Below are 70,206 nucleotides of genomic sequence, written 5' to 3'. Positions count from 1 at the left end.
TATTTCATATTAATCGGATTTAAAACGTTACACCTAGAATTCAGGCCGGTATAAGAAGACCTTAGATTTTACATTACTAGTGTAACTTCCACTTTTCACGGGTTTTTTTGGAATAATGACGTTTATAAATATTCAGTACCGATTGCAGATAAGTGTGATACTATTGTTTTTATGCCATTTTATTTCAATTCGGTCTACTCCTTGCATGTTTTTGTTAAATGTTTGAGATGTCGTAAACTTTAACAATGGTATAAAATTGAGAATGGAAACGGGGAATGTTCCAAAAAGACAACAACCCGACCAAAGAGCAGAAGACAGCCCAAAGCCACCAAGGTATCCCCACTTACTGAAATAGTGGATTTTACTGATCTGTCAAATAGATATAGAAGTTTTTTAAAGTCTTTATTTTCATACTGTAGGTTTATGCAGGAATGATCAAGGCACAAAACATCAGTAAAGTCGAAGTCCTCTTATTCCAGCGTTTTATGCATCTTCATCGAAAGGATACGTCTTAACTTAAATGTATCGAAGATCACAACAAGATAAGTAAAACTAAGATTTGAACAAATTTACAATAAATTTCAAACCAAATAAACTTTTATTTCATCCCCATTCAAAAAAGTAAAACAAAAATACCACACTCCAAGTTAAATCTAAAAAGGGAAATCGTTTAACTTTATCAACCAACGGAACGAATTGAAAACACCAGTCATATTCCTGATTTGGTACAGATATTTCCGAAGAAAATAACAGTTGTTTATAGTTCCTTTATATTGACAAAATTTGGCGAGCAACCCAAACAGACATAATACAAGTACCCGGCCACGTCCACTTGTATTTGTAGTATTTGTATTTTTATCCATCTGATGAGTTAAGCCTCTTTCAACTGATTTTGATAGTTCTTATGTTGTACTGTTACACCACTGTCCCAGGTTAGGGGGAGGGTTGTTATCCCGCTAACATGTTTAACCCCGCCACATTCTGTATGTATGTGCCTGTCTCAAGTCAGGAGCCTGTAATTCAGTGGTTGTCGTTTGTTTATGTGTTACATATTTCTTTTTCGTTCATTTTTTGTACATAAATTAGGCCGTTAGTTTTCTCGTTTGAATTGTTTTACATTGTCATTTCGGGGCCTTTTATAGCTGACTATGTGGTATGTGCTTTGCTCATTGTTGAAGGCCGTACGGTGACCTATAGTTGTTAATTTCTGTGTCATTTGGTCTCTTGTGGAGAGTTGTCTCATTGGCAATCATACCACATCTTCTTTTTTATATATAATAGGTTAATGTGACAATAATTGGGATCAAGCAGACAAAACTGTGACAACATACATCACAGACATACAACACAACTGACTAAAAAATTAAACAAACATACAAATAAATCTAACAAAGACGTCAACAAAAGGATTGTTGTAGTTAATAGTAAATTTGACAAAGACACCAACAAAAAAGTTTTTGTAGTTGATAGTACATACAGTACAACTACATAGCAAGGACTTATATAGTAAGTCCTTGTAAATAGTATACACTTTCTCGGTAAAGTACAAATTAATTGAAGTACAAGTACAAGAGTAAACAAAAGGAAAACAACTATATAATAATAAACTGCTTCGCTGAGCGCAGCTGGATACGCCCGCAAAGGTCCAACCCTGAACAGTTGGGACAAAAATGGACACAATATTCAAGCTTGATACAGGTCTGAATTTGGATTGTATTAAATATTTAACATATTATAGGTTTCTGAATAAATGTAGTCAAAGAACTTGAAATTGGTTATATGAATTGAATTTATATTCAATTAAAGATTTCTTGCTGTTGTGCAATACACTGTGCTGTTGCGCAATACTTAGTAAATCTGTTGTCAGACTATAAACAATTAAAGTTCAATTAATTCTCAATGTCATATTAAAAATTTATGAAAATGTAAAGGGAGCTTACATCAATAGATATAAATAATTCACCAAAGTTTCATGAGAATTTCTGACAGCATTTTTGAGTTATTGTCCAAAAACTGGAAAATCCCCCCTTTTTTAATGAATAAAACCCCATAACTCAGAAATGTAAAATGTAAACTTTATAAAATTCTAAACGGAGCTGACATCAATAGATATAAACAATTCACCAAAGTTTCATAAGAACTGCTGAAAGCATTTTTAATTTTTTGTCTGAAAACTGGAAAATCCCCCTTTTTTTATGAATAAAACCCTGTAACTCGGAAATGTAAAATCTAAAATATATAAAAATCAAAAGGGGGCTCATGTCAATAGATATAAACAATACACCACAATTTCTTGCAAGTTGGTGAAAGCATTCTCGAGTTATTGTCCGAAAACTGGAAAATCCCCCCTTTTTAATGAATAAAACCCCATAACTCGGAAACGTAAAATCTAAAATTTATAAAAAACGAAAGGGAGCTCACGTCAATAGATATAAACAATTCACCAAAGTTTTGTGCAAATTGGTTACAGCGTTTTTGAGTTAATGTCCGACATGTTGACGACGGACGGACAGACGGACAACGGTATACCATAATACGTCCCGCAGACGGGCGTATAAAAACCTCTTGCGTCCGAATCGCGTCTCTGGACCCACCATGAACGCCCGAACCCAACAAAAATTTGATAGCCCAAAGAAACATAATATCACTAAGACAAATAAAGGTCAAATTGTAAAGTAAATAAAAAGATGCACAATATCAGCACCTAGAATCCATAACCCATGCAAGACCATTTTGTACTATTTGTGAAGTAGACACTGAATATTTATCCTTTAGCCTAGGTCTTGGTAATTTCCGATGAACTTTTGAGAAAAAGGACGAAACCGTTTTATGACTAAACCCTGGCTTATCAATTCTTTGCTCAGACAAGCGGATGACGTTTTACACTGTCTGACCTTGAATATCGTACGAGTTGAGAAATGCATACTCCATACGCGTTTAAAGGTGGTGTATTATATTGCTGCTTAGTTCACCATTTTAAAATTGAAATCGTCTCGTTTGTCATAGATTCTGATACGAGATTCGAGATATAGTTTTAGAAATGAGGTGGAGGAAGTCGTGTCTGTTGTTTCTTTGATTGCTAGTTCTGAAGGATATATTAATGGAACCCAATCAGAAATGTTTGGTTTTGGCTGCCTATTTGTACATCCCGCACAGCCAAACGGTAAGCCCCACTTTAGCAAGGCTTTTACCGCCGACGGGAACGGGACAACTCCAGGTGACCATATTTCTATGCCATAGTCAGTCCCTGGAGTTCTTGAATAAACAGCAAACTTGTGTATACAAATATATTCTTGGTCATCTGTGAGACAGATATTCCAGAAAGGTCGACCGTAAAACTTTTGAAATGACTTTACCATCAGGAACTCTTGGCCTTGGTTCAATAGATTCATTGTAAGAAGCAATGAGAAACGCAAGCTATGGAAATTGGAATAATATATCAACTGGAAGATGTATACTTGATATGCAGCCGCTGCTGGATGCATATTTAGATATACCGATCATATTTGTAACAGAAGCTAAAATTATATATATCTATCAAAGTCTTTTCTCCGTAAGATGAACTCTGCTTCAATACAAATGCAGAGACGATTGAAACCTGAAACCAGTAGTGCACAGTTCATTTCCAATGAATTTCAATTGTCTCTTGACATACTTGTACTTAGAATTCATTAAACGCGTTATCGACTGAATGTTAACAATTTCTGTCCCCGACCCCTTTCTTATTTGAGACTGTTAAATATAGGAATGACCATTGAAATTTCAAAATGGTCCTTTGATGTATCATCTAGGATTGTTCCGATCTTAGACGACTATTAGTCTTAACTTCCTATGAAAAAGACCCGATCCAATGCCACCACGAAGACGTAAAAATAAAATGAAGCCCTTGAGAAAACCATGAGAGGTTCTTCTTTCTTATTACATACAATTACTGAAAAGCCACACTGAGTGTAAGAAACGGATCTTATCTCAAAGAAATGTCAGACCTGCTTTTACAGACACAATCATACCACATCTCCTTATTTTATATTGAAATTGATGGTCAACTCAAAGTCAAGAACTCCAACTGAAAAATATAAATCAGTCCAGGGCTAGGTAACACCGTCAGAAATGTAAATGCACCTTGCAACAACATAAACAAACACATTAAAATTGAAAAACCTTGGCTCTTTGTGTAAATACAACGCAAATCACTCAGTCAATATTCAATATTGTTTACTTAATGTTCAGTGGCAAATATATCATGCATAGATCGAACGAGAACAAATTAACAGTAAATCCAAAAGATCTGTAAAGTGACACCCACTCATGAAAATGAGGAAAAAGTTCAGACGAACTAGATATAGACAATGCCCCCACCCCCTTTTCTGCTCTGCCATATGCATGAGTATAGTTACACATATTTTAGATTTGACAAACAGTGATGTTGGCATACAACTTTAAATTGTTACGCTGTCTGTAAGACACAAATGATGCCCCCGCCTGACCAAAAAAATGACCAAGTCCAACTACCTGTCATAACACTACGTATGATGATGTAACTGTAGGAGGAGATAGCCGGACAAACCATGATCTCTTTATGCAGCTAGTACCAAAAAAATGATTAAAGTCCAACTACCTGTCATTTTAAGAATATTTGAAAGAAAAAAAAATCCTGTGGCCATGCACACCTTCATTATGTGTTTGAACATCCTACAAAATATTAAAGCTGTATCTCCAAAACTGTAGGAGGAGATAACCTGACAAACCATGATCTCTTTATGCAGCTTGTACCAAAAAAATGAATAAGTCTAACTACCTGTCATTTTCAGAACGTTTAAAAGAAATCAAAATAATGTGGCCATGCACATGGTACCTCCATTATGTGTATGAACATCCTACAAAATATTAAAGCTGTACCTTCAAAACTGTAGGGGGAGATAGCTGGACAAACCCTAATCTCTTTATGCAGCTAGTACCAAAAAAAAAAAAAAGACTACGTCCAACTACCTGTCATTTTCAGAATATTTGAAAACAAGAGGCTGTCGAGTGACAGCAAACCGGATTTTCCTGCAGAGGTCGAACCCTGAACAGTTGAGCAAGTATGGAAACAACATTTAAGCTCTGAATTTGGATTGTGATTGAATATTTAAAATAGATTATCATCTAATCAATAATGAAAATGATATTTGAAAATCTGAACTCCAAACAGTATCATGTAAAAATTAAACATTAACACACACAACAAAAAAAAAAATACCACATAACAACTGTGACATCTACCTTCATAACACACATGACTTAAAAAAAATAGTTATAAAGAAATTTTGATGTTATCATGTGTTCATGGAATAAGTTTGAGTTATTTCCCTTTGAACAGAAATATGGTTTAACATAGTACTCTAACATTAGATATGATTAATAGTTCTCTAAAATTAGATATGATGTAAGACAATGTATATCTATTTTCAAATTATATTCAAATATAATTAATAGTTCCAAATATTTTTTCTTTCATTTGTCACAAACTAATACAGATCTGCAACTTATCTATGATCAATGTCAACAACTTTAAATGTAATGAAATATATCCTATAATAAAAATAGACTATTATCTAATTAAAGGAGTTAACTTCTTAAAAAAAAAAAATATATATATAGCATTCAGAAAATTAGTTTATACAGAATAACAAACAAACCTACCACAAAATTCTTCAAACAATTTACCAAAGGAAAGAAAAAAGACCCCAAAATGTCATTTATCATTAATACATTGTCTATTAAAATATGAGTTATTTCCCTTTGTACAGAAATGGATTAATTCATCAAAAATTAAATTCTTGGGAAAGGGCTATAAATGAACAACGAGAAAAGCTAAAATCGTGAAAATTGAACTTGACCTTCATTTAGTCACAGGAAACAACATATCTAAATTTGAAATGAAAGGACACTGTTTGGCAGCCGCCCGCCTTCCGCCCACCGTACATCCCCAAATCAATAACCGATTTTTTTCTTCGAAAATCCAGTTAAAAATCAAAATCCTGTGGCCATGCACACCTTCATTATGTTTATGAACATCCTACAAAATATTAAAGTTGTACATGTGTACCTCCAAAACTAGGAGGAGATAGCCGGACAAACAATGTATCCTGACGAACTGACAGATGAACGGACAGTCTGACAGACAGGGGTAAATTAATATGCCCCTCGACATTTTGTCGCGGGAGCATAAAAATAGTTGGACATCACTTTTTATTTAACAAAGATACAAGTCTTCAAAATTAGACAAGAAAAACTGTTATTAGAAAAATACAGGAACTGATTTTAATTTTAATGAGGTTTTCTTAATCAAGTCTACATTTCTGTTTCACAAAGGAAAAGGAGAGAGTATGATCAGATCACTTTGTTGGCACCTTGGATATATTAAAAAGCAAAAAGCATTATAAATCTATTTAATAACACCCTTCAGCTGTTCACTAGACATGTGATGATTTGCCATTTCACAATGTCGTGTTTTCTCAGCTTGTGATGTCTTGACACTAAATTCTTTGGAGATGAAATCATTGATGTTTTAAGCTGGGAAAAACATTGTCTATTCTATTCATTAGTTGTATTTTCGGCATTAAAGTTTTGAACTTGTTTTTAGGTTTTAGATTGGTACATTGTGTCTTTTTCAATTTTTGTTAGTTGGTTATTATGCTTAACATTGACCTGCTTAGTGAAGCCTTTTCAGCTTTTTTTCTAACCTGGCCCAAAGGGCCAAGTGAGCTTTTCTCATCACTTGGCATCCGGCATTGTACGGCATCATAGTCCTTTAGCTTTTATTAAAATCTTTTTCAGAAAGTGATGAGAAAAGCTCACTTGGCCCTTGGATTCCAAATTGTAAGAGAGCTTTCATTTACCTATCCCAACAACAGAAATGTGTTTATATTAACATTAATCTAAGCATACAAGAGGTGAACAAATGCCTTAAATTTAACTGTTCAAGTCCCATAACTCTGAAATGAAAATCATTAAGAAGTCTACTTTCATTAATTTTAATTGAGTACAGTTTCAAGTAAATCCATCCAAGCATACTCTGGTAAGCATACAATATGTTAAACCAAAGCATTGTCGGTGCTGTGATCCAGTCAACTGTTTAGCATGTCTGACATTTTTCTGACCTCATTTTTGCATGGCTGGATAAAAAATTAACTTAAATCTGACAATAAAAGTCCCTTTACTCTGGAACAACAACCAACAACAAGGAATTAGCTGTCAAATTGACAGCAAACTAGGTTTTCTGTATTTTGAAAGTCTCTTTTAGGCTTTTTTGACCTGCAACATTCTATACATATTTCCAATCCATCATAGACCATAACTCCAGAACGGCAAAAATTAAAATCATCAATATAAAACTTGACTGCCATTTTGTCATCAGTAACAGCATATTAAAATTTTATAAGCATTGGCTGAACAGTTAAAAAAAAAAATATATAACAAATTTATCCTTTTTCAATTACTTTATTCCAAATTTTTTCTTCTATTCTTTATAACCTTACTACTTGAAGGCAATATATCCATGAAAACAAAAACATTCAACAAAAAAATCAACAAGTAACTTCAACAAAACAAAAAAGAAAAGAATCTATAATAAATATTAACTAATGAGACCAAAGTAATGAATATATACCGGTAGTCACTTTAAAGACACCTAACTACATGATTATATTCACTTATAATAAAAGTGAAAAAAAGAAACATTTTATTGACTAGATTACCTAATATAACATGTCTAACACCTGTCTAACACCTGTTTAAACTAAGTATCCAGTACCATACGGTATATACAGTTTTTAGCCAACCAAACTAAGTATCCAGTACCATACGGTATATAAAGTTTTTAGCCAACCAAACTACATGATCATATTCACTTGTAACTAGGTGAAACTGTCATAGTGGACTAAAACTTATGTCTCCCCTTCATCTATATAAATCACCCTAAGAAAGATGACCCAACAAACACATTCTAGCACTGAAAAGGTATAGTCATGGCAAATAAGAATACCCATAGGTATCTGGGTGGGAATATTTACTATTTTGCATTTAAAAAGTTTTTGTTATGGCAATTCTGAATAAATATGGTCTAGAGGTGGAGATCTGAACAATTTGTGATATATTTAACAATTTAGGTTACAGGGAGTAGGGGCCTACTCTACACAACAAAACAAGGTGGGGATCTACACTATCTAAAAGATATATAACAATTTATTATATGAAGGGGTTGGGGGATTACGAACCTCCCTAGACAAACTAACACATGGTTTTGAGAAGTGATGAAAATGTTCCAGTTTTGAGAAGTGATGAAAATGTTCCAAAATCAATAATTTGATCTTGAAAGATAAGGGTCATGGTTCATCTTGTATGGAATGCAACCAATTGTCTTGAGGTGGTGCACCCATGTACGAAATACTATAGCTCTATAAAAAAGGATAAAAAAGATATGTTCTGGACAAGAAAATGTCCCAAAAATGGATTGTTTTGACCCTGAGGTCAAAGGTGAAGGTCAAATGAATTTTATTGATAATATGCAACATAACATGCCAAATTATGATAATATAGCTTCATATCACATATATCAATGATAGGTCAATGTAAGAAGATAAAAAAGTTATTACGAGAACAAGAGCTAGAACTAGAAGAAATACATAATGTCAATGGGGCGACATAAATCAAGAACCAGAAGAAGGAGAAGAAACACTGCTAAAACATTAGGTAGCAATATACAGTTAGGAAACAAGAGTGCACATGCTGAAATGTCTCGCCTACTATACTGACAATTGATTTTATGTTGATGGTCCTTTCATATAAAGTTTTACTACAAGTATCACATTAACATTTATGATTCAAGAAAATGAGGTCAAGGTCAGATAAACCAAGCCAGAAATACATATTCACCTTTAATACAATCATTCCATACACAGAATATAGATGACCTATTGCTTAAAGTATAAAAGAAACAGACCAAACCATGGTCTAATTCTATATTGACCAATGAACCATGAAAATGAAGTCAAGGTCAGATGAACCCTGCCAGACAGACTTGTACACCCTAAAATCATTCCATGCATCAAATATAGTTGACCTATTTCTTATAGTATCTAAGAAACAAAGTTAACCAGAGAAAACTGAACATTGACCAATGAACCATGAAAATGAGGTCAAGGTCAGATGATACCTGCCTGTCACATATATACGCCTTACAATCATTCCCTACACCAAATATAGTTGACCTATTGCTTTAAGTTTAAGAAAAACAGACCAAAACACAAAAACTTAACGTAAGCAATGAACCATGAAAATGAGGTCAAGGTAAAAAAAAACCTGCCAGACTGACATGTACATCGTTAAATATTTCCATACACCAAATACAGTTGACCTATTGCATACAGTATTAGAAAAAAAGACCAAAACACAAAAACTTAACATTGAGCAATGAACTGTGAAAACGAGGTCAAGGTCAAATAAAACCTGCCAGACTGACATGTACATCGTAAAATATTTCAATACACAAAATATAGTTGACCTACTGCATACAGTATTAGAAAAACAGACCAAAACATAAAAAATTAACATTGAGCAATGAACCGTGAACATAAGGTCAAGGTCTAATAAAACCTGCCAGACTGACATGTACATTGTAAAATATTTCCATACACCAAATATAGTTGACCTACAGTATTAGAAAAACAGACCAAAACACAAAAACTAAACAATTACAACTGAACCATGAAAATGAGGTCAAGGTCAGATGAAAACTGTCTGACAGGCATGAGGACCTTGCAAGGTACGCACATACCAAATATAGTTATCCTATTACTCATAATAAGAGAGAAATTAACATTACAAAAAATCTTAACTTTTTTTTCAAGTAGTCACTGAACCATGAAAATGAGGTCAAGGACAATGGACATATGACAGACGGAAACTTCGTATCATAAGGCATCTATATACAAAGTATGAAGCATCTAGGTCTTCTACCTTCTGAAATATTAAGCTTTTAAGAAGTTAGTTAACGCCACCGCCGCCAGATCACTATCCCTATGTCGAGCTTTCTGCGACAAAAGTCGCAGGCTCGACAAAAATTATTAAATTTACCCTCATAAATTTAACCATCCCCTTTTTCTTGCTTTCTTAGAACATGTACAAATTAAGCTTACTGTTTGTGTCATATATGTGCATATGTGTGTAATCAGTATCTTCCATAGATTTATTATCCATTAGTTGAAATGGTTAAAGATAATTTCTTTTTGGTGTATCCATGGCAACAACCTGCATGTATTAGCTATACAATATTACAAAAAGGGGGGTAAAGATGTCACATATTTCCCCAAAGTTTGGCCAAAAGTAGAATTTCAATCCGTTGGAGTGATACCTTTTCTGAAACTGTTTACATACATCTATCAAGAGATAAAAAAAAAATCATATGTCTTTCGTCTAATTTTTTTGTAAAATTGAATTTCTGGACTTATGGCCGGTCTGGCTATGAAAATACGGACAGTCAAACAGAAAATAGCCCATGAAACATGTAAACAATAATCTTGATGGTCCTATAAACCCACTTTGAAGGCTAAATTAGTCATCAGCTGTCTAAAAATGAATTTTATTTCACAATAACTTTTATATTTGTAAAATCCACCAGGGCCAAAATGCGAAAATACACTCCTAACTATTTTTTGCTACCTTAGGTCTCCCTTCAGGAGACATTAATACAGAATTTCACTTTGAACAGAAAATAAAAATGAAGTTATTACAGCTTATCCAACCCAATTAAGTACTACATATTAAGTTTAAAGCTTACCAACTTATATGATCTTATTTACTTTTAAATACAAAATATAACTGAATTGAAAACAGAATGACATTATAACAATTTATCTGGACCTTGTTCATAACAATATTAATATTTTTTAACATTGTGACATAATTAAACACTAATATAAAATTCATTCATATGTCAATTTGGAACTTTCTGATACTCAAGGGGCATAACTTCTGACCAAACTGAATTTGGCAAATGGTAAATGGACCTTTTTCAAATTAAAATATATTTGGTTTGAATTAATTTAAGTCATTGATAGGTAACCTTATTGAGAGGAAACAAATTAAAAATTGAAGGGTAACACATAATGACTCATTGGCTTACAGCAGAAGCATGAAAATCTATCAGAAAATGATTGAAGTAACAAAAAAGGATCTAATACATTTGTAAAACAATTTTTTGAACTGATCTTTTTTTGCCTTAATGTATACTGAAGCACTAATTTGTGTCTTTTAAATATTGCAATTTTACAGCCACCACTGATCACAATGTTATGTAAATGATGACTTCACACCCATACCATACATCAAGTACTATAGCAAAATGTTTCCAATGCTATGTGAGCTTTTAATCAGAAAAATAAATTATTCAAAACAGAAATCTAATAAATAACATCCATCAGGATCCATTCTTGAAGCATCTTTGGTAATGCTAATCCAGGGACGACATGATCCATATTATTATTTAACAACCGTCTAATATAAATACGACAATGCTCCTTTAGAGAGCATGGATTACTGCACCTGTTATATACATAGTCCAACAATTCTGGATGTCGTTCCTCCATTTTGATGTATATATGCTGTCTAAATGATTTATCCTCACTGGCATTGTATCCCTCCGATAGAAGATATTTAACCATTGTAGGATTATAATTTGTGCATGCCAAGCTAAGTGGTGACATATAGGAGGAAGAATATATTTTGCAACCAGCTAAAATCAACGTTTTCACATGGTCAATTTTCCCTTCCTGAACAGCTAGAAGATAAGGTGTTTCTCCGATATAGTTCTTTTTATGAATGCTCGCTCCAGCTGCTATTAAATTTTTAACAATTCTGAAGTCGTTAATTTGAACGGCATAGTGTAAAGCTGTTTCACCTTCAAAGGTTGGACTGCAATGACACAGAAAACATGGATACACAAGTTTTAATGAAAGCATACTCAAAATTGTTTTTTTTTGGTTTTGCCCAAAAATGTCAAAACCTTGAAGAAATTCTACAGGTTTTCACTCAACACAATAAAACCTATTGCCAAAGACTGTGTATAGACATCTATGTATTTTTTAATTTTTTTATGATGTTGGGTTGCTTTCTCATGGACTTATCTTTTTGCTTAAATTTCATTAATGAAGAGAAAAGTTTTGTTATTGAAATTTGAAAGCACTCTATCTCACTTACATGTCTATGGCTACATTTTTTTGAATCAACAGATCAACAACTTCTTTTTGTTCTGATAGCACAGCTAACTGTAACGCAGTCTGTCTTGTGATACTATTTTTAGAATTAATATCCACTCCTGCCTTCAGTAGTTCCTCTACAGCCTCTAGTCTACCATACACCACAGCTTCATGTATTGGCCTATCACCAAAGGCTGTTGGCTAAAATTAGAATTTCAAATTACAAACTAGATTACAATCTTCATATAACTATTTAGCCCATGTTTTATTTCATGTTGACATTCTTCAATATAGATAAATAGCTTGACTTTTGCAAAATCAGAATAGATATTTTTTTTTAGGAAACTTTAAATAGCTTTCCTTTTGATGTCTTACAAAACCTGTCTTGGTCTTTGGTTTAGTCCTTCATTCTATGTGAGGTTGGAATTAAAAACTATATTTAATATATAAACAACAACATATTTACCCTATTCAAGTTACAGCCAGCTTTGACGAGTTCTCTGATTATCTCTGTATTGCCTGATATACAAGCATGAGTGAGAGCAGATCTACCATTCTTATCTTGCCAGTTTGTATCAGCTCCAAGAGACAACAACTGCTGTACTACTTTTACTAACCCTACAAATATAACCAATGAGATACAAAACATGAATAAAGGCGGTATGGTATCAAATAAAAACAAATAGAACAAAACAGGAAAAATAATTACCAGTTTATCATCATAACCAAAGGACAAAGATGTGACAAACTACGGGTTTCTGTATGGCTTTCAATAATGAGCAAAACCAATATCTAGCAAAGAATTTCACTTAAACAGGGGCTAGAGGCTGTCTTGAATTTGCGAACAGGTACAGTAACAATTTTTGCGCAGACCATGATGAAGGCCATACAGTGACTTTGAGATGAAGAACAGCAATTGAAGCACTGTTTCTTACATTTTGCTTTTTTCATATGCCTGTATCTATTTTGTGTCATGATCCTTTCTTTTCTATTATGGTGATGTTTGTATCATAATCATCTTTGTTTTTATTTATGCTCTTTATACATATCATATGGTCTTCTTTGCAATAATTTTAAGATTCTAATTCTCCCAATTGGTCTATATATATATATGATTCATTTTACATCATAATCATACTGATGAAGGATATCTGTTTCCCGAAATATTTATAGATACTTACATTTAATGTTTCTTTTTTTTTAATATTGGTGTTGTTTTGTACACTTTGATACATGTATAACAAAAACAATAACAATCTTTCATATAAATTCATTCAATCAATTTGGAAGTAAACTTTAACCAAGATCAATAAACATGAAAAGAAGGTCAACGGCAAAGTTCTTTATATGATCATGTACCTTGATGTTCCTATATATAAAATTGAATATAGTTATAAATTAAACTTTACAGTCAGGGGTACTACTTATACAAGTGATTTCTAAAGCTTTTAAAAGTACCCTTGGGAATTTTTCTGTAATCAAATATTCATTAACTACTCTAACAATCAGACAAAGGTCAACAATTTTAAGTAACCTGATTGGTTTTCTTTAGAGTTAGAATGATCTACTTCAAGGTTATGTCCTGATCTACAACTTATTCCAGTTTATGCATATTTTAAATGAACTGACAGGCTCATCAAGCAAAAGATCATTTCTGCATGAATATAGTTGTTTTTTCAATGGATTGTGTTTTTACCAATAAAAAATTTAAGCTTGTGGGAAAAATATCAAGAAAATGTTTCAAACACTTATTGAAGTGATTACATTTTTACTTCTCAAATTACTTGTTTCAGTGATTTTAAAAAGTCTGTGTCTAATTTTGTGAAAATTTTCAATTTTTCAAAGCCAAAGATGTGATTCTGAAATCACTTGTATAAGTAGTACCCCTGACTGTAAGTAAGATTTATAAGTACAGTGAAGAGACAAATCAGGTACACTGTACAACATTGTATAACTGCACAAACCTTTAATAAAACTTACCAAACTAAGTAGACAATATTAGTGGTGTACAGTCATTGTATGCTGTTGATTTGACATTGTATCCTTAATTACTTACCTAGCTTAGTAGACAATATAAGTAGTGTACAGTCTTTGTATTCTGTTGATTTGACATTGTATCCTGGATTACTTACCTAGCTTAGTAGACAATATAAGTGGTGTAGTCTTTGTATGCTGTTGATTTGACATTGTACCCTGGATTACTTACCTAGCTTAGTAGACAATATAAGTGGTGTACAGTCTTTGTATGCTGTTGATTTGACATTGTACCCTGGATTACTTACCTAGCTTAGTAGACAATATAAGTGGTGTACAGTCTTTGTATTCTGTTGATTTGACATTGTATCCTTAATTACTTACCTAGCTTAGTAGACAATATAAGTGGTGTACAGTCTTTGTATGCTGTTGAGTTGACATTGTACCCTGGATTACTTACCTAGCTTAGTAGACAATATAAGTGGTGTACAGTCTTTGTATGCTGTTGAGTTCACATTGTATCCAGGAGTACTTCAGGCTTAGTAGACAATATAAGGGGTGTACAGTCTTTGTATTCTGTTGATTTGACATTGTACCCTGGATTACTTACCTAGCTTAGTAGACAATATAAGGGGTGTACAGTCTTTGTATGCTGTTGATTTGACATTGTATCCTTAATTACTTACCTAGCTTAGTAGACAATATAAGTGGTGTACAGTCTTTGTATGCTGTTGAGTTCACATTGTATCCAGGAGTACTTCAGGCTTAGTAGACAATATAAGTGGTGTACAGTCTTTGTATTCTGTTGATTTGACATTGTACCCTGGATTACTTACCTAGCTTAGTAGACAATATAAGTGGTGTACAGTCTTTGTATTCTGTTGATTTGACATTGTATCCTTAATTACTTACCTAGCTTAGTAGACAATATAAGTGGTGTACAGTCTTTGTATTCTGTTGAGTTCACATTGTATCCAGGAGTTATCATTAGTGAAATAGCTCTGTCTATGTCATTCCTTTTCAGAGCTGATATAAACATCTTGTTCACTGCCATCTTACAACAGAAATTTTATCAAATAATTATCTTATGTAATAATAAATTAACAAATAGTGATCCATTAAAATTCAATTTTAAAATCAAACTAAAATAAGCATGACAGGCACTGTGAGCAAAACTTACAAAATGTAGCCTTCACAATTATAACTAGTCAGCATAGGGGAAATAACTATTTTTACTATTTTAGTTATTTGTTACAATTGATGGGAAAATTCCAAATTGCTATTCTTTAAATTTCCAGCACTATTTGGTTAATCACTGTGAGTCTATGACTTTTGACATAGAGTTGAGACAAAACTAACAAGAATGAAAAGATAAAATATTTAAAGTCAAATGACAATGTTCATGATGTTGAAGTATACATCATCTGTTGTGCTTTGGTGTTTGCACTTAAAATTAGTCTTTTAAAGTTATTAAACAAATCTCCAGTTTGTACATACACATTAATTTGCTTGAACATAGCAGAAATTGTCAGGGAAAATGTTGTAAAAACAGATTTTTTTTAAAAATTTCCCTTTGTGCATTTAACTGTGACAGTTTTATTTCCTAAGAAACATGTTTTTTTCATATGAAATGAAATCAGAAAATCGCTTCAGACACAAAATCGCAAAAAGGGATTACATATAGCTTAAACGAGGTTACTGTCACTGGCAAAAAAAAAAGATCTGTAGGAAGACATAACGTTTTTATTATATCTAATCAGAAAACCTGGAAATTGCCTTTGTTTTTTTGGACCTTATAGCTCTTCAAGCCTCTTGTGATACACCTTATCACTATTTGTCCACCATTACTAGATATCACATAGGTTCCAGTAACATTTTGACGTCACAATAAAAATGTCAGAAGCTTAAAAGAAAACTTGTTTGTAATATGACGTCATTAGTTCAAGTGTCGCAGATTCCCAAATAGCGACAAGGGTTATTCAATATTTATTGTCATAGACTTAAACTAACTTATAGAACTCCTGCACAGTATTAGAATATGCCACAAATGGAACTTTATTAGACTGCATAAGACTTTGGGAATAATATGAATTTAATATTGGTAGTGTCAATCGTTAAACCGAAATATGTACATTAATATATTAAGAATCCGGATACATTTCATTTCCATTCCGTCTATTTTCAAGAAATATGGAAATTAAAAAACAAATTGGTGATGGCATTAATTTTTGTGTGTTGCATTAGTTATCACAAAGCTTCATTATCCAAAAACCTTTAAAAGGTCAGCTCATTCTTCTTCCTCCACTTTTAAAGCAGTTAACGTTATTGATCTAACTTATACAAAACAATTTCTGCAATCAAATCCGCTGCCCCAATTTACACTGACTTCCGGATAAGTTGAAGGTCATTTATTCACTTCCGGCTGATTTTTTTCTGAAGTATAGTAATGCAGCGGACACTTGCAAAAAGCCTGCCAAGGCTGTTAAATTTGTCAAAAATAGATACCACTAAATGTTCGGTAAATATCAATGAATTTGTCATTCTAAGGTCACATAGATACAACAAGCTTCACGGAGTAGGCAAATTTTAAACTCCCACGTCGTCTGCTGTAAAACTGATAATTTGTTTTAAACGTTTCTTATTGTCAACAAGGAATGTTATATTCTAAAGAAAAGAGATATTCGTCCCAAAGATGTAGATTTTATTGATATTTCATCAGAAATATTTAAAAAATCTATTGTACTTCAACTTCAACTTCAATTATAGGTTACTTAGTAACATCCGCAAGCAGACATCTCACTCAGGACTATTTACACACACGCATAGCCTGATAGCAGAGCCTCAAAATTTTTAAAAGAATAAACGTATATATGTAAATGCTCTTTTGTTCCGATGTTGGAAAGTTCCGGGCGGAAGAAATAACTAGCCGAAAAGTTCCTGAGGAACTTATTAACTAGTTACTTTGTTCTTCCTCTGGTTTAAAAGTTCCACCGCAACAAAGTGACTAGTTGAAAAGTTCCAACGGAACATATCAACTAGTTAGAAAGTTCCTTTTTGCCAAATTAGTCAAAACCGGAACTAACAAACTAGCCCAAAAGTTCCAACGGAATTTATCAACCAGTCACAAAGTTCCATTTGGAGAATTAATGCAAAGAACCACATGAGGAGGGGGTATTCTTCCCTCTCTTGATGGTACTATGAATACTAAATTTGCATGATAATGCAACTTATTCCGTTTTATGTGAGCTATGAAATACAACTTAAATTTTTGCATATTTGTCCCCAAAGAAACCCCTTTCAGTGCGTTGGGTATTCTTGTAAATTAATGATTTGCTCTTATATATATACTGATACTCATTCTTCCCCCTCTTTCTACAAAAAGGACGAAATATGGTATATTCGGAACGATGTAACTAGTTGTTCTGTTCCACCAGAACTATTCAACTAGCTACATTGTCCCGGGACTTTTCAACTAGCTACTTTTTTCTGGAACTTTTCGACTGCACTCGGAATAAAACAACTAGTTGGAAAGTTCCATCGGAACGAAATAACTAGTTGAAAAGTTCCGCCGGAACAAAGTAACTGACAGAACATAGTGGCTGTTACATATACACTGTACAATAATGTGGAAGTTTAGTATACTCCCCTGACTGCAACCTTAAATGTGTCCAATTCTGGGACGGTTATCACAGGTGGTGGTAGTTGGTTCCATAGTATGATTGTTTGTGGAAAGAATGAGTATTTGTACACATTGTTATTTGTCCAAATTGTCTGAAGTTTCCATGCATGACTGTGGCGAGTTGATTTTATTTCTGCCATAGTAGGGTGATGTTGTATAGGCACGACAATAAGGTGGGGGACTACCTTATACAAGAGGATTACGTCAGATGTTTTTCACCTCTGGTCTAATGTTTCCAAATTTAGATTTTTAACCATTTATGTTGTGCTGTCTGGTTTTTTGTAATCGTTTGGTTTATTGAGGACAAATCTTGCTGTGTTCTTTTGTACGGATTCTAATTTATTTATGTTGTTGTTTGTGTGAGGATTCCAAATTGTTGAGCAATATACTAATTTTGGTCTCACAATGCTGGTATATGCTCTTTCCTTTACACTAGGTGGACAGTGTTTGAGGTTGGGCTTAAGGAAGCCTAGGACTCTTGATGCTTTCTTGCAAGTGTGGTCAATGTGCAGATTATACTTCAGGTTGTTGCATAGTTCCACTCCAAGATATGGCTGATGGCTAACCTTTTCAAGAGTTTCATCTTTCATTTTATAGGTGAAATCTGTCTTCGATCTTTTGTTAGTGGCCTGCATTATTGCGAATTTAGAAACGTTAAATTCCATTTGCCATGTGCTAGACCAGTTAAGAAGTGTGTCAAGATCTTCTTGCAATAGTTGATGATCATTTTCTGTGTGAATTGGTCTGTAGATTACACAGTCATCTGCAAACAATCTTGCAGTGGAATGGAGATTGTCTGCGATGTCATTGATGAAAACAAGGAATAATGTTGGTCCAAGTACTGTACCCTGGGGAACCCCTAATGTTACAAAGGAACACCTGGAAGATTCCCCATCTACAACTACCTTTTGGATCCTGTTGCTGAGGAATGTACCAATCCATGTTCTGGTTGTTCCACCAATGCCATAATATTGCAACTTCTCTGATAGCCTTTTGTGACCAACTTTGTCGAAAGCTTCTGCAAAGTCAAGGATTGCTATGTCGACTTGGATATTGTTGTTCATCCATTTGGTGATGTCGTCGGTGGTCATCAGAAGTTGGCTTTCGCATGACCATTTTGCTCTAAACCCATGTTGATTTTCATTGAGGATATTTTGATTGTCTAGATGGTCCATAATTTGAGATACTATAATGTGTTCTAGTACTTTTGATGCCACTGATGTTAATGACACTGGCCTGTAGTTTGATGGTTTTGAACGATCTCCTTTTTATATGACCGCCGGTCGTATATTGGTATGACGTTGGCGTCGTTGTCGTCGTCCGAAGACACATTGGTTTTCGCACAATAACTTTAGTTTAAGTAAATGCATCTCTTTGAAATTTTACCATAGGGTTCAATACCACAAAAGGAAGGTTGGGATTGATTTTGGGGTTTATGGTACCAACAGTTAAGGAATTAGGGGCCAAATAGGGTCCAAAAATAAGCATTTTTCTAGTTTCCAGACAATAACTTGTGGAACGGTGTATGGATCTCTCTGAAATTATACCACAAAGGGATGGTTAGGATTTGCTTTTTGGGGTTATGGCTCAAACCGTTTAGGAATTAGGGGCAAAAAAAGGGGAAAAACAAGGGTGTCCTGGCTAATGGACAAATACTTTAGTACCAAACATAATTTAAAGCAGTGTAAGGGAGGTAATTCAAATACATCATTTGAATTACCTCCCTTTTACTGCTTTCAAATTATGTATAAAGTAATGGTTAATGAACAATTAAGACAATTTAATAGCAGTGTGAGGGAGGTAATCATAATACAAAGTTTTGATTGCCTCTTGGGGAAAAAGGGGGGGGGGGGGGTAAAAAGAAATTGTGGGGGGTCAATTGCTAATTTTAATTTCACCAGGATCATGTACATCTGTATATATTGAAATAAACTTAAATGGTATCAGTTGGTGATACAGTGATGACATATACGTTTACTGTTAGTTGATCTTTCCTGCCAATTTAAAGCCTGTGCAGTCTGCAAATTTGTGTTGGTTCAATGGCAAATAAATGGGATTTTTTATTATTTTATGTTAGTATCACTTTGAAAAATATTTCATACTTTCTGATGTATACTTATACTGGGAGAAAGATAACTGACATTATTTCTTCAATAAATTTCCTTTGAAGTAAAACTGTGTTTCTTTTTAGAAATTTTATTTTCATAGTACATGTATAATATTGCTGAGTGTCAAATAGAAAAAATCATTGCAAAGAAATAGTCAATGTGTTTGACAAATCTTCTGTTCCAATATTCTTGATAAACATGATAAAAAAAACCCCAAAAAACAATGTTTAATTTTTAAGTACTGCAACATTCTTTTTATGGTGATGTTAATCATTTCTACATGAGGTAATTTAGAGCATGTCTCTTCTTAAGGCTATAGTAAGAGTCACTTGTAAAAAAGATGTCAGCATGGGTTTTAAGTGAATACAAATGGTCACATGTTACATGTATGAATATGCATAAATGTTCAACGAAATAAAATTATTAATCATTACACCTAAAAAGTAATAACCAAAAACATTTTTTTTTAATTTTTATGGAAACTTTTTGACACCTCCCTGAAAATGTAAGAAAAGCTTAAAACTACCATAAAATCCATTTTGTACATACACATTCTTTTTAGTGTTCAGTACTCTGCATAAAGGAGAGAGATTTTTTAATTTGTTGGTTTATTGATCTACCAACCCAATTTTTCCTATTTTTAGAAAAAAAATAAAATTGACGTTTCATGCTTTTTGTCGAGCCTTCGACTTTAGTCGAAAAAGCGAGACATAGCAATCCTACATATCGTTGTCGTTGTCAACGGCGGCGTCCACAAATATTCACTCTGTGGTTAAAGTTTTTGAAATTTTAATAACTTTCTTAAACTATCCTGGATTTCTACCAAACTTGGACAGAAGCTTTTTTATGATCATAAGATAGTATCCAGAAGTTAATTTTGTAAAAATAAAATTCCAATTTTTCCGTATTTTACTTATAAACGGACTTAGTTTTTCTGCCGGGAAATATTACATTCACTCTGTGGTTAAAGTTTTTAAAATTTTAATAACTTTCTTAAACTATCCTGGGTTTCTACCAAACTTTGACAGAAGCTTGTTTATGATCATAAGATAGTATCCAGAAGTAAATTTTGTAAAAAAAAAATCCATTTTTTCCTTATTTTACTTTTAAATGGACTTAGATTTTCTGCCAGGAAACAACACATTCACTCTGTGGTTAAAGTTTTTAAAATTTTAATAACTTTCTTATACTATTTTGGATTTGTACCAAACTTGGACAGAAGCTTGTTAATGATCAAAAGCTAGTATCTAGAAGGAAATTTTGTAAAAAAATAAATCCATTTTTTCCGTATTTTACTTTTAAATGGACTTAGATTTTCTGCCAGGAAACAACACATTCACTCTGTGGTTAAAGTTTTTAAAATTTTAATAACTTTCTTATACTATTTTGGATTTGTACCAAACTTGGACAGAAGCTTGTTTATGATCAAATGCTAGTATCCAGAGGGAAATTTTGTTTTCTTCCAGTTAACATTACATTCAGTCTGCAGATAAAGTTTTTAAACATTTATTAGATTCATTAACTAATCTGGATTTTTACCAAACTTGGACAGAAGCTTCTTACAATCAAAAGATAGTATCAAGAGGAATATTTTTATTGATTTACTTCCTCATTTTTGTTGAGCCTGCGATTAACAAAAAAAGTAGGCGAGACACTGGGTTCCGCGGAACCCTTACGAATTTTTTTACTCCTGCCGACCCTAAGAAATACATTTTCCTTGAAATATAAATAAAAATATCTGTATAGCTGGATTTTTCTGAAATCGAATGCATTATTTAAGCAGGTTAAAACATTATCAGAAATGATTTGCTTTGTGTTCTAAAAAAAAAAATCTAAAAGTAATCTAAAGTATTTGTGTTTCTAAAAATAGACTATCAAAACTGATCTTGACATGTTGTTTACGCAAATAATTTTGCGGAACAAAACCTAAGTTAAAATATGTTTTCAATATGTTCATTTTCCCTTTTTGTCATAATTCCATAAGATTTTTCATCTCATAGATGAAATGGACCCGTCCAAATGTGAAGGACGTCAAGTTAAAAGAAAGACATATCCACAAACAATTGTTAATTTACTTATTTCATAGATTGAAAAAAATGTTCTTCCATTTTGATATCAATAAACGATTGCCTGCCAAAGAATGAAACTGATATCCTCCTCTGTTTGGTGGACTGGTGGGTCTACTTCTTTATGACATGGATGGTAAAGTGTAATTTTCTTGCAATTTTTATTTCACGTGTTTTTGTGCTTGAAGCGTATTATTCACCATGTCTCTTGAAAAGCTGATAAAAAGCAGAGTCTAGCTGTTTTTTTTTCGTTTGTAAATTGAACATTTTATTTTCCTGTTTTTTTGGACATATCCCCTTTTTTATAAACTTATATGACTATGGCATGCACTGTATGTTTAAAACAGCTGAGCAATAATATTTGGAACTAAGAAATCATATGATCACAAAAAAACATACCACAAATATTGTTAGTAAGCTGAAAGATATATTTTTATTCATAAATATTTATGTCTTGTAAAGATTAATTTTTCTTTTTTTTCCCGACCAACCGACAACTTTTTCACATAAAAAATCCATAAACCATCAAACTAAAAAATCCTGGCCTAATGCATCTTATATATATGGCTTATTCCACTTCAATGCTTTATAGGACATGCACAAGTTTCACATGGTATTGCATACGTGACATAAGGAAAGTTGTACTTAATTTCTACATTATGCAATGATTAATGGATTAAAAACCAATTATTATCAAAATATAATTATTCAGATTAACCAATTATCAACACTAAGAGCAATTTAATTTTACTTCAAGGGAAAATTATTGAAGAATAATGGCAGCTTTTGAATATTTACTGGCAATAAAAACAAAGCCTTTAACAAATGTTAAGTATAATTTACTCTAACTTCAGATTTTTGGAACACAAGTTGTCAACTACTCACAGAAGCAAACAGAACCAAAGGTATGTGTAATAATGTTAATATAGAATATTCAGTTATATTTAGCCAGAAGTTGTTCCAAAGTAGATTTCCACTTCACTTGTATTAAACTGATGATAGTAATGTGTGTTACTTTTGTCTTAAGATGGGGATCCAAGAAAGGTTAATAATAAAACTAGGAAAATGTGGTATGATTGCCAATGAGACAACTATCCACCAGAGTCTCATTGATGTGGATGTAATCAACTACAGGTCACCATACAGCCTTCAACAATATATATATATATAGTCAGCTATAAATGGCCCCAATATGACAAAATGTGAATCAATTCAAACAAGAAAGCTAAATCCTGATTTATGACTATACAATATTAAAAGAAAAAGAAATATGGCAGACAGCAACCAATGACATCCATTGAATTACAGACTCCTGGCTTAGGACCATGTGGACAGACACTTAAAGAATGTGGTGGGGTTAAACATGTTTGTGAGTGCTCAAATTTTCTTCTTACTTGGGACAGTGGTGTAACAGCACGACAGACACTTAAAGAATGTGGTGGGGTTAAACATGTTTGTGAGTGCTCAAATTTTCTTCTTACTTGGGACAGTGGTGTAACAGCACGACAGACACTTAAAGAATGTGGTGGGGTTAAACATGTTTGTGAATGCTGAACTTTCCTTCTTACTTGGGACAGTGGTGTAACAGCATGACAGACACTTAAAGAATGTGGTGGGGTTAAACATGTTTGTGAGTGCTCAAATTTTCTTCTTACTTGGGACAGTGGTGTAACAGCACGACAGACTCTTAAAGAATGTGGTGGGGTTAAACATGTTTGTGAGTGCTGAACTTTCCTTCCTACTTGGGACAGTGGCGTAACAGCACGACAGACACTTAAAGAATGTGGTTGGGTTAAACATGTTTGTGAGTGCTCAAATTTTCTTCTTACTTGGGACAGTGGTGTAACAGCACGACAGACACTTAAAGAATGTGGTGGGGTTTAACATGTTTGTGAGTGCTCAACTTTCCTTCTTACTTGGGACAGTGGTGTAACAGCACGACAGACACTTAAAGAATGTGGTGGGGTTAAACATGTTTGTGAGTGCTGAACTTTCCTTCCTACTTGGGACAGTGGCGTAACAGCACGACAGACACTTAAAGAATGTGGTTGGGTTAAACATGTTTGTGAGTGCTCAAATTTTCTTCTTACTTGGGACAGTGGTGTAACAGCACGACAGACACTTAAAGAATGTGGTGGGGTTTAACATGTTTGTGAGTGCTCAACTTTCCTTCTTACTTGGGACAGTGGTGTAACAGCACGACAGACACTTAAAGAATGTGGTTGGGTTAAACATGTTTGTGAGTGCTCCACTTTCCTTCTTACTTGGGACAGTGGTGTAACAGCACGACAGACACTTAAAGAATGTGGTGGGGTTAAACATGTTTGTGAGTGCTCAACTTTTCTTCTTACTTGGGACAGTGGTGTAACAGCACAACAGACACATAAAGAATGTGGTGGGGTTAAACATGTTTGTGAGTGCTCAACTTTCCTTCTTACTTGGGGCAGTGGTGTAACAGCACGACAGACACTTAAAGAATGTGGTGGGGTTAAACATGTTTGTGAGTGCTCCACTTTCCTTCTTACTTGGGACAGTGGTGTAACAGCACGACAGACACTTAAAGAATGTGGTGGGGTTAAACATGTTTGTGAGTGCTCAACTTTCCTTCTTACTTGGGACAATGGTGTAACAGCACACTATTATGAATATAAGAACAAACTGTAAAATTTAGGTGGAAATGGTTGACTCATCAGATAGGAATGAAGCACAAAAAAAACTTACCGGTACATAAAGATAAAAGACAGGAATGAAGCACAAAAAAACTTACCAGTACATAAAGACTAAAGACATAAAGTACCATGCAATCTAAGAGTACTCAATAACTGAAATCTAGTTACTGTAGTTTCTGAAGTGAAGTATATATACTTTTCTTTTCAGTACTTATCACGATATGGTGGAAGGAATACAGTAACACTTTTAACAGGGGATGGAGTAGGCCCAGAACTAATGTCTTACGTACAGGAAGTCTTTAGGTAAAATATAATTGGAGTAGGCCAATAACTAATGTCTCACATATAGGAAATCTTCAGGTAACTTATAATTGGAGTAGACCCAGAACTGATGTCTCATGTACAGGAAGTCCTCAGGTAACTTTAATATTAGGAGATTTGAATATCTTTTAAATCTCATTACAGGCAATTACAGTATAATCAGATTTCACACTTTATTCTTTTGTTATTAAAGTTATGATATATATCATGGTTATATCCAAATATCAGAAACAAATTTGTAACAGGTCTGGTTTTCATCTCATTTAATCGTCTGCACTAAATAATTACATTAATATATCTACTCAATAAAAAATTATAACACTATGAACATGAGGAACTTTGATTTTAATAACATTTCCAAAATAAGGTTATTATTAAAATTGTCACCTTCAATTTGTCTGCACTTAAATGTAATTTAAATCAATTTAAATAAAAAAGTGATAAATTTGAAGAAATTTGTTCAGAATCATTCCACAAATTATGTTTTCAAGTAATCCTAAGGCATTTTATATGAATCCAAATTGAATGTATGGTTATCAACAGTGATGGTGTAAAAGGAACTTCAACTTTAATTACTGTTTTTCTTATTTTATGATTTTCACTAGGCATGCTGGTGCTCCAATTGATTTTGAAGAAGTAGAGATTAATGCAACAACAAAAGATCCTGAAACAATGAGAGGGGCCCTGTTATCTGTTCAGAGAAATGGTGTCGCTATTAAAGGTTGGAATAGATTTTAAAAAGATATAAATGACAAATACTTTACATTGAAAAAGAAATGATAAACTTTGAGGATAGCATGAGCAAGGTACAAAATAAACACAGGATTAAAATCATAAATTTGAACATGTGAAATAATAAATAACATTGGCGAATCAATGAATGAACAAGCATTCTGTGAGTATTGCATGGCAATACATAGTCCCCTACCGGTAAAACATTCATTGTATTGGTACAAAATTCTAACTTGATCTATAACTTGTCATGGTGTAAACTATATAACAAATATCAAGTCAATATCTTCAAGCATGACGAAAAAAAAGTGTTGAAAAATGATTATTTAAGTGAATTTTGTAAGTCCAAGGACCATAACTCTGCACAAAATTATCAGACCGGAACAAAATTCAAACTTGAACTGTAACTTGTCATGATAAAACTATATACCAATTATCAAATCAATATCTTCAAGAATGACAAAAAAAGTGTGGAAAACTGATTATTTTAGTGAATTTTCTAAGTCCAAGGACCATAACTCTGCACAAAATCATCAGACAAGAACAAAATTCAAACTTGATCTGTAACTTGTCATGATAAAACTATATACCAATTATCAAAAAATATCTTCAAGAATGATAAAAAAAGTGCGGAAAAATGATTATTTTAGTGAATTTTCTAAGTCAAAAGACCATTACTATGCCTAAAATCATCAGACCGGAACTCGAACTTAATCTGTAACTTGTCATGATAAAAGAATACACCAAATATCAAGTCAATATCTTCAAGCACGAAGAAAAAAAGAGTGGAAAACTGATTTGCGGGACTGACGGATGGACAGACAGACAGACGGACAGAGTGCAATCCTAAAGTCCCCTACGACTTCGTCGGTAGGGGACTTAAAAATTGAATTAATAAAAATACAAAGCACAAGGAACATTCATTAATTAACAATCAGGTGGTGGTGTTAAATCACAAGGACTTCATGACTAGTATTATAAAATAAAATCTGACTTACTATTTATATTAAAAGGCATTATTTCTTTCGTTAATTGTGTACACAGAAAGCACACTGGAATATATTATTTATTTAGCTTGACAAAAATGTGAGAAGAATTTTTTGTAAATTAGTAAATTTTGTTTTGAAAAATGTTATGTTTACATTGAAGGGTCATCCTGGTTTCGGGAAAATTTGTTTTATCTCTTCTCAAATGAAAAAAATATTTTGCAAATATTTTTGCACCTAACATGCAGACTTATATATAGCGTATTAAAACTTATTAATACATTGGGTAATGTTTGTTTTCACCTCATTCAGAGCATTTTCAGAAAGTAAATCTAAAATCTTATATAGATTGAACTTTTATTTTCAATTTCCTTATACTTTAATTACATATTTATTATTTTCAGGAAATATAGAAACAAAGTTTGATGATCCCAGTTTCAAATCAATGAATGTTGAATTAAGGTAAATATAGAGACTGTAAAAAGTAACCAGATACTAAGTGAATTGTTTAAAACATACACATGAAATACAGCTGTAAGTTGTGTCGACTTTAGAGATAAAATTAAAAACCTTCTGATAAGTGCTGAGATGAAGAATAGCAATGAAAACACAGTACTTTTTAATATATGGTTAAAATCAACACATCTTTGGAATTTTGTCTTAGAATAGAAAACAACAAATGTACTTATCAGTGTCCAAAATGTGAGAATAAACTGTATTGATTTTTGTGTTACTTTTGGTGTGAATCACCAATATAACATACTATGATGATAAAATATAGAATTTTTTGTGTTGATATTATAGTTTTTGTATAAGGTCTTATTGGCCTTAACTTTCACTGAAAGTTTAAAATTTCTATTTCAGCGTAAATTCAAGTTATATTACATCATAATAAATATAGTTATAGGTCACTATAAATGTTTTTATAGAAATAAAGTTGGTTTATAAAACTCACAAATATAGACCACATGATAGAACAAATAGGTAAATCACAAGAGTGTTTCTTTATATGATTAAGACCTCTCTTACTGGTTTTTGCATACACTTCATGTTTCCCACTGAAAAATTAAAAAGTAATATCATCTTTCAACCTTAAATCTTTCTGAATATTCATAATATTTGAAAGAACTTACAGTTAAAGATTTGATAGAAACCTGTCAATCAAAAAAGTAGGATTTACATGACTTTGTGAAATTTCATGTTTATGCAAAAAAATAATCTTAATGAACCTCCTCCTATCTTATTTTGAGTGTAATGATTCAAGTAACTTCCTCACATGATACAACTTACTTATTTTTATTCCACCTTAGATGATGACCTTTAAGGGGTTAAATTGTTTGTTTTTGTATTTTTATAACCTTCATAATTATTGTTCATTCCAGAACACAGTTGAATTTATTTGCAAGTGTTGTATGGTGTAGATCTATACCTGCTGTGAAAACTAGACATAATAACATAGATCTGATTCTGATTAGAGAGAACACAGAAGGAGAATACACAAACTTAGAACATGAGGTAAGGCAATGAGGATGCCGACCCTATTTTTCCGATTTTCAGAATTATTTTTTTTAAATTTGATATTTAATTTTTTTTTATTCTCACCGACCAAATACATTATCTGTGAAATAAAAATAAAATTATCTGCGTAGTAGCATTTCCTGAAATTATATGCATTATTTTGGTATGTTCAATGATTAAAAAATTAAAAATCTAAAAAATAATCTTTAGTGTTTGTGTTCCAAAGAACAGACAATCAAAACTGACCTTGAAATGTTGTTTGTGCAAATAATTTTGCGGAATGAAAACTATGTAAAAAGCTCATGACATTAAGTTTGTTTTCCTTTTTTATAATAAATCCTTAAAAGTTTTGATCTCATAGACAAAATGAACCCGTTCAAAAGCGAAAGGCGAAAGTTTAAGGTAACAGATATCCACACACAATTTGGAATTTTCTTGTTTCATAGATTGAAAAAACAATGTTCGTTCATTTGGATATATCTAAAATCCAGATTGCCTGCCAAAGGATGAAAAGGATATCCAGCACTGGCATTAAAGCAACAATCAATCAATCAATATACATATTTATCATGTTTATGTCTTGTAAGATATTTTTCTTTTTTTTCCCAACTGATCGCCCCAACTTTTTCACATAAAAATGTGTAAACTAACAGATTAAAAAACACTAGCCTAAGGCTTTTTACAAACTTAGAGTGGTACCATGATATTGAAATATACAAACTTGCTTCTGTTTTTTTTAAAATAAGAAAATGTGGTATGATTGCCAATGAGGCAACTATCCACTAGAGACTAAATGACATGGAAGTAAGTAGCTAAAGGTGAGGGTGCCACTTTCAACAATGAACAAAACCAATACCGCATAGCAAGTTATAAAAGGCCCCTGCATGTAAAATGTAAAACAATTCAAAGGAGAAAACTAACATCCAGATTTAAGTACAAAACAATAAATGAAAAACAAGTATGATATACAGAAACAAACGACAACCACTGAATGAATTACAAGCTCCTGACTTGGAAGGCACATGCAGAATGTGGCGAAGTTAAACATGTTTGTTGGCGCTTAACCCTGTTTATTTATACGACTGCAAAAAATTGAGGGCGTATAATGGTATGACTAGGTCGTCGTTGTTGTCGTCTGAAGACAATTGGTTTCCAAACAATAGCTTTAGTATAAGTGTATGGATCTCTGAAATTTTACCACAAGGTTTTCATACCACAAAAGGAAGGTTGGGATTGATTTTGATGGTTATGGCCCTAACTGTTTAAGAATTTTGGGCCAAAAAGGGGCTTAAAGCAAACATATTTCTGGTTTTCAGACAATAACTTGAGTATAAGTGTATGGATTTGTATGAAATTGTACCACAAGGTTCCATACCACAAAAGGAAGGTTGGATTTAATTTAGGGGTTATGGCCGTATTCGCTGAGGAATTAGGGACCAAAAAGGGATTAAAAACAAGCAATTTTTTAAACTTAGTTTGAAATGCTTATTTCTGACCAATTTCAATGGGGTTTAAATAATTATGAAAAATTTGGGTTCTTTGATATGGTAAATCTCAAACAAAATGCAATTCTTGTAATTTTCTGTCTGTAACTTTTAAACCTCCATGAACATAAACATTTCATTTCTAAAACACACCTTCAATTTTAGTCAATGCATCTACATTTATTGCATCCTAACAAATATTTTCATCACAACATCTATATAAACAACAAATACTTATTTATTGATTTAATGTCACTTAGACATTCAGTGATACAGATATGCATTGCAGTAACTCACCTAAAATTAATCACATAAATTATAGTCCATACAAATTTATTATATGAATAATTCAAAATAACATTTTAACTATCAAAGTCATACATAAAACCAATAAACAATGAAAATTTACCTCCTCCATAGCATCACATCAATTATCTACTGCACGTTTACTCATTCAAATATATCAATCCACTTCAATAATGATTTGACCTCTCGCACATATACTTAAAAACTATTTCCTCCATATTGACATTTCTGTTCAAAGGGAAATAACTAAAACCACAATTTAATGATAATCCACTCTAAAACACACAACAATAATGTAATGTAATAATATTAATTCATGCCCAATTGCATGCCACAATTTTATCCCATATTATTATCCTATTTTGCAAAAAAAATAAAAAAATCTTAAGTTCATTATAATATAATTCTATTGTCCTTTTAACTTAGATATAAACTTATTCTACTTTTCATATCGACTACATCATTCACTCCTAAAATTGCTAAATTATCAATATTAATTTCTAATTGCTAACAGTTTAACAATGTCAAGAAAAATGAATTCCCTCCCCTTTCCCCTCACCCAAAGTCACAATATGTTTAAAAACTTCAATCATTACCTGATGACAAATAAACCTCAACTACCATACACATCTATCTGCACTTATAGCAATATTCAAACATCAAAAAAATATTGATTAATTTGATAAAAGGTTTCCTACCAATTACAGCTTAAACTAAATTCCTTCATGGAGCATTTGAAAAACTTAGCTAATATTGTCCATTAATAAATAGATAAATTAAATTCTTGGTGTACTTGGATATGCTGAATCTAACTGTATATTTAGATTTTTGATAATGGACCATAATAGGTAAAAGTTCCATTTTAAGTTTTTCAGTTCTTTGAACACATTCATTCTGTGACAGAAACCTATGCTGTGTAAAATATTTAATCACAATCCATATTCAGAGCTGTATCAAGCTTGAATGTAGTGTCCATACTTGTCCCAACTGTTCAGGGTTCAACCTCTGCGGTTGTATCAAGCTGGGCACCATGGAGCATTTTATTGAATCTTAGAACAATAGGATTTCAGAGGATAAAATTGAAATCATATATAATTATAGTTTATTACAGTTGGAAATATTTATGCCCTCGCCGTAGGCAACAGGGGCATTAAGCATTACCCTTGATCGTCTGTTCGTCCCATTTTGGTTTCCACTCTCTAACTTTGCCTAATGCAATGAAAACTCACACACAATGCTAAGAACCACAACACACAGATGGAGTTCAAATTTGGGTTGTAAGTCATTTACCGTTCTAGAGTTATGTCCCTTTTTAACTTGGAAAATTGCAAAATTTGAACGGGGTTATTTGTGTCCTCAGACACATTCTTCATTTATTTAATTTTTATAATTTTATATTTAGTATGGTCTGGCCATTTCAATGCAACAAATTCTGTCCTTATGTCAAAACAATCTACAATTTGGCATATAATATAAATAAGAAGATGTGGTATGAGTATAATGAGTGCCAATGAGACAACTCTTCGTCCAGGTCACAATGTATATAAAAAGTTAACAATTATAGGTCAAAGCACGGCCTTCAACACGGAGCCTTGGCTCAAACCGAACAACAAGCTATAGAGGGCCCCAAAATGACTAGTGTAAAACAATTCAAACAGGAAAACCAACGGTCTAATCTATATAAAAAAAAGAAATGAGAAACACATATAAACCGCATCAACAAACGACAACCACTGAACATCAGGTTCCTGACTTAGGACAGGTGCAAACAAATGCAGCAGGTTTAAACGTTTTAACAGGTGCCAACCTTCACCCTAACCTGAGACAGTTGTGTAACATTACAACATAAAAAGACACACTATAAAATAGCAATTGAAATGGCTTAACTCGATCAAAAAGACATTTAAACAAAAACAAGTAATCATACACTGAATGAATAAGTTTGATCTATGACACATAAATATAATATTAAAACGTAGGTGCCTATATATCATAGACGTTACAGTAATAAAACAACGTACACAACGTTAGGAGTACGGAAGTAAACATTTTTTACAAATAAATTTGTTGTTCAGAGTACGAGTACAGAAGTGAAAATTTATCGTCATACTAAATACTTATCAAAGGTGGTACATATTAAAAATAGTGAGATGAGTTATAACACAAAATAAGTAAAAAATTGAATTACAGAAATGCATTACAAATTGTGTCAACAGGTTAAATTAACAACAAAGTACGATTTGACAGTACTCGCAGTTACTGAAAGCTAGTTAAAAGCCAAAAACAATTAACAATAAAAAAATCATGTATCAGAGACTAAAATCAATAAAAACACATCCCAGGTATTTAGTGTTTTAACACCATGGACAGTCAAGAAGACATGACTTGTGCAATGCCAAAATAAAAGTATCGAAAGGCAGTAGGATCGTTAGGATTTAACCTTATAATAAATATGTATAATGTTATTTATAAATAAAGCAATCTCTAAATAGAAAATTAATGTGGATGTGTATTTATACATCCCAAAAACCAATCGAAAAGAATACAAATTTAGTTATGTTTTAATTTGTTGATGACAAAATTGATGTTAGTGCCGATGTAAACAATATTCAAAGATCTTATTACAACATTAATAAGATAACCATTACTATTAAGTTTGTTTAAAGGTTCGATGAGTTTACAAGGATCACATAGTGATTTCTGCGCTTTTAGTACAATATTACTGTATATATAAGACCAGAAAAGTGATCTTATTGCATAGTTCAATATGATCAACAGTCTTATAAAAAAAGTATTCAAATCATATCACTTTTACTGGAAAAGATATCTTCAATCAAATATGTCTTACGGTATGGTTGTTACACTTGATGGATGATGACGCCTTATAACTAAATGAGATTATAGCTAACGCTTAATCATTTTAGAATTATAGTTGTGACAATAAGAAGCCTAATTACAACCTATTTCCAGCATTTTTGTTACTATATATAATGTGTTATTTATTTTTAGAATGTCCCAGGAGTGGTAGAAAGTTTGAAAATAATCACATCAGAAAAGTCAACAAAAATAGCCAAATATGCTTTTGATTTTGCTAAAAGACACGGACGAAAGAAAGTTACAGCTATTCATAAGGCTAATATAATGTAAGTTGTTACAGAGAAGTATATAATCTTTAATTACACACAAGTTGGTTTTGAGTATTATTAATTTTTTTTTAAATTTTGATGCTAGATTTTGGCACAGTCACAAAAACAAATTTTGTTTCAGTATCAATTAAAAAACTGACAAATTTAAATGAATTTAAAGAACCCATGTTAGATATACCAAAATGATCCAGAGAAAAATTATGTTTGCATGCTAAATATGAAAATACTTTTGTTTTTAGATGATCACTTGTATGAATTAAAGATTGCAAGTGCTTATTTTAAACTTTTAGAACTGATCTGATTTTCTGTACAGAGGTAGTTTATGTATGACCATTTACATACAAAGTCATTTTCAAGAGTATAGTGTTCTAAATATCAGAATGATCATACTTGAAATTTAGATATAAGTCAGTTGAAAGTTTAATATTTATAGCTATAAAACATTTTTTTCTTTTACCATTCTTTTGTTTTGCAGGAAACTTGGAGACGGTTTATTTTTAGAAAGCTGCAGAAAAGTTGCTTGTTTATATCCAGATATAGAGTTTAATGATATGATCATAGATAATGCTAGTATGCAGGTATACTTTTCTTTTTAAAAAGAGTCATGTCTTCTAGATCCACTATGATATATAAGTTAATCTGATAAAAACTACTTTTCAAGTTCTATTAAAAAAAGAATTGCCTTGTTGGTCTGGTGGTAGCGTGCTTGTTTGAAGTAGGATTTATATTCAGTTCACATTAATATGTTCTTGTCCTGATATGGATGTTATATTTTCCACTGGACGTTAAACACCAATCTATCCACCAAAAGAAATATCACCAGAAAATGAAAAACCAAATATATGCATTTATTTAAAAAAAGAAAAAGATGCATCATAGGTAGTATCCAACTATTGAGACCACTGACATTTGATGATTGGTTTTAAACAATTTATATCCTTATTACTTCAGTAGTCATGGAAATATTTAAATCTGTTGATTGATTTCAGATGGTATCTAGACCCCAGCAATTTGATGTGTTAGTGATGCCTAATTTATATGGTAATATCCTGAGTAACATAGCAGCAGGTTTAGTTGGTGGACCAGGAGTTGTGCCGGGTATGAATCTGGGTGAAGACTATGCAGTATTTGAATTAGTAAGTTTTTAGATTTAGGTACAATCAGAATTTTGAGAACTTTTACACTCAAACATAAACAGCTAATGTCTAGTTTCCATTTTCCATTTTTCAGGGGGAGGGGGGCAATGAAAGAACAGTTCTACTCAATTTTTTCTAATTCTTTAATATTCTCAAATTGGATACTTTCAGGTAATTCAGATAAAAAATTGAAGGAAAAAAATGTTCAGTTTGAATCTGTCCTACAGGGAGGTAATTCTTTAAAAAAAGTTGTGTGATGGGAAAAGTGTAAAATTTATATTCTGGAATCTAAATTTATATGATGTGTTCTTAAAAGTATAATGTTGTATACAGGGAACAAGGAATTCAGGAAGATCTTTGAAAGGAAAGAACATAGCCAATCCATCAGGGTTGTTACTAGCAGCATGTGACATGTTAGATTATTTAGGGTATGTTTATTTATATATTATGGACATAATATTTGATATTGGCTGCCAATATGTCTTTTTATCATGTTTATGAGGGTAGCTTGTATTAAAAGCACTATTATTTATTTATAAGCCAGTTTGTAACAAAAGTTAATGTTTGTTATGAAACACTATTATACCAGCAAAAAAAAATTGGGGAGCATATAGTTGGTTATTTTTCCCTCTTTCTGTCCTTTCATTTGTCCATCATTCTGGAAGTTGAAAACAAATTATTTACAAATGGTTGCTTGAGTTTTCCTGGCTTGATCGACGATCAAGGTCACAAAATTGTTGTAAAAAATGTTGGGTTAGACCTGTTTGGGCAAACAAACAGTATTTTTGTTTTGGCCTTGTTTTCTATATTTTGTTACAGGGAAATATGAAAGACCAAAAATAATCTTCAAATTAGTAGTGATTAAATATTACATATATGTTAGTGTACTAAGATAGCAGCAAAGTAATTCTAATTCTAAGTGATTTCAAATCTGACTGAAGGTTTAATTACTACCCTAGATAATATTCATTGCATGTCCTGTTAAGAGAAAGTTACTGTTTTACCGAAGTTGAAATTTAGCAAGATTTTACTGTAACAAATATTTTATTTACAATTTTACTTTAACATATATTTTATATACAATTTTACTTTAACATATATTTTATGTACAATTTTACTTTAACATATATTTTATATACAATTTTACTTTAACATATATTTTATATACAATTTTACTTTAACATATATTTTATATACAATTTTACTTTAACATATATTTTATTTACAATTTTACTTTAACATATATTTTATTTACAATTTTACTTTAACATATATTTTATATACAATTTCACTTTAACATATATTTTATATACAATTTTACTTTAACATATATTTTATATACAATTTTACTTTAACATATATTTTATATGAAAGTTTACTTTAACATATATTTTATTCACAGACAATATGAACATGCAACTTTGATAAGAGACTCTGTTATGGATGTTTTATGTGAAAAGAAGGTAAGTACCATTTCATTTAATATTTTCTTTAACATCATTTTGTTTTCATCATGAAAAATTGAGCATATTGTGTCATTCAATCTTATGGGAAATTTCATCAGTCAGGTGAGCAATACATTCTGAAAACAGTCTATTCTGCAATGTTTTTATTATTGCAAAAATTTATTGGTTTTTTTTAAATAAAAACTAGCGTTTTATATTTTGATAACATTGTTTGTATGCAGCACTTTCCTGAAAACACAATGATCATGATGATTAATCATGAAAACACAATGATCATGATGATTAATCATGAAAACACAATGATCATGATGATTAATCTCAAACTTGTGTCTATTGTTCAACAATCACAATAAAACTCTCTGAATTTACTTTTAATATATACATATAAGTATAAGTTATTGAAGAATCTTTGTTTTGTAGATCCATACACCAGACTTGGGAGGACAGGCAACAACACTAGAGGTTGTACAGGCTATTGTAGATGATATCAAACCTAAAGCTAGAAGTTGGTAAGGAAATACTGGTTTAAATTAAAAATAATACAATGTACAATTTAACAAGGAAAATGTCTGAACTGACAAGTTTTAATTTGGTGCAACCTTGCTAAAAATGCAAATTGATTTTGTAAAAATATCTCAGCATACCTGGATCAATTGCAAATCAGGCATTGTTGTAAGAACTAGTGTTATTTGATAAAAATAATTTAAGTAAGATTTAGAAAAGCAAGTAAATCAAGAAATAGGAAGATAGAAAGGAAAGATATTTATAACCATATCAGGTTTTTAATGTGAAATGAGTATGCTAATGTTCTAATCTAATGATACACAATATGATTCATCGTTGATGGAATAGGTTTATTGTCTTCTAAAAGTAAATACTTGTTTATTTATAAAATTTTGACTGTCAATGGATCATTCTTTGTCCTCCAGTTTGTCAGCTATCTCTATAACTAGAATAAGTTGATCCAGTTTCAGTTATGTGTCAAGATGTTTCCTTAACATGGATTGACAAAGGTATCATGTTTCATCCAAAACGATAAAGGATTTGGACCAGTTTTCTCACAATTGGTTCAATGAAACCAGAATAACGGAATTGGACTCATGATAATCTAAGGCACCTGAAATAAACTGTGTCACTTCACCAATTTATTAGATACCACTAGTCAAAATGCAAAATTTGAATTTGCAAGAAAATTGGTTTTAAATTCTTGAATGGTCTCAGTTTTGTCAAACATTATATGAATATTGACTGCTTAATTTACAATTGATTTGAAATTAAAAAAATAAGGAGCTATTTTATTTTTACCAATGAGACAACTATCCTCAAAAACTAACAAACAAAGTTGTTTGCTTTCGGGCGTAGAACCATGAAAAATTATCTGACAGTGATATCTGAATTATCCAGGTCTATTGCCTGACTTTACACTGAAGTAAAAGACTTATTACCTAATCTCACATTTTAATCACAAAAATCAGAATTACGATCAATATTAAAAAAAGTAATTACAGAAAATTGTTATCTGAAACAATTTAACTTAACATAATACACAAGTACAGGTTTTTAAGCATCATAACAATAGGCAAATGTAAAAAGTAGTAATTCTGCTTTAAATGTATTATAAGGTAATGATTTGAAAAGATAGATCATCTTTGTATTATTTACACAAGTGTATGTTGAAGATTGATAAGAAATTTTACTTGGTGTTTTGTTCTTTATACTACAGTCACCATATTAATGCATTTACTTGGTGTTTTGTTCTTTACACTGCAGTCACCATATTAATGCATTTACTTGGTGTTTTGTTCTTTACACTGCAGTCACCATATTAATGCATTTACTTGGTGTTTTGTTCTTTACACTACAGTCACCATATTAATGCATTTACTTGGTGTTTTGTTCTTTACACTGCAGTCACCATATTAATGCATTTACTTGGTGTTTTGTTCTTTACACTGCAGTCACCATATTAATGCATTTACTTGGTGTTTTGTTCTTTACACTGCAGTCACCATATTAATGCATTTACTTGGTGTTTTGTTCTTTACACTTCGGTCACCATATTAATGCATTTACTTGGTGTTTTGTTCTTAACACTACAGTCACCATATTAATGCATTGTGTGCTTTAACTGAGTGATTAAATTGATTAAAAAAAAAGTTGATTTGTTTTAAGAAGAGAAATTATATCATAATTATTTTCAGGCTATTAGATTTAAAAAAAATCTATTATATGTTTGTGTCATGGTTTTATTTTTCCCCCATCTATTTTTTTCAAGAAAGTGTAAATTTACTTTGTTAACTTTTAGATTGTTGGAGAAACAAAAGAAATAAACATTGGTATTAAATGCATCTTTTGTGAAGTTTGAATATAAACTAATATAGAACTATTAATGTAACCATAGCAAAGTTCGTTGTAGGATTTACGTTTTGATTGTATTTAGTTATTATATGTTTTGTTACTATTTCCTTTCAATTAGGAGTGAAAATGTAGCAAAAAATTTATACAGTACAAAACCATGACAACGGTCATATTGGTAACAAACGCCTTGAACAACCAATTAAATCCTTGCATAAGAGCATGAAGTATGTAGTTTTAGGTCATACACAAATACTTTGTTTTAAAGCTGTTTTCCCATGACTTACATAACATGTGTATTTTGTTTTATTTATTAGTAATTATAAAAGTCACCTTTCAAAGTGTCTCTCAGCAAGATTTATGATATTACTGCTAATTTTCCAATTAAGATACTTTCATGTCTTGTTTTAGTCAAAACATATGGTAAGGAGACAATTTTCTTTCACTTTTCTTAGAATTTGAAATATTTATTAAAAGATTAAGGTTATCTGATAATTGTTTTCTTTTCTCCGGAAAATATGTGTTTTAGATAACGAAAATAACCTGTTGTTAATTGAATTTTATGTGCGATCTTTAAGAATGACATGCTTTTAATTGAATAGAATATCAATGCATATTTCAAAAAGATTTGTATTAAATCTCATTATTCTTTCAATCTCTAAATCTATTTTGCAGTTAAATTTTTTGTATGAGCCAATCTATAATCTGCTGAGCTTAAAAGTTTAGATTTTAAGTTCAATAGCATTAGGAAAAATTTGTTTGGAAAAATTTCCATTTTGTTGCTAATAATGAAATGCCGTTATGATCAAGACAATTCATATTTACTTTGATGTTTCCTTTAAGTGATAATTGTCTATGAAATTGAAAATTGATGTTATAAGCATGTTAATCTTAATTTAAAACTACATACAAATGCTCGTTTGGTTATTAGGAGCTTCTGTCATTTATAACAGCACCTCTAGCTTTCAGATTGCAGATAAATTGCAGATTTTCCACAAGTTGCACTCAGCTAGAATAATATTCATGTTTATATGTCTTTTAATAAAACACTATTTTTCTCTGACTTCTCCTCTTCATTATTTAAATTGAACTCTTAAATTGCTGCTAGGTTTAGTATTGTGAAAGCAAATATGAAATCTCATATTGCTTGGTATTCCCTTTCTAAAACTGCTTTACTGGGTTTTCATTTATTTAAATGTAAAATAAAGTAATGGAATATTTCGATAAAAAAGTTGTATTTTTCTAGATAAAGAGGGGTGATGTTTGAACATTCTATTAAAATACATATATTCAGATAAACATTTTATTGCAATATGTGTAATGTATCTTGTTAATATCACCTCTTCTTGAGCTAGTCTGTATTGTGAATTTATATAAGATCACAGAAATAAACTGAACATGGACATAACTCCAGGGTAAATTTCCAAAATAAATTAATTATGCACAAATAAGTCATATAAATAAATATCTATTTACTTTCTGTGTATCAAAATTTGTCTCATGTAATGTTACTATGATAGATAAAAAAAAAAGAAAGGTTAACGATATTATTAATGTAATGATTTTTCTACCTCATTTTAAGTGGCCAAACAACTAGCTAATATGATCTGTTGAATAACTCTGATTTATGTAATGTTATGCCATCAGACACTGAATCTGCAAAGAAAATAAATAACCACCAAAAACGTGATAATTGAATTCATGATAGATGGGAAAAAATATGTTCACAATTGTCATGATTGTACTAGACTTGTGTTAATTGTTAATTGATATTTTAACTTTTTTAGTAAGTCAGAGAACTTTTAATGCAGCATACATTTTTTCAAGATATTTTTTACTGGTGATGGAGATTAAATTTAAAAGTTGGAGGGTAACTAAGAGCATAAGTGAAGCCACTGATAAATGTACTAATAAAGTGTCATAAAAAAAGATACTCTTTAGCTATAGGGAGCTACCATTTGATTTTTATGGGGGGGCTAGGATGAAAAATTTTGTCCTGCCTTTTTATTTTTCCCTCTATTCGGTCCTGCCTTTTTATTTTTCACTCTATTCGGTCCTGCCTTTTTTTTTTAGTTTATCCTGACTTTTTTTTTTACATAAATTGTCATCCTGCCTTTTTATTTGCAAATAATCTCATCCTGCCTTTTTTTTTACTCAAAACTCCTGTCCTGCCTATTTTTTTCAAATTTCATGCTAGCCCCCCCATAAAAATCAAATGGTAGCTCCTTTACCCAATAACTTGTATTACCACCAGAAGATCTATTACCATATTTTTAAAATTTTTTACAAACAAACTTCTAACTAATTTTAGCACTTTTAATTTGTTTGTAATAATACACAAATTCTACAAAGTAATCAATGTGTATTCAGAAGTATAAGTCATACATGTACCCCTTATCCTTTCTTTTCTATTATATTCACCACACTTTGTGTCAGTACAAAGTCAGTTTATCTGGAACATTTTACACATGAATGTCTCAATAATTATGTACTGTATAAAAATCCATATTTTAACATTATAGAGGAAGGATATATTGCCATTTAAAGGCACATATCTTTGACAACATTGAAAGTTCATGCAAAAAAATATAGTTCTTAGCAACTTCATGCAATGATATTTTGCTAAATTATATAAAAATCAATTCAAGTCAGATTGTTAAGTTTAAGATCAGTCAAATTTAATATAAGTAAAAGGGATAAAATGTTATTTTTACACTCGGTTTGAATATGCTTTTCAAGGATGGATGTATTATGATGTACAGTAACTGTACACCTGGCATAAAAAGTTCTACAATATCTCAAGTATGCTTTGATGATTATTTATTGATATCACAGGACTTTTGATGTGCTTAAAAATAATGTTTATTTACTGTACATACTCTAAAGGTTTTATCAAATTGTAGTTTGAATCCATCTCTACAAACTGAATATCTGTAAAATCTGTAAAAGTAGAAAGCAAATTGAGGGTAATAATATGAACAGTACCAATTTTACTGCACCAGATGCGTATTTCGACAATTAATGTCTCTTCTGTGATGATATTGGATTTTAATGGCCAATATAAAGGAGATATGCATAGCAAACACTCATAGTTCAGCTGTTTACCTGTTACTGATATTACTGAAAAAGACATTCATGCAGCCATACTCTTTATAAGATGATTTTGTAAAATTAAGTGAAACTTTGACATACTATTGAAATTGAACCTTAACAGTTAAAGTTCAAATACTTGTTGCTTGCAGCTTGGTATGATTGAATGTTTAAAGTGGTGAGTTGCACATTGTCAGTGAATGTTGCATTTTAAATTGTTGTCATTTTTATACGACCGCAAAAATTTTTGCGGTCGTATATTGGTATGACGTTGGCGTCGTCGTTGTCGTCCGGCGTCGTCCGAAGACACGTTGGTTTTCGCACTCTAACTTTAGTTTAAGTGAATGGATCTCTATGAAATTTTACCATAAGGTTCAATACCACAAAAGGAAGGTTGGGATTGATTTTGGGGTTATGGTATCAACAGTTAAGGAATTAGGGGCCAAAAAGGGGCCAAAATTAAGCATTTTTGTAACTTCCAGACATAACTTGTGTGTTAGTGTATGGATCTCTCTGACATTGTACCACAAGGTTCCATATCACAAAGGGAATGCTGGGATTGATTTTTGGGGTAATTGCCTCAAAATATTAGGAATTAGGGGCCAAAAAAGGGGCAAAAAAGGCATTTTTCTAGTTTAATGACAATTACTTGTGTGAAAGTGTATGGATCTTTCTGAAATTGTACTACAAGGTTCCATATCACAAAGGGAAAGCTGGAATTGAGTTTGGGGGTAATTGCCCGAAACGTTTAGGAATAAGGGGCCAAAAAGGGGCCAAAAATAAGCATTTTTCTAGTTTCCAGACAATTACTTTTGTTCAAGTGTATGGATCTCTCTGAAATTGTACCACAAGGTTTCATATCACACAGGGAATGCTGGGATTGATTTTGGGGGTAATTGTCTCAAAATTTTAGGAATTAGGGGCCAAAAAGGGGCAAAAAACAAGCATTTTTCTAGTTTCATGACAATAACTTGTGTGTTAGTGTTTGGATATTTCTGAAATTGTACTACAAGGTTCCATATCACAAAGGGAAAGCTGGAATTGAGTTTGGGGTAATTGCCCGAAATGTTGAGGAATTGGGGGCCAAAAAGGGGCTAAAAAACACATTTTTCTAGTTTCCAGACAATAACTTGTGTTCAAGTGTATGGATCTCTCTGAAATTGTACTGCAAGGTACCATACCACAAAGGGAAGGCTGGGATTGAGTTTGGGGGTGATGAATCATAAGGGGGTTCAAAAAATTTGGGGGGGGGGAATTTTTTTTTTTCCTTTTTTTTTCATTTAAAAATTTTCCATTTTAAGTTGTTTATTTCTGATTTATATTTAAAAGCAAATAATAATGATATGGTAGGAGATACACACCAAACAGGATGTGTAAATTATTATATAATAAGTATTGTGCAATAGCAAGAAATTTTCAATTGCACAGTATTGCACAATAGCAAGAAATCTTCAATTGCACAGTATTGCGCAATAGCAAGAAATCTTCAATTGCACAGCATTGCCCAATAGCAAGAAATATCCAATAGCACAATATTGCGCAATAGCAAGAAATTGTCAATTGTGCAGTATTGCGCAATAGCAAGAAATATTCAATTGCACAGTATTGTGCAAAAGAAGATACTTCGTATAAATTGCTTATTTCTTGACCAATTTCAATGGGGTTTTATTCTTGAATTCTTGGGGTTCTTTAATATGCTGAATCTAACCGTGTATTAAGTTTTTGGATATTGGGCCCCGTTTTTAAATTGGTCCACATTGAGGTCCAAAGGGTCCAAAATTAAACTTTGTTTGATTTCATCAAAAATTGAATTATTGGGGTTCTTTGATATGCCGAATCTAACCGTGTATTTAGATTCTTAATTTTTGGTTCCGTTTTCAAATTGGTCTACATTAAGGTCCAAAGGGTCCAAAATTAAACTAAGTTTGATTTTAACAAAAATTGAATTCTTAGGGTTCTTTGATATGCTGAATCTAAACATGTATTTAGATTTTTGATTATGGGCCCAGTTTTCAAGTTGGTCCAAATCGGGGTCCAAAATCAAACTTTGTTTGATTTCAACAAAAATTGAATATATGGTGTTCTTTGATATGCTGAATCTAACCATGTATTTTGATTTTTGGGCCCAGTTATCAACTTTGTCCACATTGAGGTCAAAAGGGTCCAAAATTAAACTTTGTTTGATTTCATCAAAAATTGAATTCTTGGGGTTCTTTGATATGCTGAATCTAACCATGTATTTAGATTTTGGAAATGGACCATAATAGGTGAATGTCCAATTTAAAATTTTTAAGTTCTTAGACCACATTCATTCTGTGTCAGAAACATATGCTGTGTCAAATATTTAATCACAATCCAAATTCAGAGCTGTATCAAGCTCGAATATTGTGTCCATACTTGCCCCAACTGTTCAGGGTTCGACCTCTGCGGTCGTATCAAGCTGCACCCTGCGGAGCATTTTATTTTTATTAAATTTGTAACTGATTACTTTGTTTTTGTGTTTATTTTTCTTATATAAATCAACTTAAGGTAAACATGATTTCAGGTTACAATACGGATTAGCAATTGGGAATAAGTTAAATGAATTTGTAATGTGATGTATGTTAAGAGTAATCAATGTTTTAACTGTGGTAATCTTAAACTATGTGAATAAAAGGAGAAGGGGGGGGGGGGTATATGTCAATGACATAGCAACCAAACAGCAAAAACAAATCATGTTGTCCACAGTTACTTTATAGGTGACAAATTTATGTTTATGACTCCTAGACCAAGGTTAAGCTCTAAAAAACGTTTTGCCAACCTGAATGTTTCTTTTATCAGATTTTTTTCCACCATTTGTTTTTGTGATATTTATGTTGTCATATTTTAAAATTTATTGGTATTATTAAACAAAGGTAAAATATATTTTTACTTGAATCTGCTACTTAGATCAAGGATAAATGGGAAAAAATATTTTGTAAATGTGCATTATTCTCTTATCATTTTGTTATAACAGCTAAATATATTATTTAGATTAATTGTTGTGAACAGAATATGGAGGGATAAAGGTTTTCTTCATATAAAAAAGATTAATAACCTGATATCACTCATTTGAAATTTATGACCTTTCATTATTTAATGTAAATTTGATAGTGAAAATACTATGTATACATTTTTCATGTGTTTTTATTGCAACTAAGAAAAGTCTTTTTTATTTGCAGGAAACTGATGAAATGAATCTCTTGATCTTTTATCTTCAATTTACTGGACTGTGATATAGTAATAACTGTTTAAAGTTGGAATGTTTATATTGGATTTTCCTGTATAAAACCCAGATTTTCAAGATACAACAGATGGAGGTCAATTACTTTAAGCAATCAATTTAATTCATTATCTTCAAGATTCATTATGTGAAATCCTCTTGATCAGAAGAAAAAGTCAGTTCATAAATAAGACCTTTTCAAATTGTAGTATTATTTGTATTTTAACTGTAGTTTTATTGTATACACAGATTAGCAATATTGTTTCATTATTTATTAAATTGTTGTGTCAAAACTTTTAATTCATTTAAGCTCTTCTAGCTCACCTGGTTCAAAGGTCCATGTCCATGTGAGCTTTTCTCATCACTTGGTGTCTGTTGCTCGTCTTCATCCCATTAACTTTCACAAAAATCTTTTCCTCTGAAACTAACAAGTCAATTAGAACCAAACTTGGCCACACTCATCTTTAGGTATCCATAAATGTAGTTTAAAAAATATTTCTGATGAATCATCTGCCAACCAACTTGGCCACCAATGCTAAAACAAGAACTTAGGGGTGAAATGTAGGCACTGTCTTTTATATTGAAAAGTTTTATTGATAAAGAAAATCTGGGGGACTGAAATATTCCAAGATCTACCTTCTGTCCATTTTGACCAAAATTGTCAGATGACTCCTTATTTGAGTAATTGCCCTTTCAATTTATATATTTTTATAATATTTAGTAACATGCAATATAATCTACTGGGCAAGATCTATATATATCAACATAGCCTGAATTGTTAGTTGACGCCTTTGAGGAGTTAATGTCCTTGAATGAAGATTACTACAATTTTTATGTGTATTACGGAAACTATAATAGATAGAGAGAAACTGTACATAGCAAAAATGATATGCAGGACAAAATTGATTAGCAGGATAAGATCTAGACTTTCCTAACATGGTCAGAGTGTTCTTCTGTCAACTTGAACAGTTGTGTTGGAAAGCTGTTCCAGTCCTTGATGGACAGTTGATTGAGGGTACAGGGAAAAACATTTGTTTGTTTTAGAATGTTAGTTAATGTCTGAACATTTAAAAATGTTCTTTGGTGATACACTGTATTGTCTTTTGTCCTCTCTTGTTGATTTACATTATTTAGGATATTTATGGAACAAGCAAACCTTCTAATTATTATTGGGTCTCTAATGAGGGCAAGTTTAAATCATTCAGTATGTTGGTAACTGATCAAGGTTCTCTATTGTATTGATGTTTAATGAAAGTGGTCGATATTCTTTGCTCTATTTTAATCTTATTAATGAGGTTTTACCTTATATGGATCCCAAGCTCTACTCTCGTATTTAACATTTTGCCTTACTTTAGCTTGATGTACTCTTTCCTGAATTTAGTCATCAGTACAATCTGTTGATAGTTATAAAAGGCTATCATCTACAAAAAGGTGCAACTTTGATATAATTTCACCACCAATATCATTTATTTACAAAAGGAATATCAAAGGGTATGAACTGTTCCTTGTGGTACACCACTTACGGTAATTTTACAAGTGTTACAGAGGTTTTACCTTCAACTGCTACACACTTTTAACTTTGAATGAGCCACACCTTTTTGGCTATATCTAAATTGACATTTGCATTATCTAATTATCTGCCTGAATCTGTGTTGGTAATACACCAGAATGTTATATTTCTCAAGATGTTGCATTATGTGTTCCATGAATTTACAGGTAACTTTCATCAATGAAACAGGTGTATAGTGTACTTAAGAGTATTTTATCTCCCTTCTAAAATAGAGTTGTGATGACTGCGATTATGAAATTGTCTGGGACTGAGTCTTCTTTACATGATTATGTATTTATTGTTATAATGTATGAAGAGATACATTCTGTAAGAACTCTGTTTGGTATGTTGTTTGGACCATTTAGCGTTTTGGGGTCAGTGACATTGCTCAAGATCTTTTTACTCCATCTGTTATTCTTAACTGACATATGCCCGGTGATGAGTTGCCTTTCAATGCTGGTTGGATTTATGAACTTAATTTGTGAAAACATAAAAGTTATTGGTATAGTGCTCTGGTTTAGTTTAATTGTCATTCTTTTTTTTCCCATTTGATCTGAGTGCTCCTACTCCATACGAGTCTTCTTTGATTCTACATACAGCTGTTTTCCTTCTGCCTCACCTATTTTAATATTTGTGATATATAGTTTAAATTTGCTTTTCCAGTTTAGATTTTACTGTCTTTTTAAGTAACTTAAATTTGTCCCAGTGTTTCTCATTGGTTGTGCATTTAGCCTTGCTGGTTTTTTTGTTGTTGTAATTATTAATTAAACCTCTCTAGTGATCCACGGTACATGCCATCGGGATGACAGTTTTTTTGGTTGGCATATTTGTGTTAAAAATTTAACTTCAAATTTAACATGGAATATTTGTATATTTCTCCGATTTCCGTATGAAATTGATCTGCTCTCTCTCAAGGTGTTCCATTTACCCCATTCATATCGTCCATAAAACAAATATGTACTTTCCTTGGTACTGGCTTCTTTGATTTTGCTTTCAAGTTAAGGTCCGTGATGCTTATGACCTATGCTGTGGTCTTTCTTTCCATCTTGGACTGGTATAGTTTTCTTCTAGTTAAGGTCAGTGATGCCTATGTCCTATGCTGTGGTCTTTCTTTCCATCTTGGACTGATATAGTTTTCTGCTAGTTAAGGTCAGTGATGCTTATGACCTATGCTGTGGTCTTTCTTTCCATCTTGGACTGATATAGTTTTGATGCTAGTTAAGGTCAGTGATGCCTATGACCTATGACCTATGCTGTGGTCTTTCTTTTCATCTTGGACTTTAGTTTTGCTACTAGGTGGATTTGATATTGGTGAATGTTCAAAGCAGTACTGCGTGCTATATGGAGGGCATGTCATAGTCCTCTACTAATACTGGATTTAATATTGGAGAATGTTCAAAGCAGTACTGCATGCTATATGGAGGGCATGTCATAGTCCTCTACTAATACTGGATTTGATATTGGTGAATGTTCAAAGCATTACTGCGTGCTATATGGAGGGCATGTCATAGTCCTCTACTAAACTGGATTTGATATTGGTGAATGTTCAAAGCAGTACTGCGTGCTATATGGAGGGCATGTCATAGTCCTGTACTAATACTGGATTTGATATTGGTGAATGTTCAAAGCAGTACTGCGTGCTATATGGAGGGTATGTCATAGTCCTCTACTAATACTGGATTTGATATTGATGAATGTTCAAAGCAGTACTGCGTGCTATAAGGAGGGCATGTCATAGTACTCTTCTAATAAATTCTAGGTTCTTGTAATATTGCAGTAGCAAAAGGGGGCTGGACGAGCAATCTTATATGATCTGTGCTAACTGATTTGCTTCTGATATTATCTGTATATTTAGTCCCAATAACATCTCCATGACTATTATTTAAGGCCTTCATAATCGGTTGTCTGACAGTAATAAGGTACTAGCACAGGACAAGAAGTGAGTTCCTTGTTACACAGTGGACAAGACGGATTTAATTTATTCTAATTGCGTGTTATGTGTAAACTTCCAGTTACATTCTTCTTTTTACTGCCGCCTTTGTGGTAGCATATGTATTGTGACCGGCATTATTTCTTATCAGATGTGTCTTTCTAATCCTGAGAAGGTCAGTGTCTATATATTTTAATGAGCATTTTGTTTTGGCTTCCACCGTCAATTTATGTTACCAGACAGTAACTCTTTACAGTTCGTTTCACTAGTTCTTATCAGGTACATTTTCCCGGTGACTCCGAAAATAACTAAATGAACTGTTAAGCAAGAAGTTAACTGTTTTACACATTAGCATTTGGAGAATTGAATTCTCCTTTTTTCTTTATTTTGATATTATAAATTTTTTGTGAATTAAAATTTTTTAAACATTCTAAATTATTTTTAGTTATTTAATTTGTATACGAATTACAGTAGTTTATACGAGCTGCCCCTCTATTCTTATGTAGAAACCACTGTTATTGTAAGATCTTATGAATAAGAGTATGCACTCATCATTTAAGTGAAAATAAGTGGAAATTAGAAGAAATTAGAGAAAATCTAATCTAAACGTCGGAGAAAAAGAAAAATAATGTCCATGCCCCAAACACCTGCAGTTTCACGTACGGACGAAAGTTTCGGCAGGATAAAGGTGCATAACATTGATGATAGATAGCGAAGGCAAGACAACAAATATAGCAACATTCAGACAATATGTAAAGATAAAGGATTTCAGTTAATAAATTGAACTGATTTTGGTTCAGAGAGCGAGCTGTGTCAGTTAAGGAAGTTCGAATTTATCCGCAAAAATACCTATATGGTCTAAATACTCATATGGTCCGGACCGTTAATAACCATATGAGTATACCCATATGGTCATGACCATACGCGTACGGTCCAAATACTCATATGGTCCGGAACATAACCAACATAAAAACATGATGGCGGATGCACAGGTTTAGCACAGCAGAAGTTTTACTCATTTAATGTCTTATAGTCAACCTTTACCGTCCCCTATGTAATATATTGGACAGATATACACCCGTTGTCCTTTTGGCCTCTAAATTTGACAATTTTAAAAACATTTTACGTTTTAATTGCTACTAGCACAAAATCAGATGATACATTTTGAATAAAGAACACACATGAATTTGGTCCATGCTCCAACAATCGGAAACTGCCACACATCTTGGTAAAAGCAGAGACAGTAAATCAAGTTTTGACACTAGCATGGTGTTTCAGCACCGAATTTGTACTCCCCGTAGAGCAACTTATGATATGGTGAAAGCAGGATTGCATGGTGCTAATGGCCTTAATCCGTGTGTCACACTACAGTTGGTTCGTCATACAAGTCATTCGATGGACAGTCAATAATTTAACTGCTATCAGTAAATCTTACAAGTTTCTACTCAAACAACTACAGCATTTACCAGACAAGACAGCTGATTCAACCTGCTATTTGCTGCTAAGAGAACAGCCAATTCCAGCGCAGATTTAATGAGGGATATTTGCCACCTTTGGTTACATGATAGTAACTGACTCTGTTGAAAATCAGCTTGCATGGCGTCAATTTGCTACTAAATGAAATTCATCACACATTTGGTTTATTACGGTGAAATCTCTATAGGAACTGTACGACCTACCATCATGCTATGACCTACTTCAAAACCCACCTGGAAAATGTACCTGATAAGAACTAGTGAAACGAACTGTAAAGAGTTACTAGATATAAGAAGATGTGGTATGAGTGCCAATGAGACAACTCTCCATCCAAGTCAAAATTTATAAAAGTAAACCATTATAGGTCACAGTACGGTCTTCAACACGGAGCCTTGGCTCACACCGAACAGTAAGCTATAAAGGGCCCCCAAAAATACTAGTGTAAAACCATTCAAACGGGAAAACCAACGGTCTAATCTATATAAAAACGAAAAACGAGAAACACTTATGAACCACATCAACAAACGAAAACTACTGAACATCAGATTCCTGACTTAGGACAGGTGCAAACAAATGCAGCGGGTTTAAACGTTTTAATGGTACCAAACCTTCACCCTTTTTCTGAAACAATAGTGTAACATCACAACATAGAAAGACACACTATAAAATATCAACTGAAATAGCTTAACTCAATCAAAGGACATATTAACACCAGTGAACAAACACTGAACAAATAAATTTGACCTATGATACAATGTAAATACAAAATAAATAAACTAAGGGAAGAATAATAAAAGTAACATGTTATATACTGTCTGGTAAAATAAATATGGTCATGACCATACTCATATGGTCCAAATACTCATATGGTCCGGAACATTTACACGTTAAAATGGTGTTTGTTAATAGACTGGAACAAAACACAAAATTTATGCAAAGTTCGGAAAGGCTCGATTGAATTTGGTCCTGACTTAAAAAATTGGCTAATGACATATGACAGGCATCAAGTGATGACATTAGCTCACATGGGCTACACACCAAACAAAACACCATCAGAATAGTATATAATACTCGTTGAAGCATAATTGAAGAGTGGGTCCTTATATTCTGCTTAAACACATCCCAATGATTAAATAGGTATAGAAAAATGGCCATCTGGACTTCTTCTACTTGACGGTAAAACCTGGGACTATTATACTAATAGTAGTTAGCATAATAGTCCCAGGTAAAACCCATGATTATGTGGTAATAAAGATGGGAAAAGTAACCAGACTGTCTTGAGCTGTTAAAATTCTCACCCTTCATCTCAGTCGGTCAGTTTTGTAGTTATTACCTTCTAGTATTTGATATTTTCAGTTTGTACCATTTGTTCTCTTTCAGAATATGTATGAAATAGTTATAACTGTAAACCGGCAACAATCAACTCTTGAGGGTGAATATTAATGCACACGCGTGTCATATATCAATGTTCTATCACAAATGAGCACAAATAACTCACAGGGAAGACATGTAAAACGAAGATATACTTACATTATATTACATGTATGTTTCATTCGAATTCGTAATTTTGATTTGCTTCCAATTGCGAGGCACATCAATATCATATTTTATTTCTGTATAAAATACCACAGCATTGACTGCACGTCCTATCCGTAACAATGTTAAGAAATGCATCAAAAAGCTTAATATAACTCTTTAAAATTTCATGGTTGTAGCATAAAAATGCATCTATGAGAATTAAATACTTCTTTATATAATTTTATAGGGTTGGAAAGGAGTTGATCGTGCTCACATTTATAGTATGAAGAGCTTCCTCCTCCGAATATTAAATGTTCGTCCCCTTATGTGCAACACAAAGTCTAAGTGACTTTCAGACATAAGTGTTGTTGCTATTTCTTTGCGTCATGTATTTCCCTCGAATCAATATTTATTTGGTAATTAACATTTTGAATATGCAAACAGATAGGTTTAGATCTGTGTGAGCCTTTACTATCCACACCCTCCTCAATTGGGCCCTTGAATTCGAAATAAAAAATTAATATAATTCTACTAAATAATATCCTTAGGATGTGTATAAGACAATATTCTGACATATTATCTGTTTTGGTAGTTTGAATTTTGTATTCATGATTCAAACTTCTTAAATTTAGTGCAAAACGGAAAAAAAAACCCTGCTCAAATAGCCTTATTTTGAGATCTTGTCATTAATATTTAGATATGATCCACTACTTTACCCAAAGAGATATTCTGCAACAAAATGTATTTTATAAAAATGTTAATGAGTGTAAAATATCGTTTAATAAAACCTAAGTTCATATCTATTTCGACCCCAAACTATGCCTTAACTTGATTTTCGGCAAATATAAAATAAGATGTGGTATGGTTGTCAATGAAACAACTATTCAATAGTATTCAAATGCTGTGGATTTAGGGGACAACCATTTGATTTTTGGGCACAAGGGGATTTTGCAAATAGATATCCTGGCCTGGTTAGAGTTGAAAATATAAATCTTGCATAAGACAGGATGACAAATGAATATTTTGCAACACAAACAGTTGTGTACAAAAGTGAAAATAAAGTAGCAACATACGAAAATGTATAGTCAATTCAAAATTAATCCTCCTGTCCCCCTATCAAATGGTCTTCCCCTTAAACAATTTTATGTCAATGTACGGCCTTGTTAACTTCAACATGTTTATGATGTCCAGATTATATTAATTGTTCATTTATCGAAACGTCGAATTTTCGGTACATCAGTAGGGTGATTTTCACCCTCCCACACACATCTCTGGTATCCAGACCGGAGTTTAAACTAGATTGGATACTTCGGGGGCCTCGGTAGGTCAAAGTTGTTCCCAGCTTGACCTGGAGATCAATCTTCTGAAATCTCTTCGGGTTGTCTGTTCCCGCCGAGAAGCCCGGTGGTTCTCTCCGAGTACTTCGGTTTCCTCCACCATAATAACAGACTTCCCGGTGTACTACACGCTCCCTTGGGCGGTGTTGGGGTGGGGATTGTTCTGGTGGTGGGTTAATATTGTAAAGGACACTTTAGGGAGTGTACATGGATCCGCTGTACCCTTGCAGTCAATCAAGGGGTGCGTCTACACTGGCGGAATCTCGAAGTACATACATTTATCGACAAATTCAACATAATTTTGAAAGTCTTGACCTACATAACTATTTTTGCAATTTCAGGGACCAAATAATGGATTTGTATCCTACCTTCTCTTTTCTTGACTGGGAAATTTGGAGCATGCCATATTGTATAGGAGTAATACCATCATTGTTTTCCCCCTATTAGTCTTTGTTAAAGGAGTAGCGGGTCCGGTAAGAATCCTTTTGCCTGGCCCCAAAATACAGCATTTTTACAAATTTGTTGAAATTTAACTTTTTAGGAAAGTAAAAATAAATATGGACTATTTTTGACAATACAATGCACATGCATTAGGTACTAGCAAATTAAATTCATGCAAAATTAATGAAATCTTTAGCATTTGTAGTGGCGTAGCTTGCCTTCTGTTATAACTGAGGCAGGGGGTCTGAGGGGCGCAGCCCCCCAGAAGCTGTTGAAGTTTTGCAATTTGAAAAAAAAAGAATCTATTAAAAATAAAAGCAGTAACAGTTGTTTTATTTTACTTCATCATAATAATGTTAATATGCCTTACACTAAGTTATACTACAGATTTTTGAGTTGATTACTGGTACCTACAACATTTTCAATGTTCGGATGAATACATAAATGTTCTCAATAACATTTACCACTTTTTTCAAATTGAATCCTTCCAGTGAACGTCCCAGATTTTAAATTCTTTACGAATAAATGGAAATGCGTATGGGGTTTATTTTAATGACACAGCAAGTCAACAATAGAGCTGAGAATCCTCAAAGAAACCATATCAACTGACTTACAGAATAGTGGACTTAACAACAAGATTCAAAATGTGCGCTTTGCAATGCAGATATATGCTCTTGATTGGATTTGCTGTAAGCGGGTTTTAATGCCAGAAACATTACCAGACATCACGCTTGCAGCATTTCTTGATTAACTAGGAAATAAACACATACTACATGTGAAATGCACCACGACACTTTTATTTGTGTTTTGTCCTGATATTTTTTGGATGGTCTTCAAATTCTTATACGGTTTTGAACTTTTTCCCATTGTGAAAATCACAACCGGTGAAGTACTAACGGAAAATTTACGTTTTTTCTGAAGTCTTCATAATAAATGAAAACAGTATTTGGTTGAAAATTTTATATAGAAACTGATATATATTGTTTATGTTGCTGGAATTAATGACCCCTTCAATTATTTAAAATTCCCTGCTAGTGAAAAAACTATAAATTTTAAATAGTGATAACAAGGATTTGTATAGTAAGACACTGTACCATACAAATCCTTGGTGGGAATAAAAGTTTAGAACAACATAGCAAATTATTTTATGTGCATGTTGATTAATATTAGTAATTTTTATTTCAATTGGTATCAAAGTTTAATGAAACTCAATGTTCTTGCTGAAGTATTACACGTCGGGGGAAATGTCAACACACAACGAAATTTCAATTTTAGACGTTACCAATTATATATGAGGGTTGGTATGGGCGTCCTCAAATATTTATTTTTAATTCTCTTTGTCCATAATGTGATTTTCCTTTCTTTTATATTTATCACCATTCAAATCTCTATTCTTTTAAGTTTAAATCAATTTCAGGATATCTTTCTGTATTCTGTAAACCTCACCCAGACCCTCATATACTAGAAATTATTCTTGCAAAAAAATAATAATTTACCTGAATGGTCAAGTGATTCGATCGGAGAAGGCTTGTGAGTTGGGTAATCATCTATTCTACTGATTTTGCTTGGGGTAGGATTATATAGATGTGCCAGCTTAAATTGTGCCGATTTCTTTGACTTCGACACATTGAGATTACTGAAAACTATCGCAAAGGGATCGGGATTTCCAATTAGAGGAGGAAAATGTTTCCATAAGTCTTGAACTCGCAAAGGGTATGAATCAATAACGGTAAAAAGACGATACAAGTCGGTACCTTAACGTTTAGTAGCGAGTCTGCTGCTGTGAAAATTGTTTAAAAAAAAGTGTTTTTTTTTTACCGAGGCAACTGCCTGCCTCAAACGTAAGCTACGCCAATGAATTTTGTGGTAATTTTAATACGGTTTTTGTCTAAATTAGAACAGGAACATATATATTAACGTTACTGTTCCCAGATTAGAAGTGGCCGCATTTGTGTTCAGTCTTAATATTTGAATATATGTTGTATTTGTGGAATATATAACATATAATTATAAAGGTTGAGACTGAACACGAATGCGGCCACTTACATTTTACACAAAAACCATCTGAAAAGTGACGTTTTATGGCATATTCGACAGATTTTTCACATTTAAGCTTGAATTTGAGCGTCTTTAATGACCAAAATCAGTTCAAATCTTTTACATAAATTAATTGAATCGACTGAAGTAGACACTTAAGTGTTTAAAAAATGTCAAAAACCTTTCATCAGATGTACTTCGAATGTTAGGCCAATACTAACCCTTAACGGACCTTCTCCTTTGCATATTTCAAACTAGATGTGTCGGAACGACACGAATGGCCCTGCCTCAAAAAGTTTTAAAATCTGCAATTTCAACAACACATGTGGACACAAACATGCATGGATAGTATCCAGCTCTCAAGACCAATACTAGTTTGATGAAAAATTTCCTTGATCAATGAGTAGTTCAATTTCAAACTATCAGCAAACAGGAAGTGGATTTACTGAAGATTTGTTTAAACATGAAAATCAGCATATCGGAACGAAACATAAACTTGATCTGTAACTCATCATGGTAGACTCACATATCAAAAATCAGCCCAATATCTGAAGGCGTATAGAAAAAAAAGTCTGTATAACTGTGATTTTCAACAATTTTCAAAGTCCAAAACCCGTAATTACGACAAAAATCAGCAGAGCAAAACGAAACTTAAACTTGATCTGTAACACATCATGGTTAACTCACATACCAAAAATCAACCCAATATCTGAAGGTGTTTAGAAAAAAAATCCTTATAACTGTGATTATGAACAATTTATCAAAGTCCAAAGCCCGTGATTTCAGCAAAAATTAGCAGAGCGGAACGAAACTTAAACTTGATCTGTAACTCATCATGGTTAACTCACATACCAAAAATCAGCCCAATATCTAAAGGCGTTAGAAAAAAAGTCTGTATATAACTGTGATTTTCAACACTTTATCAAAGTCCAAAGCCCGTAATTTCAGCAAAAATTAGCAGAGCGGAACGAAACTTAAACTTGATCTGTAACTCATCATGGTTAACTCACATACCAAAAATCAGACCAATATCTGAAGGCGTTCAGAAAAAAATCCGTATAACTGTGATTTTCAACAATTTATCAAAGTCCAAAGCCCGTAATTTCAGCAAAAATTAGCAGAGCGGAACAAAACTTAAACTTGATCTGTAACTCATCATGGTTAACTCACATATCAAAAATCAGCCCAATATCTGAAGGCGTTTAGAAAAAAAGCCCGTATAACTGTGATTTTCAACAATTTATCAAAGTCCAAAGCCTGTAATTTCAGCAAAAATTAGCAGAGCGGAACAAAACTTAAACTTGATCTTTAACTCATCATGGTTAACTCACATATCAAAAATCAGCCCAATATCTGAAGGCGTTTAGAAAAAAAGCCCGTATAACTGTGATTTTCAACAATTTATCAAAGTCCAAAGCCCGTAATTTCAGCAAAAATTAGCAGAGCGGAACAAAACTTAAACTTGATCTGTAACTCATCATGGTTAACTCACATACCAAAAATCAGCCCAATATCTGAAGGCGTTTAGAAAAAAAGTCTGTATAATGGTTTGTTGCGGAATGACGGAATGACAGAATGATGGACAAATTGCAAGGGTAAAACTATATGGCCCGACAACTTTTTTGCAGGGCCATAAAAATTGTGCAGAATTTATCTTTATTTCAACTAAAGAAATACTTGGCATGAGTAAAGTTTTATCCTGTCCAGTACTGCAGTGAAAATTTCACACGTACATTGTATTATGATTTAGTGGTACAAATGTATTACACCTATAGACACTTGTCTTATGTTAAATTACATGTATGTTGACATCTAGATGTTGTCCCAAGTCAGGAACCTGTATTTCAGTGGTTGTCATTGGTTCATGTCTGTCATATTTTTTTCGTAAATTGTTTTAGCTGTTCGTTTTCTCAATTGAATTTTTTCATATTTTTCATGTTGGGGCCTTTCAAAGCTGACTATACAGTATAGGTTTTTTTCATTGTTAAAGGCTGTACAGTTGCTTATAATCGCTTACATCCACTTCATTTGAACTTTGGTGGATAGTTGTCTCATTGGCAATCATACCACATCTCATTATTTTCATATTGACCACAAAAACCTAACGTTGATCACTGACCCATGAATTTAGGTCGAGGTCAGGTGAACCCTGGCTGACGTACATGTAGACCTTGCAAAGATTCTGTATGGAATGGCACGGAAGGGGCATAAAACCAACAAGTGTTCCAATGTCACCGACAGATGCACATATTTTTCTGTCCAAGGGCAATAACTCCCAAAAAATATTTTTAGGGGCTTGTAAACTTTTTCATAAATCATTTGTAAATATACTACAATTAAAAGAAGAATGTGTCTTAGGACACTAATGCCCCGCTCAAGCTTTGCAATTTTCCAAGTGAAAAAGGAGCATTACTTTAGAACAGTAGAAGACTAACTGCCTAAATGTGAACTCTGTCAACGTGTTGTGGTTCTTCGCATTGTGTATGAGTTTCATAAAATTTGCATGAGGCAAACTTAAGAAAAAGTGCAAAAACGAATAAAGTTGCAATTTTCCAAGTTATAAAGGGGCATAACTCTAGAACAGTAAGTGACTATCTACCCACTCTATCTGTGATTTTTGGTTCTTTGTATTGTCATGATTGTATATGAGTTTCATAAAATTTTGATGTGGAAAATTAAAATTGGGAATGTGGAAATGAAAATGGGACAGATGGAAGGACGGTCAAAGGTAACACTTAATGCGCCCTATGGCTGGGGCATTAAAAACATAGCACAACATGTGTATCTAATAACTCACTCTTTAATCTCGTACACTTATTTACTCTCATACATTTTTGTACATAATGATGATATTTAAGCAAAATGAAAGTCACTGGAATGTTTATCATTATCAAAATTATATCACATACTGTATGATGTAGAACATTTTGTTCTGTGAAGACCCCCACCCTAATTTTTTTAAGTTTACAATTTATATTGCACATAATAGTTGCTGTTTGTTAATTATTTATGTAAATTTACTGAAAAGGAAATGTTTTGAACTTTAATGCCACTAGACTGTAGACAGTTTTCTTCTTTTTGGATGTGTGGACATTTTTGCATGGTCTCTGGACTGGATTTCACTGATCTTTCCGATCTTGCTGTCTTTATTTCAATAGGTTTTTACAGGTGAACTAATTTATAAATCCAAAACTGCACCATCTCTTCCTTTGTCAGAATCTACTGTACATCCCGTCTATCTGTATAAGTATTCCTACTTAGATGGATGTAAAGCCACGAGTTATTCAATATTCATTATTAAAATATAGATAGTTAATGAAACATCATAGATGCACACGAAATTAATGTAATGTTTTAAGTCGATAACATGATGATGTGTCACGAGTTTTTTCATCCCGCTCGTTTTCTGGCGTAATATCCAAGGCATGCACATATACCAAGAACTCCAATAATTAGTCCTAAGACGAGGGCTATTGCGTCCCCTGCATCAAATGCATGAACTCCAGGAAACAGTAATGTCAAAACTAAAAGTACGAAGAAGAACGAAAATGAGAACCCTTTCGCCATTTTGACGGTACGATGAGTAGCACGTGACTGCTCATGTGATACTGATAACATAATAAATAAAACTAATCCGGAAAAATCCGGACAAGGTGCAAATTATAAAAGAAAAGCAATACGTGTGACACTGACAATACTGTGGTTTCATCAGATATGTATGCCATACCATGTATCGGGTTTTTAGGCAGTTAAGCTGCCTTATGCGAGCACCCTAGATTTGTGTTCTACCCAATAAATGCTGAAATACGTGCCAATGTTATTATCTAGCTGGCTATTATGTTATTTATAACTAATTGGACATTTTTTTAATACTTTTATTTCTGCAATACAAAAAATATGACCAGAAAAACCTTAAATGATCGTCGAACTACCCAAAACTTTTGAAGTTGCACATAGGAAGTAGTGCTCAATGGAAATCCGTACGTAGTTTATTATCCCCTGTGCTTTTGGTTACGATGTCAAAGAACAATTGTATGAAATATTTCATCGCCGAAAATCGGTAATTACAAGTCGTTTATATTTCCCAAATGGCAAAATGCGCAGGAATATTGTTCATGTTCAACAAATCTCTATGATAGAGGAAATAAAGTTATAAAAGTGGGCGGTAATGTTTAACTTATCTTGCCAAATAAGGTTGTTGTTATTTTATGAATGAAACGAGGTCATGAAGCAGATGCGGAAATCAACGTTGATGGTATGTTTTAAGTAATGTAGACAACTCGTCCCCGAGACAAGTCGGACCGAATCCACTCAAACCGTCTAAGAAGACAACTTTGACCGTTTGTCAGATTTACGTAGGGTTTCATAACCCGAATAATTCAGTCGTTATATTCCGCTGATCTACGAAGGCTACATTAACGCCTGAACGTCTTCCTCGATAAAGACCGTCAACCGGAAAATTCACACCGCTATGCAATATGGGAATTTTTATTTAAGTTGGCAGCTAAAGAAGGAGGAGTTCCGGATGTTAATTGATGTTAAATGATGTAAACTGATGTTAATTGATGTTAATTAATTATTATCGGATTTGTGTTAATTCAACACACGTGTTTGGTAAGACAATTACAAGACAGTTGCGCAGACTCATTATCCTGATCGCCGCCGATTGGCTCTCTCTCACAGAGAGCAGGCGACGTGGCCAATGATCATAAGGAGTTCAAGCCCTCGTGTGGGAGAAAATCGGACACAGAAAGGGCTTGAATTATTCGAGTTAAGGGTTTCATAAAATATTAGACTAACATGTCTAGCGGAGCCATTGATCTTTTGTTTGTGCATTGGGGTCTATTTAGGGATATTTGGAGGGGCCTGAAGAAGGGAGGGGTTTACTATAGAACCCTATGGATTTTTATTTATTTTAAATTTTCAAATGACTATTTCTCGAAAACAGTAAGTGATAGACACATGCAGTCTTCAGTAATGAGAACAGGACAATAAAAGAAATTAACCAAAATATAGGATGAGTCCCTGGGGGTCATCCCAACCCCCTTCAATTTGAAAATGTACTTTTATCTTGTAAACCGTCGCGATCCCCACCCCTAAACAATATATATACTTGTATGGGACAATAAAAGAAATCAGATGAAAATAATTTGGGGGAGTCCCCGGTGTCGTCCCACCCCCTCCTGTTTGAGAACTTGGAAATGGTCGAGGTCCCCACCCCTAAACCATATATATTCATGTATGGGACAATAAAACAAATCAAATCAAATATAGGGGGAGTCCCTTGGGACACCCCACCCCCTCCTGTTTGAGAACTTGTAAACAGTCAAGATCCCCACCCCTAAACCATATATATTCATGTATGGGACAATATAACAAATCAAATGAAATATATGGGGAGTCCCTGGGGTCACCCCATCCCCTCCTGTTTGAAAGCTTGGAAATGGTCGAGATCCCCACCCCTAAACCATATGTATTCATGTATGGGACAATATAACAAATCAAATGAAATATAGGTAGAGTCCCTGGGGTCACCTAACCCCCTCCTGTTTGAGAACTTGTAAACGGTCGAGATACCCACACCTAAACCATATTTATTCCTGTTCATCATTTCAAAAAGATTTGAATGACATACAGGGTCAATCTCTTAGGTGTCACATATGCATATCACTTTACTAGACCAAACCAATATGAACTGGACTTTGCCCAATGTCAGGAGACCATGGGAATGACGAATTATGGGGGATTTGTTTGGGAGACTTCGTAACGGCATCCTGTTACAATTATTTCTTGTTTTTTATAAAATTTTATTGATGCAAAAAATGAGTCTAGCTTAATTGAATTTACTTTAATTATTTATTAAATTATTTCTGGGCCTATAATAATTGTCATTTATGGCCCATTCTAAAGAAAACATATAAATCCTTCAAGCAGTGTAAAGCCCGAGAATGTTTGACCAACTGTTTTATAATCACCTGTCATTTTATTCCAAACTTGGTATGGAGTAACATCATGCACTTGGGGGTGAAGATGGGGGTCATTTACATTGATATATGAGTTGCTTTTGAAAACCTTGATGAAATATTAATTAATTTGCCTTAATAATCAATTCATTTAATGAACATAAATGTACAATATACGAATGTTTAATGTTTATTCTTTCAAATCTTTAAAAAAAAATTGAAGCAACACTGCCACAGTTTTCATAATTACGTTTGCCTTGGTTTTTGGTTAACTGCCTACAGCGGTTACAGTGCTTTGATTATTTAAAGTCAGCATTGTACCTCCCCCCACACCCCCCCCAAAAAAAAAAAAAAAAAAAAAAACACCGTTGGTTACAAATGCTTTTATTTGAGTCTGATATTTTTAACCGACTTCATGTCTGTCTGCAAATATCATTATAAAAATTAATAACATAATAATAATAAAAACTTTATTACAAAACCCCCACAAAAACTCAACACATGGCCACTACAGAAGAGAGCTTTGAGCGATTTTGATACAAATAATTATTATATTCATTTGTTTGCACAGATAGTTGAATTGATATATTATAATATGCAGCGTCCTCACAGTCACAAAAAAATAAAAAACCAATCAAGTGGGACTACAAACTCCACGGCCATACGCTGGAGCATGAGACAATGACTAAATACCAAGGCTGCACCATTGCAAATGATCTAGATTGGGGAGAACACATTAACAACATCACAGAAAAAGCCAGCCGAAGCCTTGGTTTCTTACATCGAAACCCGTCCACATTAGCTCAAAATCCATCAAAGAGCATGCCTATAAAATATTAGTGATCGCAAATTGAATACGCCACGACAGTATGGGATCCATACCTGCAAAACCACATAGATAAAATTGAAAAGGTACAAAGACATAGAAGTAGATCAAGTGTCAGCAACATGATAACTGAATTAGGATGGAAAAGCTTAAAAACAAGACGAAAAGAAGCTCGACTCATTATGTGTTACAAAATAACAAACGACATTGTAGCCATAGACAAGAGTAAATATCTGCAAAAACCAACAAGAAGCTCTATATAACCGGACAGGACACCATACTTACCTATTACAGCCAGCCACCAAAGACTGTAGGAAATGGTCCTCCTTCGTAAACACCGTCAAGGATTGGAACAAACTGCCACCAGATAACGCCACAGCAAAGTCTTTTGAGATATTCAATTCTCGAGATACCAAATCCTCAAACTAAATCAACAGAACAATTTGTTTTTAACCTGTTTTTAATCATGCGCAACTTGCCAGAATATTCATCATGTTGAATGTGGGCAGTATATGGAAGAAGAAGAAGAAAGAAGAAGATATATTATATTATATTTTGAGTTAATCAGAGGGCAACAGGGGAGATTAGTATTGTACTAACTGATGTTAACCTCTTGAAATAAAGTTTTTATTATTATTGTGTTATTATTATAATGGTATTGGCAAACAGACATGGAGTCGGTTAAAATATCAGACTCAAATAAAAGCATTTGTTAGCAACGGTGTATCCATTTTATTAATTTTTTTTTGCTTGAATATTGATTAATCTTCCACTTGACGGAAACATTATATTATCGTTAGCTTGTTTGAAACAATTTATGATTTTTTACTTTTTGAAACATTTTATTATCTTCTACTAGTTTGAAACATTTTTTTTCTGTTTGTTTGAAACATTTTTTGTTCTGTTTGTTTAAAACATTATATTTTTTATCTTCTGATTGTTTGAAACTTTGAATTATCACGTGCTTCTTTGCAACAGTACCATTTTTACTCTAGTACATTTTATTCAATATTAAACTGATATGGTGACCTCGGACTGAAAATTCTGTAAAAATAAAGAAGTAACGAAAGTTTATATAAAGGCCAGTCAATATAACAATATAATATCAATGATTGAAACAAAATATTTCCACGAAAATTAAGACCAGAAATTACCAATAAACAACATATAGAAAATGAAAAAAAGTCAGTAGTTTCAACCAACTGATTGCTGTGACACTAGTGTCTGTCAAACGGTGGGTCGTACGTGCAATGGGGGATTACTCCAGCAAACGTTAATTGCGTCACCTAAGCAACGTAAAAACTTGATCACTATTTTAAAATTTGAAATTTTGTTTTGTTTTGTGTGTCAATGTTATGGTTCCAGAATACAAATGTTTCATTGAAAATAGTTGTTAACCGTCTGTACATGTTGCTGGTAGCATTCATACTTGAAAAATAGTACTCAGTATATACTGAGACTACTATAATAGTCTCAGGTATATATTATGATAAAAAGATCTGTTTTGACCAAAATAATCTAATGGATATTGGCAGATTGGCAAATACTATGGTGTATATTTCCCAACTCGTTCGGTATGACCATGTTTATGGTAACGTTATCAATTTACTTAAACCATTGTCGTGACGTCAGCCTATTCATTTGCCGTGGATTCTTTTTCTAGAAGGGGCCTCGGTGGCCGAGTGGTCTAAGTAGTTACTACTGTAATCACTAGCCAGTCAACACTGAGGTTGTGAGTTCGAACCCCGCTCGTGCGGGTGCACTCGACTCCAATCTTAATTGACTAGGATTGTCAGTTTTCCTATCGAAGGTCGGTGGTTTTCTCCGGGCACTCCGGCTTCCTCCACCAATAAAAAACTGGCCGCCACGAAATAGCCCAAAAGCGGTGCTTAAAAGTGGCGTTAAAACACAAAAAAATCAAATCAAATCAAATCTTTTTCTAGAATCAACGCTTCCTGAATCTGCCGCTGATATGAGCTCACCAAATTATATTCAATTGTTTCCTTTGTGAGCCTAACTTCATTATGTTTGGATTAGCTAATTTACTGATTTCTGTTCACTAATGGAATTAATTTAAAAACTTGCCTTCAATTTTTGTAATTTTTATATGCCATCACTGGGAATCGAACCCCTCCCTGAAATCTGTTATGTGTGATTAACATCAACACATCCACGAAACCTCTCGGCTACCAATGGGTTGTAATTTAGATGTCCTTTTTATATATATACATAGGATATACATCGGTACAAAGGACACACAGGGCTTGTACCTTTATATATACATAATAGGCAATCGTATAGTATAAGTCGGTAGCCGCCAGGTTATTAAACATGGTTAAGATCAATGAGTTGAAGATTCAAGTTAAAGGTAGAGACTTGTAGGTTTAGGTTCGAATCCCTGCATTCTTTTTGATGTCTCTTTTCTTTAGTTTTTCCGTTTTTCTTATTTGGTATGTTATTGTGGATATTTTTGTAATAATAGCTGGTTTTCCCGTTTATTTTTGGATTATTATTCAGGTATTTGGAAAAAAAAAAATTATTACATTCAATTTATCCATTTTAGTTTTATATTTATATAGTATCATTTCATCTGTTTTACTACATATCTTTACAATTGTTTAATCGCAAATACCTATGCGAGTAAATTGTGATGTGTCAATAATTAGGGTTCTTGCTAGAAATTTTGGTAACATACTTATTACATATACTTAAACATAAATTCGAATATGTCTTATTTTGTAAATTAAGGATAATATTCAGATGCATAATAATTTAAAGACGGACGTGTAATTTCATACTTGTATTTCCCTAACTAATTAATTGTGAACTTTGATTTATTAATTCATCGTTGAACATGATAACATGGTTATTTATATTCACTTACAATGCCTTCTCATTAAGAAAAGGCTTTAATTTTGAAAAGACATCAACACAATAGTTTAAGTAATAGATACAATGGATAGGCGTTGATTCATGAAAAACAAGACATTCGTCCTCCGGGCTCATGGTTTCTTTTTCAAGAATCTACGCTAATTCATTGTATCTATATTACGTAATCTATGTTTGACTGGTGATTTATTAAGGTGGCTCGGCCCTTTAACAGTGCGCAGTTTTTAACGCATGTTTCTATAGACGAGCGCCGCCGCGTGCTCTTTGTCTTGGAAACGATCACTTTGAGGGGTCTTCTCAAAAATAATGTTGACGACATTGGAACGCGGGCGTGTCTTAGAGCACCCTTTCCCGATGTCAACAAGCGATTCAAAACATCTTAAAAAATGGAAGTACGGTCAGACTGAATACAGAGTGTTTTGTTAATTTTTCACATAAAATTTTAAAAGGACAGTAATATAAGCATGGTGATGTGCATTTAAAAAAAAGAGAAAATCGAAATATTGACATGTTGTTCGACTGCAAATGACGCTAAGTAAACAAAGGACAGCGATATAAACAACTGAATGTCACCGTACGGCCTTCAATAACGAGTAGAACCCATAAAGTATGCTATAAAGGCATCGAGGGTTCATCTGCATGGCTATCCGTTTTGCGTATTATTACATTTTGTCACTGTTATAAATCTTTTTTTTACTATTGTGTTGAATTTGTCAACGTACCTGTTTCTGGCTTATTTTATAATCCAATTGAAAAGTCCAACATAAAGAAATATCATTCATACCCTAGGAGCCATCCATTGTTTTACTTTCACTTTCGATTTGTTTACTCAAGCTGGTCCTCGACTAACTACTACACTTTGTTCATAGACAGCCGGTACGGCTCAATGTGGGAGGCAGAATTTTGCCCTCGGGATTTTAACGAGATTTGACGTGTCGTTGTTACATGGCAACGCATCGGTGTAAATGGCGCCATTGAACATTCGGCTCACATTGTGACGTAATAACATAAGCATTGTGACATTAAAAAAATTCGGGAAATGCACGAATGTGAAAGTTATGTATTTCACCATGTTAAGTACGCGTAATTTGATTTGATGAATATGTATCTGCATGTATTCTTCACCTCTAATATAAGAGATTGAAAACAAGTCTCTTGACTAATCAGATTCTACAATAGAACGGCTCTGACCGGCTGTCTATGAACAAAGTGTAGTAGTCAGTCGAGTACCAGCTTAAGTTTTACTAGGTGATTAGTAATTGTTTAAGGGGTCAGGAACTGACCTACAAATCCGGAATTCCCGCGATCAGTTGTAACAAAGTACATAACCGTCACAATAATGCTTTGTAATCTTATATATGCTTAGGTGTTGTAAAACGTTTTAGGGATAAAGTCGTTTTTGGACCTGTCTATTATATGGACGAGTCTACAATTTGGTATATATACCAAGGTTTTCACAGTTTACATAGTTCTGAGTTTAGAATTCAAGACGAACAGTTGGATACTACAGATATAGACTAAAGGTGAGATTAAGTATAATTCTGAATAAAAATTATAATCAGTGTTCCTGAATAAGGAACCAAGTGTTTAAGTAATTATAGCTGCTGAAGAAACAGTGGCTTCAGAGAGAAGCATTAACTGTATACAAGGTGAAACATTGGATAAAAGCAAAGTAGTGACCCAGACCAAATAGTTTGGCCCACAAGTAGATATTAAGCAGTTACTACAAGTAAAGCGTTGGCCCAGACCAAGTAGATATTAAGCAGTGGCCACAAGTAAAGCACTGGCTCAGTACATAGTTGATAAGCCGTTGCTTTTAGAAAGCACTGGCTAAGCAAAAGTAGATAATGACTCGATATTAAGTAAAGCCTTATACCAAACAGGGACGTCATTATAATTATCATCCTTGGTATTTATCGTCTTATACCCAAAGCCTACTTAATCTTGACGCCCATCATCTAAATAAAGAGTACCCGAATATTCAGTTTATAAAGTAACGCTACCAGTTGTTAAGCCTTGACTGTATCCAGAGAAACGACTCTGGTACGAAACCCAGAGTAGAGCAGTTGCGTACCCCCGGTACGTGACATAGTTTTTGGTGGCAGCGGTGGGATACAGCAAGGCACTGGTTATATTTTAAATAAAAATAAATTAAAAAAAATGGACAAATTTAATGAGTTAGGGCAACACATAAGTTTGTTAGAAGAAGAATTAAGCGGTAGAATGCAGACTTTATTGAGCCAGGGAGCAAGTGCAAATTTACATTCTACCCCAAAAATCCCAGTAAAAGATTTAAGTGACTCTGGTATAATTCAGACGCGTCACGGCGATTTCATGCAAAATACGCAGCGTGCCAGCGTCGGTACAGATTTGAATATTCCAACACCCGATGTGCCGCGTTTATATGGACCATTTACCACTATAGAGACTGACGACAAAGGAGCACGGCCAAAAGAACAGACAACGCAGAAGACACAAACAACAAAGGAAGAAGCAAGAACAGAAGCAATGCCGATGCCAGATGTATCACCGATACTGAGGGAAAAATTACGTCTAAACAAGCAAGTCCGCAACACTAATTCCGTTGACACACCTAGCCACGGGAAGTCTCGGAGCGAAATTAAGCTTGCAAACTATGATGGAACGAGTGAATGGAGCGATTTTAAGTCTCATTTTGATGCCTGTGCGGTGATCAATAATTGGGATAACCAAGAGAAGGTTCTGTACCTTGCAACAACTTTAAGAGGACAAGCACAGGGAGTGTTCAGTGATCTACCTACTGAGAAAAGAATGGATTATACTAAATTAATGAAAGCATTGCAGGAGAGATTTTAGCCTCCAAACCAAACTGAGCTCTACCGAGTACAATTAAAAGAAAGAAGACAAAAAGCAAGTGAAAGTTTGCCGGAGCTTGGTCAGGCCATAAGAAGATTGGTAAACAAGGCTTATCCAAACGCACCAAGCGAGGTTAAAGAAACTTTAGCAAGGGAACAATTTTTAGATTCTCTTGTTGATTCAGAGATGAGAATAAGGATAAAACAATCTAGGCCGGAAAATCTTAATCAAACAATATGTCTTACCGTAGAATTAGAAGCTTTTTACAAGGCTGAAAGAAAATACGACACTGGCAGAGGTCATATGCGAGCGGCCTGCACTGAACCAAATGAGTCTCACGACAAAATGGCAAAAATGATGGAAGACTTTTCAACAAAAATTGACTCCCTCCAAAAAGACCATGATAATTTTAAAAGTGATATGACCAGGAAAGGCTCCGATACCCATATACCTGGATGGAAAGACAAGATACAGTGCTACAATTGTGGAAGATTTGGACATTTCAGAAATGAGTGTAGAGCTCCAAAGAAGCAGTACAATGGAAACAATGGTAGGGGACACTACAACAGTCGGCACAGGCGAGTGGAAAGAAGAAAAATTAACGTGGGAGCAGATGCTTCAAATATGGAAGCCGGAGCGTACATTGACGTCGCAGTTCATAATCAACCTACCAAGTTTTTAATAGACACTGGTGACACGGTAACTTTAGTTTGCACGTTTTGTTTTACAGAATACAGAAAAAGGAACGCCCAGACCTTGAACCAATAACCCAAGTCATTATTTCGGCAAATGGAACAGAGCTGAGCATAGCTGGTAAGGGAAAGTTCTGTATAGAGATTGGAAAAGAAAAGTTTATAGTTGAAGCTTTGGTTGCCGATCTATCTATTGACGGGACACTTGGTTTAGATTTTATGAAAAAGAATGATTGCAAAATAGATTTACAACAGGAAACCCTTCAATGCAAAAGTAACACATATTCTATGGCGTTTTCTGGCAAGATAGGCTGTTACCGAATTTCAGCCGCAGAGTATATCAGTATACCCCCAGGAACAGAAGCTTTTTCGCGTGGTAGGATTAACGACTATGATACTTCAACCAGTAAACTGCAGATAGGCATTATTGAACCATGCGAGAAGTTTGTAAAAAGGGACACCGCTTTACTGTCAAAGACCCTGGTTGAAGCACGAGAACATGTGCCAATAAGATTGCCCAATGTTTCAAACAATGTTACAACAATAGGAGCCGGAACGATTGTTGGAGAAATAAGTCCAGTAGCAGATGTCATCACCATGACTGGAAACACAAGCAAAAAGCATAAAAAATCCAACACTGGACAACGAACTGCAGAAGCTGGTCAATGAAGCAAGTTCCCATTTGTCTGAGGAGCAGAGGCATCAAGTTGCTGAGTGTTTGCAGCAATACAAGTCGCTTTTAGCACTGTCCGATAACGATCTCGGTTGTACCAGTATCGTACGCCACCGCATAAATACCGGAACGAATTCTCCTGTCAAACAACCATCTCGGCGGACACCGGTAGCCATGCGTGAAGAAATTGATAAACATATTGACAATAGTTAGAACGAGGCGTGATCGAGCCGTCTGAAGGGCCATCGTCATCAGGGATCGTACTTGTTAAAGAGATGGACGGATCGACTCGTTTCTGCGTGGATTATCGTCGAATCAATGACCTTACGGTAAAAGACGCGTATCCGTTACCTCGACTAGATGCTTCATTGGAACAGCTAGCCGGCAACAAGTGGTTCTCAACTTTAGACTTTTGCTCAGGTTATTGGCAGGTAGAGGTAGAAGAGAGTGACCGCCCTAAAACTGCGTTAGCGACACGACGTGGCCTCTTCCAATTTCGTCAAATGCCATTTGGGCTTGCCTGTGCTCCTGCAACGTTTGAGCGGTTGATGGAAAGAGTTATGGCTGGACTGCAGTGGAACATTTGCTTGGTGTATTTGGATGACATAATTGTAGTCGGAAGAAATTTCGAAGAGATGTTAACCAATTTGCGAAAAGTTTTTGATCGATTGATTAACGCCGGGTTAAAGTTAAAACCCAAAAAGTGCTCGTTGTTCGCAAAATCAGTGTCCTTCCTTGGACATGTAATAAGTGATGATGGTGTGGCGACGGATCCACAAAAGGTGGAAGTGATTAAACAATGGTCAGAACCGAAAGATGTAAGCGAGTTGCGCTGTTTTCTCGGCCTGTGCGGATATTATAGAAGATACATTGACAATTTTGCAGGCATTACAAAATGTCTGCACAAATTAACAGAAAAGGGTCGCGAATATCTGTGAACAGAGGAGTGTCAAGATGCGTTTCAGACATTGAAATCCAAGCTCCTCGGGGTGCCAATATTCTCACATTCAGATTTTTCAAGACCTTTCATACTCGATACGGATGCAAGTCAGTCTGCAATTGGAGCAGTACTATCCCAGGAAATAGACGGAAAAGAAAAGGTTATCGCTTACGGGAGCCGTACACTTTCGAAGACCGAGCGCAAATATTGCGTCACTCGGGAAGAGTTACTCACCGTAGTTCATTTTGTTAAGCATTTTAGGCATTTTCTCTATGGAAGAACTTTTGTGGTTAGAACTGATCATAGCTCTCTGCAGTGGTTAATGAATTTGAAGAATGCAGAAGGACAGCTAGCGAAGTGGCTGGAAGTCCTTAGTTCGTATAACATGAAAATTAAGCACCGACCTGGAAATCAGCAAAGAAATTCTGATGCACTTAGCAGAATTCTATGTAAACAATGTGGCTTTGAAAACGACTGGGAGAAGAAACTACGAGTTAATGTTGTAACACAAGCACCACTTCTAGAGTCGAATGAAGCAGATACATGTATAAATGATGGGATTAATGAAAACAAGACGCTATTGGTGC

General features: G+C 33.3%; 2 protein-coding genes across 5 annotated transcripts; one reads left to right on the top strand and one right to left on the bottom strand.

Annotated features, from left to right (window-relative positions):
* Positions 1-10,262: 10,262 nt before the first annotated feature.
* On the bottom strand, positions 10,263-16,601 carry LOC127727199 (ankyrin repeat domain-containing protein 6-like). The gene is made up of 5 exons (XM_052234650.1): positions 16,483-16,601; positions 15,123-15,264; positions 12,703-12,854; positions 12,238-12,437; positions 10,263-11,952 (listed from the first exon to the last, which is right to left on the bottom strand). The coding sequence occupies exons 2-5, from the start codon at positions 15,262-15,264 to the stop codon at positions 11,442-11,444; spliced, it is 1,005 nt and encodes a 334-aa protein (XP_052090610.1). The 5' UTR covers positions 16,483-16,601; the 3' UTR covers positions 10,263-11,441.
* An 11-nt stretch (positions 16,602-16,612) lies between these two features.
* Positions 16,613-44,806, top strand: LOC127727197 (isocitrate dehydrogenase [NAD] subunit gamma, mitochondrial-like). 4 transcript variants are annotated; one of them, XM_052234648.1, is made up of 14 exons: positions 16,613-16,728; positions 22,918-22,968; positions 24,941-25,035; positions 25,659-25,774; positions 27,176-27,233; positions 28,154-28,286; positions 33,089-33,222; positions 33,701-33,803; positions 34,215-34,361; positions 34,695-34,789; positions 35,764-35,824; positions 36,248-36,336; positions 41,425-41,450; positions 44,473-44,806. In XM_052234648.1, exons 1-13 carry the CDS (start codon positions 16,657-16,659, stop codon positions 41,432-41,434), a joined length of 1,164 nt encoding a protein of 387 aa, XP_052090608.1. In that variant the 5' UTR covers positions 16,613-16,656; the 3' UTR covers positions 41,435-41,450; positions 44,473-44,806. The 4 variants fall into 4 exon arrangements, with proteins under 4 accessions (XP_052090608.1, XP_052090606.1, XP_052090609.1 ...); XM_052234646.1 differs by lacking the exon at positions 41,425-41,450 and adding an exon at positions 38,304-38,360; XM_052234649.1 differs by lacking the exon at positions 41,425-41,450 and adding an exon at positions 38,133-38,163.
* The last annotated feature ends 25,400 nt before the right edge of the window (positions 44,807-70,206 follow it).

Source organism: Mytilus californianus, unplaced genomic scaffold (assembly GCF_021869535.1).
Source record: "Mytilus californianus isolate M0D057914Y unplaced genomic scaffold, xbMytCali1.0.p SCAF_19, whole genome shotgun sequence".
Classification (NCBI taxonomy): domain Eukaryota; kingdom Metazoa; phylum Mollusca; class Bivalvia; order Mytilida; family Mytilidae; genus Mytilus; species Mytilus californianus.
The sequence above is the reverse complement of the archived record's forward strand: the minus strand, read 5'-3'. Positions and strand labels throughout refer to the sequence as shown.

Coding starts and splice junctions, on each gene's coding strand:
- LOC127727199 (XM_052234650.1), bottom strand. CDS start 15,264: ATGGCAGTGAACAAGATGTTTATATCAGCTCTGAAAAGGAATGACATA. Junction 12,855..15,122: donor TATATTGTCTACTAAGCTAG/GTAAGTAATTAA, acceptor TTATATTTGTAG/GGTTAGTAAAAGTAGTACAG. Junction 12,438..12,702: donor CTGGCTGTAACTTGAATAGG/GTAAATATGTTG, acceptor TTCTAATTTTAG/CCAACAGCCTTTGGTGATAG.
- LOC127727197 (XM_052234646.1), top strand. CDS start 16,657: ATGCAGCGGACACTTGCAAAAAGCCTGCCAAGGCTGTTAAATTTGTCA. Junction 25,775..27,175: donor AAATGGTGTCGCTATTAAAG/GTTGGAATAGAT, acceptor TATTATTTTCAG/GAAATATAGAAACAAAGTTT. Junction 33,223..33,700: donor ATTCATAAGGCTAATATAAT/GTAAGTTGTTAC, acceptor TTTGTTTTGCAG/GAAACTTGGAGACGGTTTAT.